The 52,866-nt window shown below is 41.6% G+C and overlaps 2 protein-coding genes across 4 annotated transcripts; one reads left to right on the top strand and one right to left on the bottom strand.

Moving 5' to 3' along the window:
• Window positions 1-13,133: 13,133 nt before the first annotated feature.
• Window positions 13,134-40,451, bottom strand: LOC142847289 (lysine-specific demethylase 4D-like). 3 transcript variants are annotated; one of them, XM_075968005.1, is made up of 3 exons: window positions 40,149-40,451; window positions 16,800-17,123; window positions 13,134-15,532 (listed from the first exon to the last, which is right to left on the bottom strand). In XM_075968005.1, exon 3 carries the CDS (start codon window positions 15,239-15,241, stop codon window positions 13,838-13,840), a length of 1,404 nt encoding a protein of 467 aa, XP_075824120.1. In that variant the 5' UTR covers window positions 15,242-15,532; window positions 16,800-17,123; window positions 40,149-40,451; the 3' UTR covers window positions 13,134-13,837. The 3 variants fall into 3 exon arrangements, 2 of the variants coding, with proteins under 2 accessions (XP_075824120.1, XP_075824121.1); XM_075968006.1 differs by lacking the exon at window positions 16,800-17,123 and having other exon boundaries at window positions 13,370-15,532; window positions 40,149-40,432; XR_012910137.1 differs by lacking the exons at window positions 13,134-15,532; window positions 16,800-17,123 and adding an exon at window positions 25,424-25,633 and having other exon boundaries at window positions 40,149-40,432.
• Window positions 40,452-40,689: 238 nt separating this feature from the next.
• Window positions 40,690-50,483, top strand: Cwc15 (CWC15 spliceosome associated protein). The gene is made up of 7 exons (XM_075966808.1): window positions 40,690-40,789; window positions 41,218-41,358; window positions 41,841-41,953; window positions 42,660-42,748; window positions 44,005-44,112; window positions 46,359-46,477; window positions 49,430-50,483. The coding sequence occupies exons 2-7, from the start codon at window positions 41,228-41,230 to the stop codon at window positions 49,557-49,559; spliced, it is 690 nt and encodes a 229-aa protein (XP_075822923.1). The 5' UTR covers window positions 40,690-40,789; window positions 41,218-41,227; the 3' UTR covers window positions 49,560-50,483.
• Window positions 50,484-52,866: the final 2,383 nt, after the last annotated feature.

Below are 52,866 nucleotides of genomic sequence, written 5' to 3'. Positions count from 1 at the left end.
TAGTACGTCCTCCATTTTGAAATTTTCCTGACTCAGCAGCAGGAACAAACCTGTGTTGTTTTAAAATGCTGGCTTTCTGGGCCATCCTGCCAGGGCAAACTCTGACTGTTGGAGGCAGGAGGGCCGGCAACAGAGAGAGGACTTGAGTGTTGTCTGTTGCAGCTTGTTTGATGGCAAGGACCTTGAAACACTGTAGACTTGTGGCACTGAACATGGCTACAGCCAGTACCTCAGCCATGAGGCTGGAAAGCTAAGGAATGGGCTGGATCCATCCGTCAAAGCCACGCCTTTAGTCCTACTGAGATTGCTTGGTAAATTAAAGACTCATGTGGTCAGAAAAAGAGAGATATACAGTAAAGAGAGATTCAAAGACAGAGAAAATTTCTAAATGGTTTAAAGTGTGTTAAAAATATATGCAGATTAAAAGTTGAAGTTCTTAAAGTAAAAAAAAAAAGGAAGAGTGTTGTTGTGTGTGGTATTACATACCTTTAATCCCAACACTTGGAAGGCAGAGGGAGATTGAACTCTGTGACTTCAAGGCGTGGTAGCACATGCCTTTAATCCCAGTGCCTAAAAGGCAGAGACAAACAGATCTCTGTGAGTTCAAGTTGTAGTAGCAAACACCTTTAATCCCAATGCCTGGGAGGCAGAGACAGGCGGATCTCTGAGAGTTCAAAGACAGCCTGGTCTACAGAGTTATTACAGGTCAAAGATATACACTCAAAATGGAAAAAGTTAACATAGAAATGTCACAGCTTAGATTCTTAAGCACCTAGTTATTTAAAGGGGCAAATCAAAAGTGCTCCTGGATAGTAAAAAATTGCAGATTCACAATAGGACAGATTCAGACCACTAAATGAGTCACACTGTTGGATGAATGTACGTAGGCTTGGGAGAGAGAAGAGAAACAATATAGAGAATAAAGTTAATGGTTTAAAAAAAAGGTAAAGTCTTTAAAGAGACAGAGTACAGATAGTTAAGAGATTAAAAGAAATAAAGAAAAATAAGCCACGTAAAAATGGAAAATTCACAGATTCTGGATTATGTACATTGTGTTTTCTTTAAAATTTTTGACTGTGAAGGAGCTAAGTACAGAGAGACATTTCATTATATGGGCTGCCAACGGATATCATGAGGGTATGATTTCAAAATTTGGGTCTAAGGATATGATGCTTTGGAGAGGGTCTTCTTTTGTTTTCACAGAGGACCAGACCCTGTGGATTGCATCTATCCCGATATGGTATGATAGACCACAACCTCCCGAAGGTTCCTGTGAACACCCTCAAAAAATTACTTCACTCAACTGCCAACTGAGATAAATCTGGCACATAGGTTACACCCTAAATGATCTGATTAACAGCGCCCCCATTCAACAGGAAGCAGTTTGGAGAGAAAAAACTGTGCCCATGTTCCCAAATATGGTTTATAAAACATTCTTTAACATTTAAAGGGGGATATGATATAGATATGAATAATTTGCATTAATATAGATTTTGCTTTATTGATAGAGATTTAAGGTCAATTTTGTTATATGTATAAGTGTTTCTGATTTTGATTAAGGTATTGTGATTGTGTAGTTCATTATTAAAATGTAATGTATAATTAGGAAATATAGGTTGTTGATGGATAATCATAAATAATAGTCAAGTTTGTAGTCATGTTAGTTAAGATTTTCTAGATGTGCGTAGATATATTTTAGATAGGCATTCTTCATATTTTTCAAAGATTATAGGATATGGCATTTTAAATGTTTTAATAACTTAGGACTTTTCATGACAATGAGACACGTCTGCTCCTGGCAGCACCAATCTACTTCAAGAGGAAGATGGGCATTGAAGAGGCTCCTTATGGAGTTTGATAGCCATTTGGGCAAGAAACTGTTCTTGCCTGGACTGTTGCATAAACTGGACAAAGAGAACCCGCAGAGAGAGGACTACTGAACTTGCCTAAGGTGAGATAATCTTTCGGGGTTCCTGATTCATAAAAGAGTCTGCGAGACATTCTGCAGGACACAACAAATAGTGACTGAACTTTGAATTTTCCTGCTTTATGGAAATGTCTGCTGGATACCATGGGCCTGAAGGCTGAAGATGGATGCCCCAATGGTACAGAGGAACTTTGGGTGACTGTCCAGGCAGTGAGATATCTCTGTCAATTCTAGAGTTTTAAAAGTTGCTTTTTTCTTGTTTGCTTATGTAGTATTGTATCTTTCTGGAGTCTTTGATGGAGTTAAGAATAGTTAGTTATAGTTATAGTTTTCCTTAGTTATGATAAAGATTATTGTAACTTTTACTTGATAACTGTTTTGTTATATATAATTTTGCTATGTTAAAGTTAAAGCCTTTTTTTTTTTTTGTTTAAACCGAAAAAGGGGAAATGATGGAGGAAGTTCATTGGTTAAATAAAAAGAAACTGCTTGGTCCTCATTGGTTAGAAGATAGGTGGGAGGAGTAAACAGAACAGAACGCTGGGAGGAAGAGGAAGTGAGGTCAGACTCCACATCTCTCCTCTCGGGAGCAGACGCCTCAGAGAGATGCCATGCCCCAGCTCCAACCCAGGATGGACTTAGGCTAGGTCTTCCCGGTAAGACCGGTGCTCACAGATTATTAGAGATGGGTTGATCGGGATATCAGAATTAGCCAGTAAGGGCTAGAGCTAAAGGGCCAAGCAGTGATTAAATGAATACAGTTTGTGTGTTGTTATTTCAGGCATAAGCTAGCCAGGCAGCCGGGGTGCTGGGGACGCAGCCCCGCCGCTCTAATTACTACAAATGCTATAGTGATTTGGACCACCGTTGGTTGATTTTGAGGTCTATGCTGGATTCATTTCCATTTTCCAGAGGGGCCTTGAGTCAGTCACCAAGACTTCCTTGAGACCTTGCCACATTCCCTGAGTCAGCCCAGGACTTACTCCCAGGGCTAGCCTCAATTCCAGCCTACCTCACAGACCCTGAACATCACTGACCATCTGAACTTTTGATTTGTTGAGCCAGTTGCAGATCAGGGATAATTTTTAATGACAGTTCTTTATTCAACTTTTACCTTAATACATGTATATAAAGCAATGAACTGAAATATTGGAGCATGTTTTGAAATTTGAAGTTTGGGGCTGGATATCTGCCCAATATTTAAGAACATTTACTGACTAAACCTTTTGTAGTGGTTGCTGACTCACTTTTTAAAGTAAGTTTTTAAATTTATTTTACCTACCAAGCACAGTTTCCCCTCTCTTCTTTCCTCCCCTCCCCCACAATCTCCTCTCTGTCTGACCCCCATCCACTCCTCTTCTATCTCCATTTAGAAAGAGTAAAGCCCCCTGTTGTATGACATATGAAGTTGAGGCAGGACCAAGGTCCTCTCCCCTGCATCAAGGCTGAGCATGGCATCCCATCATAGGGAATGGTTCCAAAAGCCAGCTCATGCACCAAGGACAAGTCCTGGCCCACCTCTTAGGGGCTGTACAAAGAAACCAAGCTACACAACTGTCACCCACATGCACAAAGTCTAGGTTGGTCCCATGCAGGCTTGCTAGCTCTTGGTCTAAAGTGTGTGAGCTCCCAGGAGCTTGGATCAGCAATGTCTGTGGGTTTCTCCATCATTATCTTGACCCTTCTTTTTCATATAATCCGGTCTCCCTCTCTTCAACTGGACTCCTAGAGCCCAACCCAGTGCTTAGCTGTGGATCTCTGCATCTGCTTTCGTCAGTTACTGGATGAAGGTTCTATGATGACAATTAGCGTAGTCACCAATCTGATTACAAGGGAAGGCCAGTTAAGGCACCCTCTCTACCATTACTAGGAGTCTTAACTGGAGTCACCTTTGTGGATTCCTAGAAGTTTCCCTGGTACCAGTTTTCTGCCTAACCCCATAATGGCCCCCTCTATCAATATATCTCTTTCATTGCTTTCCCTCTCTGTCCCTCCCCTAACTCAACCATCCTGATTCTTCAAATTCCTATCCCCAATCCCTTCTCTTCTACCCCCTGCATGCACCCCCAGTTTCCATTGATATCTCATCTATTTCCCCTTCCCAGAGTGACCAATGCATCCCTCTTAGGGTCCTCCTTCTTTCCTCACTACCCTGGGCCTGTGGATTGTTACCTGGTTATCATCTGCTTTATATCTCATATGCACTTGTGAGTACACACCATTTTGGTCTTTCTCAGTCTGAGTTACTGCACTCCGGACTCTTTTTTCCTAGTTCCATCCATTTCTCTGCAAATTTCATGATGTCATTTTTTTTTAACTGATAAGTAATTCTCCATTGTGTAAATGTTCCACATTTTCTTTATCCATTCTTCAGTTGAAGCACATCTAGGTTGTTTCCAGGTTCTGGATATTATAGATAATACTGTTATGAACATAGTTGAGCAAGTGACCTTGTGGTATGATTGAGCATCCTTTGGATATATACCCAAGAGCAGTATCACTGGGTCTTGAGGTAGATTGATTCCCCATTTTCTAAAAAATTGCCATACTGATTACCAACATGGCTGTACAAGTTTGCACTCCCACCAGCAGTGGAGTGTTCCCCTTACTCCACATCCTCTCCAATATAGACTGTCAATAACCTTTTTTCTTGGCCATCTGACAAGTGTAAGATGGTATCTCAGAGTCACTTTGATTTTCATGTCCTCAAGCTATGATCTTGAACAGTTCTTTAAGTGTATCTTGGTCATTCAAGATTCTTCTGTTGAGAATTCTCTGTTTAAATCTGTACCCCGTTTTTTAATTGGATTATTTGGTATTTTGATGTCTAACTTCTTGATTTCTTTATATACTTTAAAGATCAGTCCTCTGTCAGATGTGTGGTTGGTAAAGCACTTTTCCCACTCTATATGGTGCTGTTTTGTTTTATTGACAGTGTCCTTTGCCTTGCAGAAGTTTTTCAGTTTCAAGAGTTCCCATTGATTGTCATTATCAGTGTCTAGACTGCTGGTGTTATATTCAGGAAGTGCTCTCCTGCACCAATGTGTTAAAGCTATTTCCTACTTTCTCTTGTATCAGGTCTATGTAACCTGATTTATGTTGAGGTCTTTCTCTATTTGGACTTGAGTTTTGTTCAATGTGGTAGATATTTGATATATTTGCATTCTTCTACGTGTTGACATCAGAATGTCAGTACCATTTGTTGAAGATGCTTTCTTTTTTCCATTGTACATTTTTGGCTTCTTTATCAAAAATCAGGTGTTCATATATGTGTGGATATATGTCAGAGTCTTTGATAGGATTCCATTGATCACATGTCTATTTTTATGCCAATGCCAATTTTCTTTATTACTCAGTTATGTAGTAAAGCTTAAAGTAGAAATCGGGGATGGTGATGCCTCAGAAGTTCCTTTATTGCACACGATTGATTTAGCTATCATGGGTTTTTTGTTTTTTCATATTCAAGTTTAGTATTGTTCTTTTGAAGTCTGTGAGTAATTGTGTTGGTATTTCAATAGGGATTGCATGGAATCTGTAGATTGCTTTTGGTAAGACTGCCATTTTTACTATGCAAATCCTACCTATCCAAGAGCATGGGAGATCATTCCATTTTCTGATATTTTCTTCAACTCCTTTCTTCAAAGTCTTAAAGTTCTTATCATACAGGTCTTTCACTTGATTGAATAAAGTTACCCCAAGACATTTCATATTATTTATGGCTATTGTAAAGGATGTTGTTTCTCTTATTTCTTTCTCAGCCTGTTTATCATTTTTTATAGAAGGGTTACTGATTTTCTTTAGTTAATCTTGTATCCAACCACATTATTAAAGGATTTTATCAGCTGTGGGAGTTCCCTGATAGAATTTTTGTATACATAAGGTCGCTTAGAAATACTGTCATAACATCTGTCAATAAGGAAAGTTGACTTTTTCTTTCCAATCTGTATTGCTTTGTTCTCTTTTTCTTATTTTATTTCTCTAGCTGGAACTTCTAGTACTATATTGAATTGACATGATGAGAGTAGACACCCTTGCCTTGTTCCTGATTTTAGTGGAACCACTTTGAGTTTCTTTCCATTTAATTTGATGTTGGCTGGCACCTTGCTGTATACTGCTTTTATTATGCTTAAGTATATTTCTTATATCCCTGACCTCCCAAGACTTTTATTATGAATGGGCATTGGATTTTGTCAAAGGCTTTTCTAGCACCTAATGAGATGATTACATGATGTTTTTTCTTTCTGTTTTATTATATGGTGGATTAAATTAACAGAATTTCATGTGTTGAATCAATCCTGCATTTCTGGGATGAAGCATATCTGACCACAGCAGATTTTTTAGTGCTTTTGGAATCATTTTGACAGTATTTTATTGAGTATTATTGTATCAATGTCCATGAGGAAGATTGGTACATAATTCCCTTTGTTGTATCTTTGTGTGTTTTGGTATTAGGGTAACTGTAGCTTCATAAAATGAGTTTGGCACTGTTCCTTCTGTTTCTATCATGTGGAAAAATTTGAGGAGTATTGGTATTATCTGTTCTTTCAAATTCAAACCATCTTGTCCTGGACATTTTAGTTGGGAGACTTTTGATGACTTACTATATTTCATTAGTGGTTATAGGTTTATTTAAATTGTTTATCTGGTCTTGATTTTATTTTGGTATATGGTACCTATCCAGAAAATTGTCCATTTCTTTTAAATTTTCCAATTTTGTGGAGTACAGGTTTTTGTAGTATGACCTAATGATTCTCTGGTTTTCTCAGTGTCTGTTGTTATGGTCCCCTTTCCATTTCTGATTTTGTTAATTTGGATCTTCTCTCTCTAGCTTTTGGTTAGTTTGGATAAGGGTTTATCTATCTTGTTGATTTTCCCAAAGAACCAACTCTTTGTTTCTTTAGTTACTTGTTGTCTCTTTGTTTCTATGTTATTGATTTCAGCTGGGAGTTTGACTATTTCCTGCCACATCCTCCTCCTGGGTGAGCTTGATTGTTTTTGTTTTAGACATTTCAGGTATGTTGTTGAGGCCTTTTGTGAGATTTCTCCAAATTCTTTATGGAGGCACTTAGTGCTATGAACCTTCCTCTTAGCACTGCTTTTATAGTGTCTCATAAATTTGGGTATGAATTTCATTGAATTCTAGAAAGCATTTAATTTCTCTCTTTATTTCTTCCTTGACCCAGTTGTGATTCAGCTGAGTATTGTTTAGTTTCTATGAGTTTGTAGGCTTTCTGTCATTTGTGTTGGTTTTGTGCTCTAACTTTAAGCCAGAATGATCCAATAAGATACAGGAGGTTATTCTAAATTTCTTGTATATGTTGAGATTTGCTTTGTGAAAGATTATGTGGTCAATTTTAGAGAAGGTTCCATGTGGTACTGAGAATAAGGTATATTCTTTTATGTTTGGGTGGAATTTCTGTATATGTCTGTAACATGAGGGCCTGTTTTGTTGGGGTTTCTGTCCTGCCCAGTTCCCACTGCCAGCAAGTCCCGAAGAAAATCACACAGAGGTCTCCATAAGATTATAAACTGATTGACCCATTAAATTAGGCTATGTATTAGCTCTTATAACATATACCAGCCCATTATTCTAGTATATGTTAGCCACATGGCTCAGTACCTTTTTCAGCGGGGTAGGTCACATCTTGCTTCTACCATTGTCTGAGCAGGACTGTGAAAGAGCTTCCTTCTTCCCAGAATACTCCTGTTCTCATTGCCCCACCTCTAATTCCTGTCTGGCTACAGGCTAATCAGCATTTATGTAAAATATAATTGACAGAATATAGAACTGTCTCACACCAGATGTCTGTTAAGTCTATTTGAGTCATGACATCTGTTTGTTCCCTTATCTATTAATCTCTGTCTGGCAGACCTGTCCATTGGCATGAGTGGAGTAATGACGTCTCCTACTATTAGTGTGTGGGTTTTGATGTGTAATTTAAGCTTTAGTAATGTTTCTTTTACACATGTGGATGTCTTTATATTTGAGGTATAAACCTTTAGAATTCAGTCTTCATCTTGATGAAATTTTTTTGATAAATATAAAATGTCCTTCTCCATTTCTTTTGATTTATTTTAGTTTGAAGTCTATTTTGTTAGATATTAGGATAGCTACTTGAGCTTGCCTCTTAGATCCATTTGATTGGAAAATTTTTTCTCAATTCTTTACTCTGAGGTAATGTCTGATTTTGAAGTTGAGGTGTGTTTCTTGTATGCAGCAGAAGGATGTTTTTGTATCCATTCTGTTAGACTGTGTGTTTTTATATGCAACTTGAGTCCACTAATATTAAGAGATATTAATGACCAATGATTGTTAATTCCAGTAATTTTGGGGTGGGGGGGTTTAGTGGTGGTGGTAGTGTATGTTTCCCTTCTTTGGGATTTGTAGTTATGACAAGTATTGCCTGTATTTTTGTGGGTGCAACTCACTTCCTTGGGTTGGAGTTTTTCTTCTAGTACTTTCTGTAAGGTTGGATTTATGGAGAAGTATTGTTTAAATCTCGTTTTGTCATGGAATATCTTGTTTCGTCATCTATGGTGATTGTAAGTTTTTCTGGGTATAATCATCTGGGCTGGCATCTGTGGTCTCTTAGTGTCTGCAAATCATCTTTCCTGTATCTTCTGTCTTTCAGAGTCTTCATTGAAAAGTCAGGTATAATTCTAATAGGTCTACCTTTACATGTTACTTGGTCTTTTTCCTTTGCAGCTCTTAATATTGTTTATTCTGTATGTATAGTTTTTTTATTATGTGGCAGGGAGATTTTGGTTTTGGTCCAGTGTACTTGGTATTCTGTAAATTTCTTGTGCCTTCATAGGCATGCCCTACTTTAGGCTGGGAATATTTTCTTCTATGATTTTTTGAATAACTTTTCTGTGCTTTTGAGCTGAAATTCTTCTTTTCTATCCCTATTATTCTTATGTTTGGTCTTTTCATAGTGTCCCAGATTTCCTGATTGTTTTGTCTTAAATTTTGTAGAATTTAATGTTTTCCTCTATCGTATCTTCAACACCTGAGATTGTTAGTATTGCGACTCTGGAGGCTGCAAAGGTGTCCTGACTTCTCAGGAAGACAGGCTATACCTAGAGCCACACTAGGATAGCTCTGTAGGATAGAGCCACTGTAGGTCATCTCTGGAGAGTAGAGCCACTATAGGTCATCTCAGTAGGGTAGAGCCACTATGGGAAAGCTTGGAGTATAGAGCCACTGTAGGTCATCTCTGGAGGGTAGAGCCACTGTAGGTCATCTCTGGAGTATAGAGCCACTATAGGTCATCTCTGGAGGGTAGAGCTGCAACAGGACAGTTGTGGATGCTGTAGCCTCAATAGGACAGCTCAGTTCTGGACAGAAAGATATCCTGACTTTTGGGGAAGCCAGGCTACACCTAGAGTCACAATGGGGTAGAGCTGCAATCGGATAGCTCTGGAGGCTGGAGGAAAAGGTTTCCCGACTTGTCAGGAAGTCAGGTGATACCCGAAGCTGGGGTGCAGTGGGAGAAGTCTGAACACAGAATATAACAATCCTGCCCCTTTCCCAGAGAGAGCAGTTACAACTGAGCTCTGCTCTGTTCCCATAAGGGAACGGCCTATCAAGGTCCTTCTGTTCTGCTCTGGCAAACAAAGAGCTTCACCCAAGACTCTTTTGAGAAAGAGATTTATTTGGGAAGGAATGCAGGAGAATGGCTGCCTCTGCCAGGGTGGGAAAGGACTGTCCCAGACTGAACAGGCAGAGGGGATTCTATGGGGTTTCTTAGGGGCAGAGTTTCTCTAGGGAAAAAAAAAATTCTGCTCAGAGATTGGCTAGTTTTCCTGCTCAGGGACTGCTTAGTTTAGTTTGTCAGGAGTAGAGTGGGTTCTGGTTGTAGGGCTAAACTGTGTTTCTTTCACTTGTCCTTTTTAGTTTTGGGTTTTTTTTTGTTTTTTTGTTTGTTTTGTTTTTGATTTTTGTTTTTTGGTGTTTTTTTTTTTTTTTGCTTTATTTTTAGGGCTAAGATGTATTTCTTTCACTGGTTCTGGTTCTGGGGCCAAGGTGTGTTTCTTTGACTCTGGTTTCAGAGGCAGGGTGTTTCTCTTGGTTCTGTGTTCAGGGATTTCAGTTTTTTTCCCTGGCTCAGGTCTCAGATCCAGGGTTTCTTTTACTGGCTCTGGGTTCAGGGTCAGAGTGCTCAGAGACTGATTAGTTTCCTGCTCGGGGACTAATTGGATTGCCTGCTCAGGGATTGGTTGGTTTTCTGTCTCAGTTGGTCAGGAGCAGATTTGCCTCTGGTTTTCAGGGCCAAACTACGTTTCTTCCACTAGTCCCTTTTATTTAGTTTTTTTTTTTTTGCTCTATTTTTCAGGTCTGTGGCATATTTCTTCCACTGACTCTGGTTCTAGAGTAAAAGTGTGGATTTTGGCTCTGGTTTCAGAGTCAGTGTGTTTTTCTTTGGCTGACTCTTTTACCCTACAGAGGTTCTCTCATTTATCTCTTGTATGCTGTTGTTTATGCTTGCATCTGTAGTTCCTGTTCATTTACCCAGTGTCCATTTCCAGAATTCCCTCGTGTTTTTTTCATTGCCTCTATTTCAGTTTTCAAGTCTTGAACTGTTTCCTTCACTTGTTTGTCCTTGGATTTCTTTAAGGGATGTTTTGATTTCTTCCAAGTTTGATTTGTCTTTTTCTCAATTTCTTTAAGGGAACATTTCACTTCCTCTAACATCTTCATAAAGCTATTTTTAAGGTTTTTTTTTTCTGTGTCATCTGTGTTGAGCTGTCTGGTCTTGCTGCTGTAGAACCACTAGGTTCTGGTGGTGCCATATTGCTCTTTATGTTGTTGAATATATTCTTACACTGCCACTTACCCTTCTGAATTTGGGATAATTATAGGTACAAGTGTTGATTCTTCTGATGTCTTCACTGGGTCGGTCTTGGCTCCTTTATTGTTTCTTTTACTGTCTTTTGACCTGAGTGGTCAAGGGTTCTGGTGAATGGATGGTTCTTTGGTCAAGTGTGGTGATCCCACGTATCATCCAGTTCTTCTGGCTGGTATGGGCTTTACCTTTGTCTGTGGAGTCTGTTCTTCCGACTGGTATAGGTTTTGCCTGTTCCTGCTCATCTGACTGGTGTGGGTTGTGCTTATACTTATAGGGTCTTCGGATGCTGCTGGAGAGGGCTGCTCACAGGGAGGAGGATGGGGTGGGTGGGAGTAGGCAGCAGAGTGAAACTGTTCTTCCAACTGGCATAGGTGCTGTGCCTCTAGGGGCTGTTACGTTGCAGGGAAGGTTGGCCAAGAATGGGAGGATAATGGGTTTGGTGGATTTGGGTGGTCAAGTGGGTCTTGTCGGTTACAGAGTCCAGTGGGAGGCAATGGAGGTGGAGAGGCCTACCTGCAGGAGTCTTCCCTGTTGTCTGGCTGCTTATTAACTCATCCTTCAGAGAATACAACCTGGAATCCCGTGATCCCAGCACCCATGATAGAAGTTCCACAATGAACACACGCACATAAACCCCCCCACACACAGTTAGTTAGGTGTGGTGTTGCACAGGTCTCAGGTTTCAAGGCCAGCATGAAGCCTGGTCTACAGAGGGAGTTTTAGGACAGCCTAAGAACTTACACAGAGAAACCCTGTCTTTAGAAATAAGTGAACATATAAAATCACAAGAGACTGTAGCTCCATCTTCTGGGACATTACTCACAGGCATATACCCTCATCATATACACAGTTAAAAATAAATATATGATAATCATAAGGTATATTTATATGTTCTGAAATGTTTTCTTCTAGTATATGTAAATCTAAGCAAAATCACACCAAACAACACTCAAATAAGTAAACAAATAAACGAAATCTGGATCCAGTGATTTTTGTTACATTCGTATTGTGTGTGTGTGTCTGTCTGTCTGTCTGTGTGTAGGTATGTCTGTGTATGTATGTTGTGTGTATGTGTCTCTGTGTGTGTAGGTGTGTAGTTGTGTGTGTCTATGTGTGTAGGTATATCTGTGTGTAGGTGTGTCTGAGTACAGGTGCGTATGTATTGTCTGTGTAGGTGTGTGTATGTGTGTATGTGGGGGTATCCCTGTGTATGTGTCTCTGTGTGTGTGTCTGTATGTGTAGGTGTGTCTGTGTGTAGGTGTGTGCGTAGGTGTGTCTGTATGTGTAGGTGTGTCTGTGTGTGTAGGTGTGTCTCTGTGTGTGTGTCTGTGTGTGTAGGTGTGTCTATGTGTAGGTATTTGTGTCGGTGTGTCTGTGTATGTAGGTATGGGGGGCATGTGTAGTTGTGTGTTTTCCGTGGGTCCCAGTTTGGGAAGTCACTTCTCCCTCCACCAGTGTTTCTGAGGACTGATAGTTCTTCAGACTTGTGAGCAGCTGCTCTTACCTGCTGGTCTTGTTGACTTCCACAGATGTTCATATCAGACATGTGAATGAGGACAAACCTGGACCACATCACCCTGGAAGGCTGCACAGCACCAGGAGCCTTCTGAGGCCCAACTGTAGAGGACAGGGTGAGAGCACCTTTTTCTATCTGCAGAACCAGCGAGGGCTAGAGCCCGACATGGACCTTGGTTTCAACGTTCTTCATGCCATGACCCTTTAGTACACTTCCCCAGGTTGTGGGGACCCCAGCCATAAAACCATTTTCTTTGCTACTTCATAACTGTAATGAATGCTACTGTTATGATTGAGATTGTAAATATCTGATATGTGACCCCTCTGAAAAACACTGGCTTGGAGATTGTTCTTCTGGGAATAGAGCGAAGCTCATTTGTGCTCAGGCCTAGGAGAAAGAAGCAGAGCACATGGTGGTGTCTCATGACATCCACATGAATTTGCCTCACAATGAAATGAGATGGCACTGGACCAATGAGATGGTTAAGTGGGCAAGGATGCTTGCCACCAAGATTTTTTCAACTGAGTGGAATCCCTAAGACCCACATGGGACATGGGGAGAACCAACACCAACAACTATCTTCTGACATCCACACTTTCACCCTGGCTCACACACTCCCAAACATACAACACACACCGAACACACGAGCACATGAATATGTGGATAGGCTTGGGTGCAAATGGGAAGTGTGCTATGTGAGAAACACACAGAACATGTGAGCTGCAGAATGACTTATTCTTCCAGACTAGACATGATTATGGCTGTCTGGAAACAGAGAAAGTGTCCTCGTCCCAAAGATCCCACTGCCTGAAACTACAATGTTAAAAATCAAGTCTAATTTCAACAATTTGGCTGCTTTGCCTTTATTTGTGAATACTGGGTAAGATACATTCTTTATACACCAACTTTGAGACGTCATCTGTGACTCTCAAATGGCAGGTGTGTGTGCGCGCACACGTGTGTATGTATGTGTGTGTGTGTGTGTGTGTGTGAGAGAGAGAGAGAGAGAGAGGGAGGGAGAGAGAGAGAGAGAGAGAGAGAGAGAGAGGGAGGGAGGGAGAGAGAGAGAGAGAGAGAGAGAGAGAGAGAGAGAGAGAGAGACTACTAATGTAGTGGTAAAATGACATTTTCAAGAAATGGAAGAGAGGGAGAGAAACTTGAATTTTCAGCTTCCTCTACACTTGGCCCAGAGGACGGGAGGTCAGTGTTGAGCAGCCTGAGCTGCACTTAGCTCTCAGAAACAGGAAATGACTGGCCAATGAAACATCACTGGAAGCCAGGGAGTTACCAGTATCCAGAGGCTTGCCACGTTCTGGAAAGAGGAAGGTGCACAAGCAGCTCTTTCCAGTGTGGCCACTGTCCTACCAACTCTATCAGAACTCTGAGGCGTTGGTCTTAGACAGCTTCCTGAGAGCGGGGCAGTAAGCTGTAAGGCAGGACATCCGTTTAGGGGTCAGAGATCAATGCACCTTCAGAAGCTGTCACAGGATGCAGTGTGGCTGACCTCACAGGTACAGGTCAGGCTATCAAAACTCAGTTCTTAGACTATGTCAGAAGCTCTGTATCTGCTCTGCCTGCTGGCTGGCGCCTCTTGACTGGAGCCTCATTGGTGGACTCCTGCACTCCTAGTTCACAATGGCGTCGACCAAGACCACATCTTCCGGTTGACTTGTAGTGACGAGAAGAAGATGGACCCAGGGTAGGTGGTGGGACAGGGGCTCGATCAGGCTTCTGGACCTCACCAACTGCGGCATCTGACGGTTGCCTGTAGATGCAAGCAATCTTACTGCCAGTGGCTCTAGGCAGAAGAGAGTGTGAGACCTGGTGAAGCTGGAGGCACCTCTGTCCCTGAGGTTTTCTTGGTGCTTTGGTCACCCGCCTGGTGGTGAGCTCCTGACTGGCAGAACCAGTCTCTGTATGGTCCACAACTGCCTGATCTTGGCCACGTTTCCACAGCTCATATCGCTCAGGCTGCAGGATCCGCACAAAGACATCCATGGAGAAGCTCACCCTGGCCTCCCCACAGCTGCACTGAGTTGCCACCTTCCCATAGTCGATCCACCTCGGGGTGGCGAAATTGATGGCCTCTGCGCAGTTGAAGCCGTGATTGAAGCCAGCGTGATATCCATAGGGAAAGGTGACCATGAACTCCCCAGCCTCCTGCGTCATGCGTCCAAACGGGATGCCATTCTCCTTGAGCACAGTGGGGGAGATGAGTGCCACCTTGTGCCTCATGAAGGCCTGGCAGCCCTGGGAGCTGCCCGGGAACAGCTGTCTGGCCAGGTGCTCCAGGCGCCGGCCATGCTCGGGGGGCACCGCGTACCACGTCTTGGGCTGCCCAAAGTGCAGGTAGTTGATGCTGTACAGGTCCATGTCCTCCGTATGCCACGCGAAGGTGGTCTTCCACATGCCAAAGTACAGGTAGGGCGTGTTGACGCCCTCGATCACAATGCCGCATTCTTGTTCTAACAGGTCCTGAATTGTTCCCAGGTGTCCCACGTTCCAGTTTTGAGTTTTCCCATCAAACAGGGAGCCGCTGACATCTGCACCGTAAATTGGTGACTCATAGAGGCGATTCTTCCAGTATTTTCTCTCCAGATCTTCAAAATTCACATGTGGCGGGGTCCGGTATTTTTTGCTGTTGGCCAGGTCACGGTACTGCCCCACTGTCATGGCTTTCTTCTTCTTGTGATATTGAGTGAACACACCTGCGCGGCCAGACACCACTTGCTGCAGGGGAGTGCCTATTACCATGTCACTGATGTCCTCATAGGACTGCCGGGCTCTCCATTCTTTGGGTGGGATGACCTTGGCCAGTCCAGCTCGGTGTGCCCCCTGGGATTCCATGTAAGCGATGTATTTGTCAAAATCATTAAACTCTTCTTTGCTGGGACGAAATATCATTATGCTGCAGCTCGGATTCTGAGCACAACTGGACTTAGACTTCATAGCTTCAATTTGAACACCAAACTCTAATATACACACAGGATTGAGGGGGCAAGATTCTTTTAAACAATGAATTACTGTGGGTATGCTGCAGCAAAACTCCACTTGGCTTCTGAGAATGTGCCAGGAGCAGCCTGCCTTAGGCGTGCTGACACACTAAGAGCCAGCGCTCCAGGCAGGCGTCTGCTCACTCCAGCCTCTGAGGGGTCGCAACCTCTGCTGTGTTCCTCTTGTTGTCTACGGGATTGCTGGTGCAGCAGAATGTTGTCCTCGGGGAAGTGAGTAAAACAAACTCTGCAAGAATAAAGTTTGAGATGTTTAGTAAAGGCCCCGGGAAACTGAAAGGAAGCACTCAATTTCCCAGCCATTCAGAAGCTGGCCCTTTGCGCTCTGCCAGTACAGTGCTGATGAAGGTGTGGCTGGGAAGCAGATCGTGGGCGATTCTCGTCCTCACCCAGGGAAATGATGCAGTCAGTCTAGACATCTCTGTGACAGTGTTTCTAGAACTGAACATGGGTGTGTGCTATGTATGATCCAATCATACAGTTGCAGAAAATGCTCATGCCTAGACAGTGAGTGCTGGTAATACTGTTTCTGATGAGCACGCTCTGCAAACAGCAAACTCCCACTGACTTTGGAGAGGACCCTGTTAGAAGTCTGTACAACAGAAGTCACCAAGCGGGAAGATGAGTGCTTTATATGGAACCAATGTTCTAAAGCTGATTTCAGGATTTTCTAATCGAAAAGGATGCCTATTACATGATCCATCTATGTAAGATTGGGATGAAACAAAGAAATTTATGTTCAAAGTCAGTGTGCATAGTCCTCAGAGTGAGAAATCGAGATGGTTGCGGGTGAGAGCCTAAGGTGGGATCTGCAAATGCCAATCTGCTCTGACCCCACATGCTGCCTACCGCCTACCAGAATAGCTAGCTCATTGTGACCAGTTCTCCAGCTTGGAGATCTTTTTTTAAAAAAATATTTATTTATTTACTTATTATGTATACAATATTCTGTCTGCATGTATGCAGGCCAGAAGAGGCCACCAGATTTCATTACAGATGATTGTGAGCCACCATGTGGTTGCCGGGAATTGAACTCAGGACCTTTGGAAGAACAGGCAATGCTCTTAACTGCTGAGCCATCTTTCCAGGCCCTCAGCTTGGAGGTCTTACAAATGTCTCTCCACTCACTAAAATGGTTCAGGAAATAAACACTAAAGCGAAGGAAACGGGGATAATTGGATTAGAAGGAAAAGAGTGATTAAAATGAATCAAACAATTAAAATGAAAATCTAGGGAATTAGAATTTGAAGAGCTTGTTAAGAAAAAGGTAAGCTGGACAGTGGTGGTGCACGTCTTTCATCCCAGCACTCGGGAAGCAGAGGCAGGTGGAGCTCTGTGAGTTCAAAACCAGCTTGGTCTACAAGAACTAGTCCCAGGACAGGCTCCAAAGCTACAGAGAAACCCTGCCTTGAAAAAAAGAAAGAAAAAAAGAAAAGAAAAGAAAAAGGGAAAGAAAAGAAAAAAGTAAATACGGGTTATGAGTTTCCTTAACTAACATTGTTTGGTTTGATGGTCACGAAGATGTTTTGTACACCTGGTTTTCCACAGACCAATGCAGGATGCAGAGCTACGAGTAAGAGCTGTCCAAATGTCTGAGAAAAGCAAGTGGTGGAGCTCAGTCAGGCCAGAGTTTCTCCGTGGTTGTATAGCAGAGAGAGGGTCAGAGAGTGTTGGTGTCCAGATGGAAGTCGAAGCACATGATAGATCACTTCATCTCTTCTATATAAGAAGAAAGTGAAACACGGAGGCAGTCCAGGAGAAGGAGACGCTATCTCATTCTCGGGCTATTCCCCATCAGGTCAAGCATTTCTGCCACAGTCCTGGGAAAGGAGAGGTGCAGAGCATGAGATTCTGAAAATGGTTTCTAAACTAACCACATTGTTTTGTATCTGTCTTGAGGTCTCCCCTAGTTTTTACTTTGTGTTGTTACTGTTTCTTTCCTCTCCCACTCTCACCCCCCAAACGCTTCTTCACTCTTCTCTTCTACCCCTTCCTAACCCCATCTTCCTTCTTTCTCAACGGAATACTCTTCTCCTCTCCTGCAGCTCTCTTTAGGAATTATCACCTTGACCTAAATCGGCTGTGACGGCTGTTGTAAAAGTTTTATATCCTTCCAGCTCATAGCTGCTCCGTGGAGCTGGCCCTGCCAGCATTCCCGCTTTCTGAAGACTGTGATGTGGAGATGCTAAGAAACCCATTAGCTCGTATCCTCAGTTTCAAGTTCCTTCCCGTCCTGTTGTCTTCCACCCAGTATACTAGGAGCGTCACCGTGTGTCATATTTCCCGCGGATCTTAGGAATTTATTGTAGGCCCTTGGAACACTTTTATTAGAGATAGAATTAAACGAGGCCCCTTGGCCCACAGCATCCTGCTCCTTCCTCTTGGTTGCAGCCTGTCTCTCCTGCTATCCTCCCAGAAGCGGCTACTCCTTTCCTGAGCTGGTCTCTGCACCTCAACTCCTTACCTCACTAACTCCCGCTCATCTCAGGACTTCAATCAGTTAAGCAAACACTATCACCATCTTCTTTATTAAGGTACGAGTCATCAGCCTCTTTCATGGGTAATGTCATTTCCCTTTCACCTTTCTCCATATTACAATGTGTCAAAACTTCAAAGTTTGCATGCAAGAGTTTGGCCTCCCCCACCAGATGGCGCTCTAGGGGCTACACCTTATTCACGTGGGCGTTTTGTGGACTACCTCTCCTTTCTCCTAGTCCTTGACCTCCGGGCACTATCCCTCTTTTCTGGATTTCCTTTTGCTCCTCGGATTTTCTTTCTCTCCTCTGACCCCTCTCCACACACACACTCAACCACCACGCACCACAAAAGAGCAATCTTTTCTCAAAGCTCAACTCTCATTCTTCTCAACTTTCTTCCTGCTGTGCTGTTGGCATTGGTTGGCGCTGGTCTGTCTGTCCCTTCTGTGTAACTCATTGCCACAGGCCCCTTACTAGTCACACTCTCGCCTTGCTTCTCCTCCTTCCACTGAGGCCCTGAGAGTCAACTGCACAGGACAGGTGAGTCACTTCCCTGAGACTCATTCTGGCTGTCTTCATTTACACCAAAGGTAACACGGCTGTGCTGTCACCACTGACTATTTCACCTCATTTTCCAGATGTCAAAGGCATCAACAGAGTCTACTGTGAGACCGAGACCAGCTTCACCCTAAAGAAGATTTTTTTGTGCTCTTACCCTCCCCACAAGGAAGCTCGGGATGCCTCCTACTTTGCTCTCCTGCTGACAGCACTCCCCAAGTCAGTTCAACCAGCCTTGATGGTTAACTACTACCAACACTCCATGCAGACATCATGTGACAGTCTCCCACCTACTACCCATACTCCATGCAGACATCATGTGACAGTCTCCCATTTACTACCCACACTCCATGCAGACATCATGTGACAGTCTCCCACCTACTACCCATACTCCAGGCATCATGTGACAATCTCCCACCTACTACCCATCTCCATGCATGCATCATGTGACAATCTCCCATCTACTACCCATACTCCAGGCATCATGTGACAATCTCCCACCTACTACCCATACTCCAGGCATCATGTGACAATCTCCCACCTACTACCCATACTCCATACATCATGTGACAATCTCCCACCTACTACCCATACTCCAGGCATCATGTGACAATCTCCCACCTACTACCCATACTCCATACATCATGTGACAATCTCCCACCTACTACCCATACTCCAGGCATCATGTGACAATCTCCCACCTACTACCCATACTCCAGGCATGCATCATGTGACAATCTCCCACCTACTACCCATACTCCATGCATCATGTGACAATCTCCCATCTTACTCCAAAGTTTTCATCTTAAAAGTCATCTATGTGACTAGAGATTGTTCCATGGGTAAAGTCCTTGCTGTGCAAACAGAGTCTTGATCCTCTGTACCCATGCACAAGTCAGACATGGTGCTTTGTCTACAACCCTAGAGCTGAGGAGGGGCAGAGACACGCAGGTGGTGGGAGGGCTAGTCTAATCTAAACAACCAACTCTGGGTCAGTGAGAGACTCTCTCAAAAAACAAGATGGAGAGACAGCTGAGATGAACTTCTGACCTTCCACAGAGGCACCTAAGAACAAGTGCACACTCATATGTGTGCGCTCACATGTGCACACCCAGGCATTCAACAGACATACATGCACGCGCACACACACACACACACACACATAAACACACAAACACACACACACACAATTCAAAGATTTTATAAATTACTTTTATATATATGCATACATATACACACAATCAGTTTTAAATTTATAGGCAAATATTTCATTAGTCTGAAAACATGGTCTGAAAAGGTGAGGTAATTTGAAAGGAGACTTAAATACCACACTGAGGATCTTTTCTCTAAAATATAATTAAAATGCTTGGTAGTAACACGAGTACCAATATCTAACTGAATTTTGAATTGAATATGCTTTAAGCTAGGCTTGTAGAGTTTTCTAAACTACATTTATAAGGGTTCTAGAAAGAGTAAGGCAATGTGTCCCTGTATATAGTCTTAAAATTCTGTATATCCCAAGGCAATAATCTGCTTTTGCAAGTTTAGTCTATGCTCACGAAAGAATTGCCTAGAATCTGCCAACGATAGTTACAGCAATCCTTCAGTACCAAATCTAAAATGGTCCCCTTTACAGTGAACCTGGCCTCTGGCTTCTCTGAAGTAGAGCCCACAGGACCAGTAAAGAACACCTGTCACAGCAGACTATCTGGTCCATGCCGTCATGGTTACAGTCTTCCCCAAAGAGACTGGATGGTTCTGACACCTGAAGGAAAGTATTTGATCTCATCCGTCTTAAAAACATAATTGACATCTTAACTTTAGGATTTCTGGAAATTAAAAAGTCATTGCTCCACATTTTTTGAAACAATGCCTTCAGTCAGCCAGATTGCTCAGAGGGCAAGGCACCTGCTGCACAGACCTGTGCTCCATCTCCAGGACCCACCTGGTGAAGGGGAGAGCCCAAAGTTGTCCCCTAGTCACCACACGTGCACACTATGGCAATCTTCCCTGGAACCCTCCACACTGAATAAACTTAAGTAAAAAACAATGGTGCCTACATTGTGGTGGGGGTGGGTGGATGGGTGTTTTAAAGGAGAGAAGATAGTAAATGAAGTATTGATAACCTGTTCTGCTACAGTCATAGCACAGATTGTAGGAGGAAAACCTTTGTCTTTCATGTTCTTTACTTGTCCCACATCTATTGCTTTAACTGGATTGCTGGTACTATGCCTCAGATATTAGCCACCGTTTCTTTAGACAGCATCACCTTTCTTGACCGTTTACTTATTCCATAGCTGAAAACGTTATGTAGAAATGAATGACTCATCTCTTCTCTCACTGGACAGTTATTTATTCACAATCCACAATTATTACCAATCACATGCAAATATTAACCTCAGTTCCAAGTACCTGAAACAGCACATCCAGTAAAATATTGAAGCTCCCCAGAGCACATATTTGTCAATGAAATGACATCCTTGTAGCATTATTTTTAAGATTTTTAGCACATAGTGCCAAAGCTTTTCTGTAAGAAATGATTATTCCCCAATGTTGCAATTTTTTTGCAAATTTATTTTTTAAGTCTTTCACTACTTGGTGAAATGTAACAAGTTATAATTTATGTTTCTTGGATCACCCTGGAGATAAAAACTTTTCACTAATGTTGACCTTTGGATCTCATCTTATTACCTCATTCTTTTGTCCATTTTTTGCTAACAGTGGTGCTAGCAAACCTATTTATATGAACATTTTACATATAACTTAAACATGCTCACTTTACGGCCTTTGTTAGATGTATTAACAGTTCTGCCTATTTGGCATATTTCTTATATTTCTTTAATTCCAATGAAGTTAAAATAATGAGTGTATATTTAATATTTTATATTGTATATACTGCCCCATGTAAACACATGGAAGCATTGCCTTAATTTTTTTCTTTTAATGTGATACTAATTCTATCCTGGGGCTTAATCCTTAAGACTGTTTTGTGGGTCCTGGTATAGCTGACTCTGTGTTCTTTATGGAAGAGCTATCTGTGCTGCTGTAGTGGTTTCATTTAGTCTGGCTCTCCCCTTTGCTCCAGAGGAGATTCTCTCCCAATGTCCTTAAACTTGACTAGCCCGACAACACAGGTTATCTTAATGAAGTTTTCCAGTTTCTTCTCTGATGACTTGGCCTGCTTTCCTCCTCTGGGAGGAAAAGCTAACTGACGCAGAAATGCCTGTGGGCTGAGCCCTGGGATATCTGCTAACTGATGCAGGAGTGCCTGTGGGCTGAGCCCTGAGATGTCTTTTTATTTCTCCCAGTTCTCTAGTTTTCTTTAATTGGTATACTGCATCTTCTGAGATTTTTTTCTTATCTTCTTATAGTTTTCATTTGTTGAACTTTTGATTTGCAGTAGGTCATTCCTGTCGTTTTGGTTTTTATTGCTTCTGTGAATTCCATTTTCATATTGATCTTGCTTTGCAGACACGTTTATCTCTTAAAAAGGCTAAAATATCAATGGTTTTTAGAGTTTTGCTCCTTGATACAGTCTCTTTGAAGAGGGTGCTTGTATCTTGGTTTTGGTTTCTTACATGCATATTTAAATCGTTATCAAGGCTGATCTCCAAAATATACAAAGAACTCAAGAAACTAGATATCCAGATAGCAAATAATCCAATTTTTAAAATGGGGTACAGTTCTAAAAAGAGAATTCTCAACAGAGGAATCTCTAATGGCCGAAAGGCACTTAAGAAACTGCTCAACATCCTTAGCCATCAGGGAAATGCAAGTCAAAATGACTTTGAGATACCATCTTACACCAGTCAGAATGGCTAAGATCAAAAACACTAATGATAGCGTATGCTGGAGAGGATGCAGAGTAAGGGGAACACTCCTCCATTGCTGGTGGGAGTGCAAACTTTTACAGCCACTTAGGAAATCAGTATGGCAGTTTCTCAAAAAACTGGAGTTAATCTACCTCAAGACCCAGCAATACCACTCTTAAGCATTCACACAAAGGATACAGATCCATACCACAAAGACATTTGCTCAACTATGTTCATAGCAGCATTATTCATAATAGCTGGAACCTAGAAACAACCTAGATGCCCCTCAACCAAAGAATGGATAAAGAAAATGTGGTACGTTGGTACAATGGAGCAATAAAAAAAACTCAGCAATAAAAAAAAACAATGACATCTTGAAACTTGCAGGCAAATGGGTGGAACTAGAAAAAAAGCATCCTGAGTGAGGTAACCCAGACACAGAATGAAAAACATGGTATGTACTCACTCATAAGTGGATATTAGACATAAAACAAGTAATAACCAGCCTATAGTTCACAACCCCAGAGAAGTTAGGTAACAAAGAGAACCCTAAGGGAGACTACATGGCTTCCCCACTGCAAGGAAAAGTAAACAAGATCTCCTTAGTAAATTGACAGTATGGGGGAGAGAAAGGGGGTAGAAGGTGGGGAGAGGTGAAGGGCAGTGGGAGGAGAACATTTAGATTTTAGAAGATCAAGTTGGGAAAAGGACAGAGAGGGAGAGCAAAGGAAGCAATACCTTGAAAGAGAACCATGGTGGGGTTAGCGAGAAACCAGGCACTAGGAAAACTCCCAGGAAACCACAAGGATGACCCAGCTGAGAATCTAAGCAATAGTGGAGAAGGCACCTTAACTGCCCTTTCCCTGCAATCAGATTGATAACTACCTTATCATTATAGAACATTCAACAAGCAGATGCAGATGGAAGCAGACAGAGAGATTCATAGCTAAGCACTGGCCAAATTCCTGGAGTCCAGTTACAGAGGGAGGAGCGATAAGAGCAAAGGGGCCAAAACCATGATGGGGATACCCATAGAAACAGCTGACCCCTCTGAATGTGGGTGGCAGTTATGTGGCATGGGTAGTTTGTGGGGCCACTAGCAATGGAACCAATATTTATCCCTTGTGCATAATCTGGCTCTTTGGTGCCTATTTCCTATGGAAGGCTACCTTGCTCAGTCTAGATATAGGGAGGAGGGCCTTGGTCCTGCCTCAAGTGATGTGACAGACATTGTTGAGAATGTGGGAGGCCTCATTCTCTCTGAAGAGTGGATGGGGGTGGGGTGGGGGGAATGTGGGTGAAGCAGGAGGACTGGAGGGAGAGGGGACTGGGATTGGTACGTAAAATAAGATTTTTTTTAAAAAAAGTATTATGAAAAAAAAAAAGTCGTCCTCAAACACCTCGCAGTCCTTGGTTAGTTCCAGGGCAGGAAAGCTGCCTGCAAACTTGGGGGCACGTGGGCTCATTCCCAACAGTTCTTGCCTGCTTGTTTCCTCTAGGCTGGCCATATTCAGCAATGAAGGGTCTCCCAGCTTCTCTCCTGGAGGCAACAGGTCTAGCATCTTCCATTATCTGACTTGTAGAAATTCCCCTAACTTTGCATACTCCAGTTCAGAAACTAGCTTTTCGCCTGCGTAGAACATAAGCTGTAGCCTTCTGCTCTGACTGACAATGTCCTAGATCGCAGAGAAAAAGTCTCATTTCTAGAGGTGCCTTCTACAATGGCATAGTAATGCCCTCAGGTCCTGTAAAGAGGGCTGTGTTGCTTGACTCTCCTGATGATTGAGGTGAGGACTCTTCCGTAGGATTTTACAAATCAGCATGTATTTCTAAATGTCCACATGTTGTCACTATCGGCTATCTTATCTGTTTTATGTTTTAGTTCCTTTGTAAGTTTGTCAAAATACAAATCCTGTTATTGTCACTTCGAGGTGGTTTGGTATAATAAAAAAAAATGATGGCACTTAAATTCCTGTCTTCATGGCTCCCCAACCCAGATGCACTGATGTATGCGTCTCTGTCTGAGTCACTGGTTCATGTCAAATACTCCTGGCCATCATCCCTGACTCCATGGTCTCCTTCTCTCTCACTTCACTTCTTTCTCCCTTCCCCAAAGTCTCAAGTCCTGCATTCTAAGCCAAACTAAGACTTTGCTGCATGAAATATTTCTCTACTAGTCCAAGGTCTGAGTGAAGTTCTGTCCTCCATAACCCATGGTTACTATTTAGCAGGTGCCTACTAAGCACTGAAATGGGAGCTCCCAGAAGGCAGTCTGCTTGGCAGGCAGCATTCACCTCCAGTGGTCACAGAAGGCAAAAAATACATCAATTCTAGAGATGTGTTTGTTTGTTGAAGGCACAGGGGCTGTCTCTGTCCATAAACCTTGGTGATCCATCCCTCATAAGTTGCCAGGAAAAAGAAAGGGGAAAGGTGGCTGGCTCTTCCTGTATGCTTGTGCCCCTGAACGCCACTTTTCTCTGCTGCCATTCAAGTCAAGAATGTACAGGAAGTATGGGTAAAAAAGACATATACATAGCGGGAAGAATCAGTAGAGGTTATATCGTGACATAAATCCTGAAGACAAGGAACTGGCCTTTAAATTCAGGAGTGTAAGAGTCACATTATGACTTCAGTGTAACCTATGATAAGCTGGGCATGGTATTACTAACTTCATGTTAGTTACTTTCTGGGGCATGGGAACTGAGGTGCTAACAGTTGTACCAACCACAAAGATCCCTCCTTACAAAGATACACCACTCAATGAAGAAATTACTTTGAATTATAAATTTTAGATACACTCCCCAAATGAGTCTGCAAATCTTATACAACACAATCTCCCTTTACCTTAAACTACAGTGAATTTTACAGCCTCCAACTGAGATAACCCTCATCCATACCTATCCCTCTCCTTCATTCCTGTTCCCAGAAGCCAATTTCTTGTGTAGTTTAGCTATTTCTTCTGCTTTTCTTGTACTTTTCAACTTTTCGATTTTAGTTATCATGAACACATACAATAAAAGCTTTAAGATCTACTTTGTGATGTATCTTCCCAACTCACATAGATTATTCCTTCCCCCTCTTAGCTCTATCAAACTTTCGGGTTATAGTACTGAATCTTCAGCACATAAAATTAACCACAGCTGATTTGTGCATTGAACAATGACGTCACTACTGCTTTTTTATAAAAATTTAATATTTTCTCCTTTCTTTGTTTTATACACACTCATTCTGATTCATTTCTAGAAATTTAAATCAAAATGCACAAAGAAAACTGGTTACTGAAGCAAATTTCTCTCTTCCTGGAGGCCCACGTTTGCTTGAAGCTGACACTTCCATCCTCTGCATCCAGGGATTACCACTCCACTATGACAGATCCCTCAGGCTCCTTCCTTGTGTGCACACTTGCTTCAGCAGGGGTCATCCACGGAGTCACGTCCTGAGAGACTCATTAGAGATGAAGGATCTCCAGAAGGGGTTTGAAACCTGCATCCGGGAAGAATACCCAACAATCTGTACTGGGTATTCATAAATTCTTCTCTTACCAAAGGCACCAAAGATGCTGAGCAAAAGTCATTTTCCACTAGAATTCATGTCGTCATTGCCTCTGCAATCTTACCCCATCTATCACAAAGATATGTGGCAAAATGCATCTAGAAGGTCTTGCTAAGTCAATGTCTACCATCTTTGCGGCAATAGATGCTGTGAATGGAATTCCAGACTCAGCTCTAGTAAGGCAGGGATCATGTCAAAAGTTTCTTAACTATTAAACAAGAACTTTAAAGTTATTGGGTGGCTATAAATAACACTCCTGTTTGCTAGAGTTTGGATATGTAAAAATATCTTTGCTCTATGCTCTTGCTTTTCTTTCAGAATTCTGAAGGCATCTTATTGACTTCTCAAAATACAAAACCAACCGGTAATCCTTTTATAAATTCTGTTCCAATCCTGTGCTCACTTTTAGAATGTTCTGGTCATTTTCTGCAGTTTTGTTAAGATATGCATGATGAGTCTGAGCAGTCATTGCTCTAGGCATGCCTTACACAAATTATGTAATTATTATGTTCTGCTTTGCTGTGAAACAAAAGCCTTGTCATTTCTTTCATGTGCTCTCTCCCACTCCATTTCTCCTTTCCATCTTCGCCTAAGCCATCATTTGGACCCCACACCTCATGAGTGAGCCCCTAATTTTATTACCTGTCTCTTTTCAACATCTTGTTATTTTGTTATTAGCCAATCTCCTATCATTTTCCAGTTCGTGAATGCTCACTGTAGATAATTGCTGCAGGCTTTCTCTTCTCTTGGAGAGACTGGTTTGCTTTTGGGTTTCATTTGCTCTCTGCACTGCATTTTTTCTCTGGTTTCTCTGTATCAAGTTTAAGAAGCAGGCACCAACTAAGTAACTGCTGTGTTTGCTATGAGTGCTCTAGTAAAACCTAGTCATTTCCTTTAGAGACGGGGACACTGGAGATATCTAAAGGTGAGTCTAATGAAAAGACTTGAAATTTATACTTTTTTTGAGACAGGGCAGGGTCTGTTTACATAGCCCTGGCTGACCTAGAACTCAGAGATCCACACACCTCTGCCTCCCAAGTACTGGGGTTAAAGGTGTACCACCATGCCTAGCTAAACATTCTTAAATTAGTAACTGGGGCCAGGAATTTGTGCTATCCAAGAGTTTTTTGTTTGGAGTTTTTGTTTTGTTTTGTTTTCTTTCAAGACAGGGTTTCTCTGGATGTCCTGGAACTTGCTCTGTAGATGAGGTTGGTCTCAAACTCAAAAGATCCACCTGCTTCTGCCTCCCAAGTGTTGGGAATAAAAGCATGTGCCATCATGCCCAGCTACACATAACTGGAGCACAGGAGTTTGTGGTGTCTGAGGGGCTTTTTGTTTGTCTTGTTTTGTTTTGGAGACAGGATTTCTCTGTGTAGCCCTGGCTGTCCTGGAATTTTCTCTGTACACAAGGCTGGCTTCAAACCCAGAGATCCACCTGGCTCTGCCTCCTGAGTGCTGGGTTTAGAGGCGTGCACCATCATGTACAGATTTTTTTAATGGAGATACACACACGCGTGCGCGTAGTAGTTGAGGTTATAATCTCAACATTCCAAAAGAGGCAAGAGGACCATGATATTGAGGGTAACTCAGGCTAAGTGGTGAGTTCCAGGACAGGCAGGGCTACACTGTGGAGCCTTCTCTGAAACAAACAAATAGAAATCAGATAATCTATTACAAAATCCTACAATCCAGCTTGTAAGAATTGATAACTTCACCTTTCGCATTTGCTTCAGGCGTTTTTTTCTACTGAGACAGAATTTACACATTTAAACATACACTTCAATGCTGGGCAGCTGACGTGTTTTTACATGTAGTGCTGTACAATAACCCCTGTAAATTAATTGTAAGACATGTCTATCACCCAAAAAGTATGTGTTTCCATCTTCAGTCATTGCCCATTCCCACCCACAACAAAACAACTCTTCTCAATTTGCCTACTCCTGATACTTAATGTAAGCAAAATCTAGAATATGTGGTCTTTTGTGCCTGGCTTCTTCCACACAGCAAATTCTTGAATTTGTGTTACATTACATACCAATATTTTGCTTCTTTTTATGACCAAATAATATTTTGCAGTGCACAGATAGTTATCCATTCACGGTTGACATAAATCTGGGTTGTTCTCACTCTGAGGCTATTAACAATGCTGTTATGAACATTCTTAGACAGTTCTGTCTTGATACCTAAAATTGTTGGACCAATCAACAGCTCTATTTAACATTTTGAAAAGTTGTTACACTGTTTTCCAGAAACGGTATTTTTTCTTCCACCAATTATGAGGGTGTCAATTATGCAGACAGCTTCTCCAAGAGTTACTGTCTTCTCTTTCAGAGAAATTCCAGGAGTGATCATCCTGGTTTTAACATTCACTGTTAAAAACTGTTTTAACAGTCACTCAATAGTGCCTACTGAGGATCTTATCAAAAGCTTCCTGACCATTCTGCATGCTTTTGGAGAAATATCTGTTCAAACCTTTTGCTTTATTTTATTCCTGAATTGAAAGAGGTCTTATTTATTGTGAGATGTTTTTTGAAGTGCACACGTTTGGATATTTTCATTTGGGTTGGTGTTTTGAGACAGGGCCTGGCAATGTGGCTGTCTGCCAGCTGCTGGGAATACAGGAATGTGCTACAATGACCAGCACAATCTGACAATTTAATCAAGTCCAATCTACCAATGTTCTGTATTGTGGCCTGCCGTTGGTGCTGTGTCTGAGGCACTCATTACTGCCCAGTATGCGGTTATGAAGCATCTGCTGTACTGTCTACTAAGGTTTAGTTGTTTTGGTTGATCTTTTAAAGTCTATGGTCTCAATTGAAATTGATTTTTGTGTAGGAATCCAAATTCATTCTTTTGTACTTGGATATCCAGTTGTTCTGGCACCATTTTGTTTTTTTAAGATTATTGGTTTTTCTCCTTGAATTGTCCTGACAGTTTTGTTGGCAGTCTGATTGTAAGGGCGTTTTGGCACCTGTATCAGTGTCGTCTATTGGTGGCCATCCTAAAAACACACCAACAGAACAGGTCATTTTGCTTTCTCCTTTCCTCCAGATGCACTTGCTAGGCAGCTTCTTGGATTGTTGACAATTTGATTGATTCACCTTATTATTGTTGACTTACTAATATTTCCCAAGTTTCATTTCTGTGAATTATGACAGATTTTTTAATTCAGTTGTCCAGTAGCAAACACCTTACTTCTAAGCCACAAACTCCATTTAAATTATAAGCCACACATATTTTGAAAAAAAATAAATGCAATTAAATTTTTTTCCATTAATTACTCCCTTTTATGTCTTGTTTAAGAGGTCTGTCTTCTTGAGACCACAAATGTACCTTTTTATATATTTATTTTTACCAATGACAATCAGAAGAGAAAATACAGCTGGAAGTAAATTTGGACAGCAATAGCCAATAGAAGACAATCCAGAATCTGAAATTCTCTCTACATGGTCAGATGCTAATACAATTAATTGTAACTTTGAGGTTTAAAATATAGCATAAATGACTGAGATTTCATTAAAGAGCACTTTTCTGCTGTAAGAAATTGTTGCTTCTCTCATGGGCTTCTTTCTAGTTTTCTGATGTCTCTGTTCTTCGGCTCCTATGTAGATATACAGAAATCAAAAACCTGAAGCTAATATCCACTAATGAGGACATATAGTGTTTGCCTTTCTGAACCCGGGACACTTATTATTTTTCAGTTCTAACCATTTTCCTGCTGATTACTTAACTCCATTTTTCTTTATGGTTGAAATCCCATTGTGCATATGTCCTGCATTCTTATTCTTAATTCATCTATTGATGAACATGTAGACTGATTTGTTTTCCTAGCAATTCCTTTTTCTAGCAGCCATGAACAAGATGAACAATTATCTTTTTAGTAGGATATTCCGTCTTTTTGGTGTCTACAGATGGACTAGCTGTCATGTGGAAGCTCTATTTTTATGTTTCTGAGGGAAAATCATGCTGATTTCCAAAGTAACTGTATCAGTTTGTCCTCCCATCGACGGTGAATGAGGCCCCTCTTTCTCCAAATGCTCGCCAGTATCTGTCATTTTCTTGATAGCTAGCATGACAGGGGTAAGATGGAATCTGAGTGGCTTTAATTTGCATTTCCCAGACGACCAAGTACTTCTGTTGTGTGCTCTGGCAAAAATTTGCTCCCATTCTGTATGCTGTTCACTAATTTTGCTGTAGAGAACCCTTTCAGTTTCTCAAGTCCCATTTGCTGCTAATTGCCTCTATTTCCTGAGCTACTGTTTCCTATTCAGAAACTCATTACCTATTATTACTTATTTTTTTCTAGTTTTCTTAGAGTCCGGGGTCTTTGCATTGAAATCCTCTTACAGCTGATTTCTATGGATTATGCGAGAGAAGGGTTTATTTCACTCTTCTGCATGTGGAAACCAGTTTTCCCAACACTTTGCTGAAGATACTGTCTTTTCTCCAATGACTAGTTCAGCACTTTAGTCAAAAAATCAGGGGGCTTAGCAGTATGGATTTATGTCAAAGGTTTTTGTTGTTTCTTTCCTGGATCCACTGGTTTACATGTCCATTTTTGTGCTGGCACTTTCTTTTCCTTTCTCCTTCCCCCATCCACAGTAATACACTGTGTTTAGGGAGAACAAATCTGCATTTTTGGTTGTAATACTTTCTTTTGCTTTGTTTTTATAGGTACCATTTCTAAATTTTCCACCCACTCCTTTATTTGTACATACCTATGTGACTACCCTGTTTTAACTTCTATACCACTTGACACTGATAGTTGACCTGCAACTATCTCACCCTCCATACTCATCCCCTTTGTAGAATTTGACTCCATTCATAGTTACACTTGAGCATTCTTTCCAGAGTAAATTCCTATTCATGTGAACTAGCATTACACCAAAATAACCAAACAAACTGCAGCCAGACTTCATGTTCTTTAACTGAGCATTCTTGCCTATTACACAATCTTGACATAGAGCAATCATATTTTAAGCATGAAGATAATATATCTGTTTCCTTACATTCTATGATGCCTTAGGATTTGGTGTGTGTGTGTAATAGAAACTTTTCTCATTATTTCTTGATTTTACTTTCCTTCTTAAATATTTTTATTAGTTCTGTTTTGATTGTTCACTGAGTCTAGAATATTTCATATATATTACCGTATTTTAGCCGGGCGGTGGTGGCGCACGCCTTTAATCCCAGCACTTGGGAGGCAGAGGCAGGCGGATCTCTGTGAGTTCAAGACCAGCCTGGTCTACAAGAGCTAGTTCCAGGACAGGCTCCAAAACCACAGAGAAACCCTGTCTCGAAAAACACAAAAAAATAAAAATAAATAAATAAATAAATATATTACCGTATTTTTATTGCTCATAGTTATTATTCTCCTTTGCTTGGAACTTGACACAAACCAAATTCTTGACAACTAGACACATCCTTTAGTAAATGTTAAGTGTTGCCTGACTTATTAAAAATTCTATACTCATTGCAGATTGTAGTAAGAGTTGCTTTAGACTTTAATACTATTGTATCCCATAATTTATCGCCTAATCTAAGACCCTTTTAAATATAAAGGGACCCAGAAATGACAGTATAAGCCAAATCTTACTGATATATCAAGTTAAAAAGCAACAGAAACACAGAACTGTATTTTCCCAAACTGCAAAATACATTTTTCAAGTACTAAAAATACTTTTAAAAAATGACAATAGAGTATGGCTGCAAGTTTTTACAAGTGGCAAAAATTAAAAATATTCAGAATATGTTCTATAAGTACAAAATAATGAAGTGTCAGATGTTAATGACAAAAATACTAGAAATTCCCAAATTCATAAAATTGAAAATATTTTTAAATTAACCCTTAAAAAGAATGAACTAAAAAGTTAAACGAGGAAATCCATTTTACATAAATGAGAATAAAAATACCACCTTTCAAATCTGTGGTATGTTAACAAGTAATATTCAAGAACATTTGAAAATCTTAAATAGTTAAGGCAGGAGGCTAGAAAATTATATGAACTGCGTAGGCAACTATCTGGAAATAAATTTTCAAAAAAAAATTTAAAAGAACTAAAAATAATACCAGGAATTGATGAAATACAAAACCAATAAATTAACAGAGTACAGATAAACACAAGCTTTTGAGAATTTTAATATACTTAAAAAAAATCTCCAGTGAGAATGATGAAGAAGAAAAGTAAAAGAAACAGATCACTAAGATGGAGGTCAGCGCTGTAAGAGACGTGAAAGTAAAACAAAGAGGAAACAAAATAAAACAAGAGCATGGACAATTTTACACTAATACATTTTTCAAATTAAGGGGATAGATTGCTAGAAAAATATTAACAGACACAAGAAAAGAGAAAATTAACTATATTCATAACCATCAAAAAAATTGAAGTATCAGCCAAACTCTTAGAAAGAAACTTCCAAACTCAAGATAGCTCTACTGGGGAATTTTACCAACCATTTAAAAAACGCAATTCCAATCTTGGGCAAATTTTTCCAGAGAACAGAAAGTATGCTTCCTAATTTGTATTATGATACAAATCCTGATGACATTAGGAGAAAGGAAAACAGTTAATATTCCTTTTGAACACTGACACAAAAATCCTAAATAAAGTATGAACTCGCTGACCCTAAGACTATGTATGTGCACTGTGGTCCAGATGGCTTAGTCCATAAATAAATGATTAGGTAAAACCTAAAATAAATCTGTTGAACACATAGTAACATATTAAAAAGAAATCTCAAACGCAGAAGTATTTAGTAAAACTCACCATTCTAAACATGGTGTTTACATTTATAGTGTCGCCGTCAGGCTTTCAGCAGAGGAGCTTCTTTCTGAAGCATCCAGCGGTAACTGCAGAGACTCGTGACTAGTCAAAGTGCTGAAAATAAATGTCTGTTCAACACTCAGCCCTAAGTGGGACACCTCTATCACCCCCTTAAGGTTCAGAGAACACGGTGGAAGTGGCAGGGAGAACAGAAATGCCTAAGGAAGGGCAGTGTTGGAGAATAATCTTCAGGCAGAAACATGGCCTCTGCACTCTTGAACTCAAAAGCTCTGGTTGCCTGTGCTTGACCTACACAAGACTGGGTTTGTCAACATCCTGCCAGAGAAGAAGGAAGGACTAACAGGACCCCACCCTTTTCTGCAGATCTGTGGTAATTAATGACTTCCAGGGTGAGGAAGAACAGCCACCAGAAAGATGCCCGTGCTCCTGTAAGCAACCCTAAGGAAACTCACTGAATCACAAAAATAAGGAAATAAGTAGATGTAAAAGTAGAAAAGGGATTAGTTGGGAAGAGGAAGTGGGATCAGTAGGAGGAAAAGAGATACGAATATGATCAAAATACATTATATACAAATATGAAAATGTCATAATAAAATGTCATAATAAAAAATCAGGTGTAATATATAATTTTTAATGTATTATTTTTCAGCAATCTCAAATATTAAGAAAATCCCATAAAATATATCATTACAAACCTTCAGCAAAATTACACATAAAAGTAGTAAAAGTCTTATCTTGTAGATCAAGAAAAAAACAGGGACACCTGAGATCAGAATCTTTATTCAACATTGTCCTGGAAGTTCTAACCAATACAAGGCAAGGGAAAAGAGAAGGCAGAATGGAAAGAGACTGAAAAAGAAGAAACACATTATCATATTGACAGATGGTATGTGTGTAAAAATATTCAGAGTAAACCACTTGAATTAATAGAAGAATTTGGCAAGTTCTCTAAATTTCAAATAGATATATGCAAAAATCAACTATATTTACATATACTAGTTACAAATGATCCAAATTTAAGAATGATATCATTGACAATAACATTAGATATTAATGACACCTAAAGCCAGCAAGAGCTTGTGAGATTTCTGAAGCAGTAATATGAATATACACAGAAAAGCAGTATACTGACATGCTTTAGAAAACAAAGATGATCTAAAGAAATGAGAAGATATACTTCGTGCCTAAATCTAAAGACTGACTCATTATAAACACCACTTTTTAAATTTGCAAATGCAATGTTATTCCAGTTAAAACCTCAAGTGTATAGAACTTGACATTTGGCCCCTGAATATACAAAGGGCAAAGAGATCTTGGAAGAGAGGAAGAGGTAACAAGAATTGTTCAACTAGATGTCAAGATACCACTATTACATTACAGACAAAATGAATGCCTGGCTGTCTAAGAAAGATCTATGAAGCCTTTAGAAGATATCCACAAAGAGTATCAATATGATTTCAAAGAAAAATCATTCTCAACTAAAATATAGCATGCACTTACCAAAAAAAAAAAAGATTGATTGAACTCCTCCAAATGGAAGATTTCCATCTATAAAAGTCAGTATCAAATATTTCCAAATGAGATGTCTGAAGTTATATGTACAGTTTAAGAAGCAGCAGTTACTACCTCAAGTGTTAAGAACTCAGAAATCTGTAAGGAAAAGACAATTCAATAGAAGAATCCCTCACAAAGAAGTCAAAGTAGATAATAAACATGAATTAGACATCAAGGAAACACGGTCAAGATGTCAATGTCAGGTCGATGAAACTGAGATACTGTACAGTATCAGGCATGATGAGATTCCACAAGGAGAGCTCTCCCCCTGTGGATGTGGTTCATAGGAAATGCACTCTACTCCTCTGCACACTTGCAACAATAGCTGTAGTACTTTTATTTGTAAAGATCACTGTAACAGAAACATAACTGTTAGATTTATAGAGTACATTTTTACAGTCAAATTCCACACAGCTACACACCACATACATTAAGTGGAAGGGCAAAAGAAAAACAAAAAGATTTGTTTATATAAACATTTAAATCTACATAAGTTCAAAGCTGACAAGATTGACTTTCACTTAGAAATTCATTCATGGGCATTTAGTAAATATATTTGGAGGCTGGAGAGCTGATTCGGTAAGACTGTTTGCTGAACAAACATGGAGACCAAAACCCTAATCCTTGGCTTACACATAAGGAGGTGGTCATGTGCATGAATTTTCTTTCTTACAAAAAAATTTCACCTTTTTTGAGCTATCAGGTTCATAGATGATGGGTTTATTAGATGTAGGGGAATGATTCAACTAGTCGAAATGGAGAGGCATTTGATAACAATTATAACTGGATTGGGGGGACTAACTAGAATTTTGATGGTATATATAGAGGAGACTGACCATCACATGAGTTTACATTAAGAGACTATCTCCTGAAAGGAATTGTTTTCTCTGCGTCATGTAAGTCCTGAAATCAAGACTTGGGTAACAGACAAGAAGTGGCCTTTTTCTAGGGATTAGTGCACTAGTAGACTGTCCAATTGTTCATGTCACATATGCCACAAAAAGACAGACACATATGAAACAAACAACTTTTATACCAGACAGGATTTCTTTCTGGTAAGCTTTATTCATTCATCTGTTCACTCACTTCATTTGGAAAACTCTCACTGGGCAAACGATAGTGTTAGTCCTTGTTTTAAATGGCTGGTCTAGACCACTGAGCATAACCTTATGGAACTTACATTCTACATGTTCTGCATGGAGATGGAGCAGCAGTGATTTTAACAACACAAAACCACACACATGCTCTGTAAAAAGAAAAGAAGAGCAAACTATGGGAGACAAGAGTGGAGGACATTAGATGAAAAAAAGAACAGCTGACATCTTAACTGGGATGTCATAGCTGGCTGGTCTCACTTGAGTGAGAAAGACCCTTCATGGACACTAAGAAAAGGCTCTATAGCAGAAGTAACTGTGACTAAGCAAGAAGGTATGCATGCTGGAAAGGCATAAGCAAGGAACTTTGGAGCCCACTGTAGGAATATTTTGGCTTCTCCAGGGAGGGTATTGGGAAGCCAATGTCCCTCTACTGTCTGTGTGTCCTTTTTCTTCTCAATCTCATTCAAATATTTTTTTTAATAAATTGCTGAGAACACAATATTGTAATGTTATCATTGAAAAGTATTTTGTGTTTCTTTTAAAAAAGATCTTATTATGTTTTTAATTTTGTACATCTATGTGTGAGTATGCGCGTGTATGTGTGTGTGTATGCCTACTGAAGCCAGAAAAAGGTGATGAAAGCCCTGGAGCTGGAGTGCCCTGCCAGACACTGATGCTGAGAACTGGACTTGGGTACTCTACAAGAGCAGTAACTGCTCTTAACCCCAGAACCACCTCTCCAGCTTTACTTTCTATAGTGACTGAAATCTCTTCTGCAGTTTTTATTCAGTTGTTTGTATTTCTTTTTTACATTATGTGTATCAGTCATAGTGGAGCTAAGTATATGTTAAAGACTTTACAAAACTTACTTTCTAATCTGACATTCAGTTACTGACTTCATTCACATCTCCTAATAATTTATTTATGTAGTCCTGTCTCTCCTGCAACTAACTATGTAGACCAGACTGACCTCAAATTCCAAGATCCTTCAGCTTCTGCTTCCAAGGTGCTGAAATTAAAACACATGTGTTATCCAGACCTAGCTCATGACAAAAATATGTTTAGACAGGGTTCTTGACTCAGTCTCAGATCACTGGGATCACAGGTATGGGTCACCATATCCAGCTTAAATTTAAGATCAAAGTGATTTTTGAATTTATTCTAAAGCCATGTAATGTTCTGCCTTCATCAAACTGTGCTCCTAAACAGCAGGTACTATACACTCTGAAATGTCCTTCTGAGGTTTCTTTTATCCCTTTGGAGACCATTTTCTGTAACCTTTGAAGCTGGAATTCATATATTGTCTCCTCCATGAAAAGTTAATTTTGCAATCACAAGTATTGCATAGAACATATTAGCACACTAAAGCACTATCCTTGTTCTATTAAAAATGAAGGTGCATATAAACCTGGTGTGATCTATAAGACATGAGATGGGACATGTGTCTCTAAGGTTTGGGAACAGGACTGAGTTCCAGGAACTAGAGAGGATAACCTCATCTCTAGTGACACACGAGAAAGTAACCTGTTAGATAAGTCAAGCAAGTAATCTTTCTAGAGAGAATCCTATCTTTCCAAATTCAAAGATCTTCTGTTAGAGGACCTGGAAGATGGTTCTGTTGATAAAGTGCTTGTTGTACAAGTATGAGGACCTGAGTTTTGATTCCCAACAAAAGCTAGGTGTGGCAGAAAACACCTGTCAGCCCAGGGATGGAAAGGCAAAGACAGGAGGATCTCCAGGGCTTCTGGCTACTCAATCTAACCAATCCAACAGTGTGAGGTTAGTGAGAGGCTATTTCAAAAGCAAAGGTGAAGCGCAATAGAGGAAGACACCGACATGAACCTCCTACCTTCAGACACACACACATGAACTGCACACTCATGGGATCTTCTACTCTAAAGAAAGAGGATGTAGACAGAAAAGGGAATGTGAAAAATATTGCCAAGGAACAAAGTGAGCAAGCAGGAGATAAGATGATTGTAGGCAGAATGGGGGGGGGATTACTTTTCTGTGGTAATCAATTTGAAATAAAAGCACAGAGGAGGCTGAGGCAGAGAACTGCCGTGAGGTTACTAAGCTAATCTGGGCTACGCTATAAACTAGAAAAGACAGAAAGAGCTTAGTAAGTTATGATGTGAGATAAGCTGGCAGGGCCACCTCTAAGGGACTTTCTTGATCATATTATTTGAAGTAGGATGGAACCTTCTAGTGGTAGTCAGACAAAAGAAGGCCCAAAGGAAAAGTCTTAGGTTTTGCCTGCTTGTCTTCCATCATGGTATCCAGTTATCTCCCTGTTCTAGGCTGTTGTCCAGTTATCTCCCTGTTCTAGGCTGCTGTCCAGTTATCTCCCTGTTCTAGGCTGCTGTCCAGTTATCTCCCTGTTCTAGGCTGCTGTCCAGTTATCTCCCTGTTCTAGGCTGTTGTCCAGTTATCTCCCTGTTCTAGGCTGCTGTCCAGTTATCTCCCTGTTCTAGGCTGTTGTCCCGTTATCTCCCTGTTCTAGGCTGTTGTCCACGTAAGCTCCCCTGTTGCTACCATCGCTTGTGACATCAGAATTCAGCTTCTTCAGTCTTCCAATGTGGACTGAAGACCAGTGGCTCTCAAGGAATGCTTCAGGCATTCAGTACCAGAGTGGGACTGTTTGAGACTGCATGTAGCCTTGTGGACTGTACGGCTACACAGTGTGGATACCTATACTGCATCACTAAGTCAATCTAGCAAACTCCCTTTTCATCTATGTTCACTCTGTTAGCGCTGTTTCTCTGGAGAACCCTGGCTCATGCAGACATCTTTCCAACTTCATTTCTTTTTCCTAAGTGCTTTCACTCTTGAATTTAAAAGCTTTATGCTATCATTTTCATAGTATCAGGACTTATAAGTTAATATTTTTTGGTTTTACCTTTCTTACTAATACTTCCAGACTATTTAAATCAAATGCTTTTAATTTTGTGAACTAATTTTTCTTGTGCTAAACTATAATGGAATCATCAAATGCTTAATTAAAATATCAAAATTTAAATAGACTTGTTGAGAGGTTGATAAAGGCAGCTGGAATATAAAAACTGTCACCGTCTTGTCATTGAAATTTCATTCCTCTAGTTTATAACATGCATGCCATCTATTCATTCGGCCAGTACTCACTCAGCACCTATTATGTACCACGCATGTTCTATATGCTGAGGACACCAGTGAATAAGCAGGGTTCCTGCTTTTCTGAAATTTAGATTCTAATACTGTTAGACAATATTGGTAACAGACAATATTGATTTGGCCAGCCTGCTTGCTGAGATAGTTCTAAGCACTGTACAGTTATGTAATCACCATAGCAAGAGAAAGAATGACCCCTACTTTCGGACAAGGGATGAAGGGCATGAAAGGGAAAATAATTTGCCCAACTGTACACAGCTAGGGTGGGCAGAACTGGAGTTGAAGCCAGAAGAGTCGCATAGTTGGTCTCAATATTGTGGCTCAGACCAAAAAGATGAAGGTGTATAGGTAATGAAACAAACAGGAAACCTGCTGGTGTTCAGTATTGCGGAAGTACAGAACTGGGTGCTATAAATTTATGCATGGGAGGAGTGGGGGCACAGTATGCATGCCAAGGGAAACCCTGCTGAGAAAGCAGCGGTCAGCTAAGACCTGGAAAAATGGCATTACAGCTGTCATGGGGCAGAGGTGAAGAACACAGTGCAAGATTTTAACAAACACAAGGATGCAGACCTGAACTCAGGAGGCTGAGGCAGGACAGTCAGTGCAGGACACATAGAATTTAGGTTCAAAGTCAGCCTGGCCTACATAGCAAGACCTTACCTCAAAACTCAAAACACTGGGACCTTGCCTTGCTCTGAGAAACAGAAATGTCCAGTTGAGTGTATCTAGAACGTGGTATACCCATGACTGTCTGAAGCCAGGAAGGTAGGCAGGAGATAGACCTGCTCAAAGCAGCCTCAGCATCAAGTAAAGACAAGTGGCTGTTTTATCCTAAGTGCACAAAACACGATCGTTCTGTGCAAAACCACAGGAAAGTTCACTTGGAGGTAATTACAATCCAAGAGGAAAATGACAGTGGCCTGATTGAGTGTGGCTACAGGGAAATGAACGTCAGGATAATTTTCACACTACTGGATAAGAATGACAAGTGGGCAGGATGTAGAGTCAAGGAAGTGGATGTTGGACTTCGGGTTTGAGCCGCTAATATGATGCAGTGTCCTTAGGCTGTGTGAGGCTGAGGGAGGTATATGGCTTCTCTAAGAAAAAAGAAGCCTTTCACCGTCTGCTTCACAGGGGAGGGGGGAGGCTGTCTTGTCCAATTCTATTTCTTTATTTAAAAGTTCCAAAGGAAAGATTGGAGGGCACCGAAATGTCCAGTTTTGGGAGAGCCTTCCACTTGGGACAAACTGGAGAACTGAATCCGAATTTATTTATTGAGCATCTACCGTCTCCCAAGATCTCAATGATGGGACACCAAGACAACGCTGGGAAGCCATCTTAATTCCATCCCACGCTCCTCCTGGATGTTAGGCCCACTGTTCTCTAAATGCTCACTGTCATCAACGCTCATGGCATGTCCCGTTACAGAACACCAATTAATGCCTCTCTCTCTCTCTCTCTCTCTCTCTCTCTCTCTCTCTCTCTATATATATATATATATATATATATATATATATATATATATATATATATACTTGTTAAGTATATATATATATATATACTTAACAAGCAATGCGACTATAGCCCCTACCTATCTATCATCTATCTATCTATCTATACAAACAATGCGACTATAAGCCCTGCCTATTTATCTATCTACCTACCTACCTATCATCTTTATCTTAACAAGCAATGAGACTATAACCCCTACCTGCCTATCTATCTATCTATCTATCTATCTATCTATCTATCTATCTATCTATCTATCTATCTATCTATCTATCTATCTATCATCTTTATCTTAACAAGCAGTGCGACTGTAAGCCTGCCTCCAAGGCTAATGGTTTCGCAGGGAGGTACCTTTGGAAAGCTCGTGGCTGCCCCCGTACTTATTTGCGCGTTCTTCATGTCCACTTAAGTGACAACTCTAGTCCCTAGGCTGCGGGGTCTACTGAGGCAGGAGCCGTTGGGCCAGCTGGCGCGCTCTCCTCAGCTCTCACGCTTGCGAGACGCAGACCAATCCCCGGCGCCTTCCGTCCTCGCAGCACCGCGGCGAAGGAGTCTGGGAAGGGGTCGGGGAAGGAAAAGACGCGAGAGAGATTAAGTTATTGGCTCTCAAAGACACAACAGGACTTCTACGTTCGGCTCCGAAGCGCAGCTTTCAAACGCCCGCCCCCTGAGCCGCCTTGGCTCCGCCCCTCAACGACGTCACACGAACCTCCTCCAGGGTCTCCGCAGATTGGTCGGGGCCGCAGCCTTTGATAAACGGTTAAAAACACTCGACATTTGCTTCCGGGTGTGGAGTGCGAGCTTCCGACGCAGCCGTTGGAGGCGCGAAGATTTTGCTTCCGGGTCTTACTGCGCCCCAGGCGTAGAGCCGGAAGCCTCGCATTCTGCTTCCGGTCTTGGGTTGGCGTCTCCGGCGCGGAGGTTTCTGGGAGCCTGGAGTTGCAATGGTTCGTGGGTGAACATCGGAGGGTGCTGCGTCGGTCCCCGCCAAGGTAAGCCACTGGGGCAGGGAGGTCTGTGGTCCTTGTGCGGACGGCGCCGGCAAGCCGGGATCGCCGTGACGACGGCCGCGGTGCCGCCCGCGGTGCCTGGGTGGCGGGCGGGAGCTGCGGCCGAGCCCGGAGCGGTCACCGGCCGGAGGGCGGGACGGGGCTGTCTGAGCTTGCTGCCTTAGCTCACGGAGGCCCAGTAGCCCCGAGGTTAGGCTGGAATTCTTAGTTGACAGCTCAAAACTGAAAGTGCCACAGGATTCTCTTGCTGCTGCAGCGACGCAGTCTCATGTAGCCCAGACTAACTTGTGTTGAAGCAAACTGCTTAAGCAATTTGGGGGAGAGTTCTGAGATTTTTCTCAAGGATAGTAATTTATGAATGATCTCTAAAACGAGAGTTCTGCAGAATATAACATAAACTCTTTTGTCAGAGAATAAAAGATGACAACAGCAGCCAGACCCACTTTTGAACCGGCCAGAGGTGGAAGAGGAAAAGGAGAAGGGGATTTGAGCCAGCTCTCAAAGCAATATTCAAGCAGAGACCTTCCCTCCCATACAAAGATAAAATACAGGTAATAAGACTGCCGTTTGTCTTGTTCACGGAATGACTTATGATTACGTCTAGATTATTGTATTTAAATTACCTATTTTTAAAGAAATGGAATTCAAAGGAGTTTGCAATAAAATTATGCAGTGTAGTTTTCAAGTGTTAGCAGATGAAGCGATCATTCATGACGAGCCCCTCAGAAGACTGGGCTGTACTGAATATGGGCGTGTTCTGTGACAGCCCCTGAGCTGGTCAATGGTTTACATTTCAAGTAGTCTCCAGCCATATTGTCGGGAATTGTGTGCTTCAGTTTGTTCTTTTGTTGGTACCGACAACATCACAAGTGTCTCCAAGTAACCTTCAGATTAAAATATTATCTAGTCCTCTTCCATTTTGTGCTTGAGACACAGTTGCATTCTGAGTTGTCTTAAATTGCTGTGGCCATATAGGTTCTTTTCCTTGACAAGTGAGAATAACATTTTTAACCCAGTTCTCTTTCCACTTAAGACAAACTACACAAGATGCTCCTGAAGAGGTTCGCAACCGTGACTTTAGGAGAGAATTGGAGGAGAGAGAGAGAGCTGCTGCAAGGGAAAAAAATAGGGACCGTCCGACCCGAGGTACCTACCCTGTCACAAGTGTTGTTTTCAAAATTGTGTGGTGGAAATGGTTTGTTGTATCTTAGTAATTAGAAATAACAGTTTTGTGCACTGTACCTCTTTGATACATGATTAGAGATGAGAGCCAGGCAGTGGTGGCACACGCCTTTAATCCCAGCACTAGGGAGGCAGAGGCAGGCAAATCTCTGTGAGTTTGAGGCCAACCTGGTCTACAGAGCTAGTTCCAGGACAGGCTCCAAAGCTACAGAGAAACCCTGTCTCGAAAAACCAAAAAAAAAAAAATGATTAGCAATGATAATGAGGTTCATTCTAGTCGCATCTTCTCATTCTTGGTACTAGAAGAAATGGTGACCTGGAGGTGTTTAAAAGCTGTCGTCTCAGTTCCTGTCATTAGACTTTGGCTTGGACTTTCTAGCCTGCTGTTAGAGCTGTCCTGTTTTATTTGCTGCCTCTCGTAATCGGAGAGTAATGAGAGAAGCGTCAGTTACCCTTCTTGTGTTTTTGGTGTGTGTGAACATTGGCTAAATTTCCTGAGATGCCATGATCCTCATAACTCACTAATTCATTTAAGTTTACCAGCAAATATTTATCCAAGGCTTATTTGCCAGTCACTGGGCGATTCCCTGCTGTCACTGTGCTTTGTATGCATCCTTTTTGTTTTAAAATACAGTACTAGTTTCATTAACTAAATGTTTGTTTTCTTCAGAACATACAACTTCCTCTTCCGTGTCCAAGAAGCCCCGCTTAGACCAGATCCCCGCTGCCAACCTTGATGCCGATGACCCTCTCACGGATGTATGTGGTGGTGCTTTGGGGTTCTGTTTGGTTTGGTTTTTGTGTTTTTGTTTGTTTGTTTGTTTGATTTTGCCTCCTAAGTGCTGGAAATGGACCACTGCCACTGGTCCTAGTTCTTGAAAAATTTTTTAATATTTTGACATTGTGAAGTGATCTATGTTTGTTTTTACCTAATGTTACTGACATATATTGTTGACCTCGACTTTAAACTTAGTAATTGTCCAAAGTATTCTGTGTCAAAGACTTTTACTACAGGTCTAGTTTGGAGGGTTGCATGAAAGCAGTCTGTGAGAGAGGGTGTGCCCACCTGGGACTGAATTGAGTTGTGGCGAAGGTTAAACTGCCTTGCTGTAACGCACAGGACTCTCAGAGACTGAGTGCCCTAGGAGCAGCACCTTTGACCTTTCTACCCAGTCGATATGATGCCCTTTTCAGACACTAATGCCCGTGGCCTCTTAGTGAACAGGGAGCGTGAACATTCAGTGGGACCCTGCAGCCTTTTTATGTTAAATGTAGCTCAGGCTGGCCTGGTAATGACAACCTTCCAGTCTCATGCTTCAACCTCCTAAGTGCTGGGTTTACAAAGGTCGTCTACTACACCTAACTCCCCACTTCACTTGGCCATTTTCTATGTAACTGAACATAATGTGAGACCTTTCTTAAGTATCTAATTGCATACATATGTCAGTGATCATTATATTATTATAATTTATGAGTTATTCTGATAAATAAGAAGCCTTACATTAAGTGAAATTATGTTATTCATTCAAAATATTTTCTTTTGGAATTTGAGCACCCTTATGCTGGCTTAGTCATTTTGTGCTACGTGAACTCTTCTAAGGTGAGACACTGTACACTGTACTGTGTTTCATTCTGAAGCATTACTTCTTTCGGAATGTTTCCATATGAAAATCCTTTTTTGCCTGGTGGTGGTGGCACACACCTTTAATCCTAGCACTCACGAGGCAGAGGCATGCAGATCTCTATGAGTTTAAGGTCAGTCTGGTCTACAAAGCAAGTTCCAAGACAGCTGTCGCACAGAGAAACCCTGTCTTGACACCACCCCCAAAAAAATTCTTTTTGACCATCTAAATATGAAAGGTATTTTATCAAAGGTTGCCATTTTAGTTAGTATTTATAATTTTTTGTCAGGTTTTATTTCTGTTTTATTGGTTGTTGGTTTTACTATGATATTTTGGTGCGTCCACTTTCTGTGAGAAGGTGAATGATGTGTCCCGGGCCTTGCTTTGTCACAGGAGGACGATGAGGATTTTGAAGAGGAAAGCGACGACGATGACACTGCGGCTCTTCTGGCAGAGCTGGAGAAAATCAAGAAGGAAAGAGCTGAGGAGCAGGCCAGGAAGGTAGTGCTTGACACTCAGTTTCTCCGCCCACGTCCTAAACCAGAACCTTTAACTCTGCTGCTGTCGTTTATTAGAGAGCAGCGTGTCTAAATATCGTAACACCTATGGATCTGTCTTTTTAAAATGACATTCTACGTCCCCTAATTATGTTGACAGCTCCTTTCAGATAGTTTACAAATGAGTAATGTTCAACTTTTAACAAACAAGGGCGCTTTAGTCTTCTAATTAGATGTAAGATTGTCTGAAGCACTTGTTCCCCACCTTCCTAATGCTGCCACCCTTCACTACAGTTCCTCATGTTACAGTGACCCCAACCATTACATTATTTCATTGTTACTTCATAACTGTAATGTTGCTGCTGTTAGGAATCGAATGTAAGCAGCCTCGTGTGGCTGTGCCACAGCGGCTCTACTGTGATCACAATGCCTATAAATAAGGTTCCCGTGTTCCCAAAAATCGAACCTCAAGCCCAGGGGAGAGAGTGTGGATTTGATGCACAGGCTGTCTGACCATTAGGCCACAAAGTAGGGAAGGGGTTGCCCTTTGTTCCCAGTGCTCTGTGTTAACTGTAAGTTTGTGTATATTATATGCTTACTCCTGGTTTTGTGACATCTTTAGAAGACAACTGTTTTTATCTGTGATTTATTTTGCTAGATTTGAGGATAACTTTCAAGCGTCAGGTTTCTCCTTCCCTGATGGGGAACTGAGGGTTGAGCTTAGGTTGCCAGGCTTGTGACAAGCACCTTCACTGCTGAGTCATCTCAGTGGTTCCCTCCCCACCCCAATAAGCATGTGGTTTTTAGAAAGCTTTCTGGTCTTAATTGTAATAAATCTTGACTTTAAGGTTTCTGCAGTGACCTAAAAGATTTTCCCCACAAGTGACATTCTCTCACCTGCTGGTTACTTTCCTGGTACAAGTGAAACCTGTCGTTCACATTTGCATATTAAAGTGGAGTGCCAGTAAGCTGTGTGAAGCACTAGGTTCACTAGAGTGACTTGGAGAGAGTCTCCTTCTTACCTGTTAGGTCGTCTGTTTCTGTCCCCAAAGCACAGCAGAGTAGTTTAAGTTATCTTAACGGATAGCTACGAAAGTTACAGGTAAGAATTTTAGAAATTTTGCATTTCTGTTTCTTAAAATAGGGTGATCTGAATCTGAAGAAATTAATGCTAAAATAAAAGTGAGAAAAATAATCTAGATATGGTGGCTCATACCTGTAGTCCCAACACTTAAGTGGCTAAGGCAGGAAAATCACAAGTTGAAGACCAAACTCAGCAAGTAATGAAAGCTTGTGTCTTTAAAACAAAATGGAGCGTGGTGAGATGGCTCAGCAGGGACCCACGTGCTGAGAAAACAGATTCCTGCAAGTTTTCTCCTGACCGCCATTGCACTGTGGTGCCCATATACATGTATGCACGTTAAATAAATATGAAAATGCTTTCTAAAAAATAGTTGTAACAAGAAAATATATAAAGATATAATAGATCACTAACAGTAAAGCATAAGAACAAAAGGTGTTTTATGTAAACTAATAGATGTACATGTTATGTTTTGCATGATACTTTGTCTTGTCTTAGGAATTACTCCTCAATAATCAGTTCTAGAGATGAAAGCTTATACTGTTAGTAATGTAAAATTAAATTCAAACTTAAATTAACATTAAGTATATTGTCTGTAGCCCTTTAAAAAGGGAGGTGATAGCCTTGCTAAACTGTTCTTTGATAGTATGTTCTTAAATTATAAATATTTATTAATATTCTCTTAAACTTAATCTGAATGTAACTAAATAAAACATTTACATCTGCATCTCAGCTTCTCACAATTTAGAGAGACTAATGACTGTTGGCAAGACTGAGATATTTATAATAAAAATTTCATAGTATTTACATTTTATAAATAAGATTTTTCTGGTGTCTATCAAGAATCAAAGAGGAGTGAGTCAGTTGGTAAAGTACTTTCCTACCGTGTACCAAGCCCTGGGTCCCATCCCTAACACCAAGAAGCTGGGCATGGTGTGCACACCTGTCATGTGAGGTGGATCACAAAGTCAAGGTCGTCATCTGCTACCTAGCAAGTTCCATGCCAGCTTGGGCTACAGGATAGATAACCTGTCTCCAGAAAGAGACAGGAAGGAAGGAGAAAGAAAACTGTCTTCTCTCCCTGTACGGTCTGACAGATGTTCATCTGTGAACTAACCGAACACAGCTGACCTGGAGTTAGTAACTGTGTCTTCCTCCATCATTGGCAGGAACAAGAACAAAAAGCAGAAGAAGAGAGAATTCGCATGGAAAATATTCTGAGTGGAAACCCTCTCCTTAATCTCACTGGCCCGTCCCAGCCTCAGGCCAACTTCAAGGTTAAAAGAAGGTACTAAAAGTAGTGGGTTGGCCAGGTAGTTGGGGCGCATGCTTTTAATCCAAGCAGGAGGCAGGGGGAGGCGGATTTCTGTGAGTTTGAGGCTAGCTAGCTTGGTCTACAGAGTGAGTTCCGGAACATCCAGGGCTGCACAAACTCTGTCTTAAAAAAACCATGGGGGACGGGGGTGGGGGGAGGATAATGAGTTGACCTACATGTATGGTCCATGATTTGTGTTATATAAGGCTTCTAAGACCCCCACTTCCTATTTCTAACTTCAGTCAGATTTTAGAATAATGGAAGAAGGAAAGGGGACAGGGTGGCATCTTTTTAATGCATACATAATAAGTCTTTGCTTTGACCTTAGCTATAAAGCCTGTATGTGAGATGGAGTGGAAGGGTCCTCAAGACCACCCCTCCCAGTACAATTCTAAGATTCAGGGGGCTTGTCACGGCCATATTGTTGGTTGATATTGTAAGATATACCCAGATCATGCAATTGTGAATCTTCACAGGTGTACATCCGGGTCATAAGTGGAAAGACATAGGCTTTCTGAACTCCTATTCCCTGTAAGAGGTCACCAAACAGTGAAACTGAAAGTTTAGACTCGATGCTCCAGATTATTGGGACTTGTCCTGGGTGGAAGTCAAGTTAGTTGTGCACTGTAGGCACAGTGATGGTGAGAGTTGAGGTGGGTCCAGTGCTGTAGGCACAGTGATGGTGAGAGTTGAGGCGGGTCCAGTGCTGTAGGCACAGTGATGGTGAGAGATGAGGTGGGTCCAGTGCTGTAGGCACAGTGATGGTGAGAGATGAGGCAGGTCCAGTGCTGTAGTGATGGTGAGAGTTGAGGCGGGTCCAGTGCTGTAGGCACAGTGATGGTGAGAGATGAGGCAGGTCCAGTGCTGTAGGCACAGTGATGGTGAGAGTTGAGGCGGGTCCAGTGCTGTAGGCACAGTGATGGTGAGAGTTGAGCCAGGTCCAGTGCTGTAGTGATGGTGAGAGTTGAGGTGGGTCCAGTGCTGTAGGCACAGTGATGGTGAGAGTTGAGGCAGGTCCAGTGCTGTAGGCACAGTGATGGTGAGAGTTGAGGCGGGTCCAGTGCTGTAGGCACAGTGATGGTGAGAGTTGAGCCAGGTCCAGTGCTGTAGTGATGGTGAGAGTTGAGGTGGGTCCAGTGCTGTAGGCACAGTGATGGTGAGAGTTGAGGCAGGTCCAGTGCTGTAGGCACAGTGATGGTGAGAGATGAGGCAGGTCCAGTGCTGGCCAAGGCCAAGCTTAGAGGCAGGCTCGTGAATGCCCTCTGTACTGTGTGCAGGAGGGCACTAGAGAGCTGAAGGGTGTATGATGTGATACAGATGAGGATGCATAGGGAAGTAGAGTGAGCACTTGCAGGAGCTATGGTGTGGGGGGAGGATATGTTCTCTGTGTCAGGATGAGGAGTCCTGTTGCCTTTCCTTCCTTCTCCCTCCCCTGCCGCTGTCACAGTGTTCCTTCTGCTCATGCACAGAGCTCCAAGCTCACTTCTCATCCCAGCACCGTGGTTCTTTTAAAGTCATAGTGATAGCTGCCTTTTTCTAAACTTCTTTACTTGATCACAGTGAAAGTACGGTGACATAAAGCTAAAAATTTAACAGATTCTTGAAGACAACAGTAGAGTCAAGGGCAGGTTTGCTGGCAACTAGCTGTTTATCAGAGACCAGACTTCAAGCATTTGGCCTGCATTTGCAAGACAGGAATGAGGAGGAGTGTGGCTTATGCCAAGCATGAGAAAGGAAACTTGTTTCGGGCATCGTAGATCTGGAGTGGTCTGTTCTTCTCTAAATCCATCTATCCTGTGTGTTTCTACAGTTGGCTCAGGTTGGTAGTAATGCATCTGGGAGTTGTCAGCATGGGCAGAAGGAAGTGAGAATTGTTTTGGTACCTGGAGTGGTGCGCAGTAGAAGTTCATAGTAAATCCTTAATAATAGTATTTGAATTTAAATCCTAGGCTAAGCTTAGCCAGAGAGGAAGGAGTACAGCCAGGATACTGACATTAGTGCTGTGGGATCGATGAATGTTGGTCTAGGGATACTGAATACTGCTGTGAGTGCTAGCAACACGGGGGCCAAAACTCTTCGGGAATGAGTTAAGAGGAAAAACACTATCAGTTGTATATTGAATATGAAGCAATCTGGCTTACTCTTCCCTTTGTGGATACAGAAGCAAACATCCCAGTTACACTAAGCTGCTCAGCTTCTCATGTGCATTAGTGCAAATAGTCTGTGCGCGTTTTCCTTGTGCAGGTAGTTTCTCCTGGTGAACATGCAGCATTACACACAAGCACATTATGTAGGCTGAGTCTTCTGCGCATTTGTGCATGTCTTTGTCATGTGTAAGGGCTTAGGTTTTTTATGGGAAGTGCTGCTCTGTAGTTATGCCCTCTACTCCCATAGCACCAACCCATGGTTGGTGTGTTTACTGCTTTCTGAAATCCAACCACGTTCTACTCTGAGCATTTCAGCAGATATTTCTTCATTATTATTAGAGACTTAGGCCAGTCTGTGAATATTAATTGTTATATTCCTGTCGTTCCCACTTTTGATGCATTATGATGTATGATCAGCATGATGGATATAGTTGATTAAAAGTATATACAAAACCATACAAAGTACCAGTAAACAGATCACTTACTGTCTAGTGATGTCTGGGTCAGGACTGTGGTCCTGCCTCTTGCTTTTAGACCTGAAAAATATCACACCTTTCCCTGAGCACAGTATGTGTGTCTGCTTCCACCAGAGGAGTGGTGTGTGCTGTGAGTATGGGTGCCCTCCTACTGTGACGACCTCCCCCCACAGGCACGCTTGTTCGTTTGCTGTCGGTGGCAGCTTGTTAGAGTGTATGTGCTGATCCAGCTTTCCAGCCTCCGTGGTTTTCTTGTCTCCTTATGCAGTTGTAAGGGGTTTATTTTCTTTTCTCCCCTTTAGGTGGGACGATGACGTCGTTTTTAAGAACTGTGCAAAAGGAATAGATGATCAGAAGAAAGACAAAAGATTTGTAAACGACACACTGCGATCTGAGTTTCACAAGAAGTTCATGGAGAAATATATTAAGTAGTACAGTTTTATGTGCTTAATTAAAGTCTGAAATGTTAAGGATCAGTTTGACTTTGGGGGTTTTGTTCTTTCCAGTTTTAACTTTCTCAATTTCTTTCCCCTAGTGTTGTACTTTATCTGATAACGGATTTAGAAATGGCTCTAACCAGTGTCCAGTCTCTTAAATGTTTCCGGTATCATTTTCTTTCTGATATGGGGAGTAGGGAATCTGCTTGGAATAAATATTTTTAACCTGAGTAAACCATTGTCCCCAACTTTATGCTATAATTTGTGCAGCTTATAAAAAGTTGCATGATTTCTTTTCAAAATGAAAGGTACCTTTGTATGTTGTTTGTATTGCATTAAAATTTCCCTTTATCTCACATTGATTTGAGGTCTGTTGGTAGATGACAGCACTGTGGTTTGTAAATGTGGAGGGGAGTAAGGGGGGCTCCACTTCAGAGAACATGTCACCATTAGTCACCCTGTGTGGTCAGACACGCCTGCCATGTCAGTCCTGCAAACTGGTGTGCATTCCCAGGCAGTGCGTGTATTCATGTATGTCCTTTGGTGCTTGTCGCTGAGATGAACAGTTCCACATCAGTACAGAGCGACTCTTTGAATGGCTTATTACTATGGAACGTACTTCTGTGTGAAGCCAGAGGGAGAAATAACGGTGTAAAAAGTGTTATTTGAGATACAGCTTTAAATATGCCACTTTGATAGAAAATTGGGGACCACAAATTGAGTCTTTAACAATGGAAACTTTTTTCTTCTTAATGTTATTTTGCTGTGTAGGTTCACTTCAAAACTGCATTCCTGTTCTCAGCTCTCAAGTTTACAGTGTCAGCCCCCAGGCACAGCTCAGACTCTTCAGAGACAGTTGGCATGTCTCATTTCCTCTTGTCATTTAGTCATTTTCTTTAAAAAAAAAAAAAAACCAAAACATTTATTTGGGGGTTTGAGTTAATTTATTGATAATTTCACTCATTAGTTAATAGGGTTTGTTGCTCTTGCAGAGGGCATTCAATATTTGTAACAACAATCTTGGGATCTCATACCCTCTTCTGGCCTGCATACCCTACACACAGGAACATACAGAAAAAGATGCAAATTCATCCAGTGTAGAGTTGACACAGTTGTATGTTGCCTGAATTGAGAATAAAGCTGGGAATGGAACTAGGTCTTTATCTTGCAGCAGCATCCTTTGCCGTTTTTTGTAAAGTGTCCATCTCCTTTTTGCTATTGGTTGTAAGGCTGTGGTTGTCTTCCTAGCCCTGTTCTTAGCTCCGGAACTGTTTTCATGCAAGCTTTTTTAGGAATTTCTCATCTCATTTGGCCTGGGTCTCAGAGCACTGTAAGGGGGAAGAAGGGTATCTGCCAGGTTTCCTCTCCCTCATCCTATGATCAAATGCCTTCCCTTTTCACAAAGGAGGGAGGTGATAGAGGTGGTTAGCTAATCAGAAGCAGTGGCTCAGAGCACACTGGGTGTGTGAGTGTCATAGCCTGGGGCAGGGTGGAGGAAGGTTCTGTGTCAGCACTCACAGCTTGAAAGTCTCCCAGTCCTGTGCCTCTTCCCAAAGGCTGTTATATAAGCACTGGGGGCCGAGTCTCTCCTTGAATCATGACTTCTGAGAAGGAAACAGGAAAGATGCCAGTGACAGTGACTGCCTGCATTTCATGTCGCCTGGCTAAGCCCTCAGTGAATGACCACCAGTGGAAGATGGATGAAAATAATCCCACTCACTAGCTATAGAAAATGTAAGCCACATAGGCATAACTTTAACAAAAGCCATGGCGTACTAAAAAGACCTTCCTAAATTGGAGGACTCAATACTTTAAAGTTAGTTCCACAGCCAAGAGAAATCACAATTCCAGTACATTCACACCTTTAAAAAGCATTGAAGCTGGGGGCTGGAGAGATGGCTCAGAGGTTAAGAGCACTGGCTGCTTTCTTGAGTTCAATTCCCAGTAACCACATGGTGGCTCACAGCCATCTGTAATGAGATCTGGCGCCCTCTTCTGGCCTGCAGGCATATAGACAGAATATTGTATGCATAATAAATAACTTTGAAAAAAGTATTGAAGCCAGGCATGGTGGTGCACACCTTTTATCCCAGCAGTTGGGAGGCAAAGGCAGGTGGATCTTTGAGTTTGAGGACAGCCTGGTCTATAAAGCAAGTTCCAGGATAGCCAGGGGTATTACATAGATAAACCCTGTCTCAAAACATCCCCCTAAAAAATATCTGACCAAATTATTTTAAATGTCCCATTAGAACAAATTTGTGATAGTGCAGTATGTCCTTAATTCCGAAGGCAGGTGGGATCTCTGAGTTCTAGGCCAGTCTGGTCTGTATATTGAGTTCCAAGTCAGTTGGGGCTACATAGTGAGACCGTCTTTAAAAAAAAAAAAAGTTTATAAGGATGTGTCCAGAGAAATAACAGGAAGCAATAATAAGAATTTTACCTAAGTTTTTAAACCTGTGTGTGTGTGCACACACACACAGCTTTACTTTTGAGGGCATGAGCAGGCATTTGGGTGTTGGCCCTCACCTGCCTTGAGGTAGAGTCTTTCTTGCATATTCCAGGCTAGCTGTCTTCTAAGCTTCCAGGACCCCACTCCCCACCCGCCCCTGCCTCCCATCTGTGAAGGGATTATAGAGCATTACCACTGCGTTCAGCTTTTCATGGGACTCAGAGATTCAAGCTCAGACTGCTGGGCACACACAGCACTTTTAGCCCCTGAACCATTTCCCTGGCCCTTCCCTACCAATTTTCAAATGGACCATAAATATGCAAATACGAGTTTGTTTCTGCTGCAAACTGGAGAACTCAGACATAGACTGTCATTGGTTTCCACACAACATACACTGTAACAGTATATATGCGTCTTGTAAGATGGTGTGGGCATCTGTCCTGTTCCTCTAGTACGCTCTTCCAACCCTTCAAAAGAGAAAGAAACACCTGTTCGGCATTTCAGGTAAGTCAATATGGTAAATCCTGTGTGCTTGATCTCGATATCAAGGCAGATAGATGATCACAGACTAGTCTGAGTCAAAATAGACATCAAATGCTGATCCCTAAAACGCTTCCACAGGTCCCTCCCTGCAGAGGGTGTGAGGTCTTTGTGTCACATATAGGGAAACAGAATGTTAATCATTAGGCTTACCTATTAGACAGAAGGGATATGTATACCTATTGTCCATCAGAAGGTTGGGTGTGAATGTTGTTTTAGTCTGGTGACCACACTAGATCCTAGGCCCTTAAGCTACAGAACCCATCTCACAATAGAGGCCACATGTACTTGGCAAGACAGTTTCGATGTAGTG

The sequence above is a fragment of the Microtus pennsylvanicus genome, chromosome 3 (genome assembly GCF_037038515.1).
Source record: "Microtus pennsylvanicus isolate mMicPen1 chromosome 3, mMicPen1.hap1, whole genome shotgun sequence".
In the NCBI taxonomy this organism is placed as follows: Eukaryota; Metazoa; Chordata; class Mammalia; order Rodentia; family Cricetidae; genus Microtus; species Microtus pennsylvanicus.
Note: the sequence above shows the minus strand (reverse complement) of the source record. Positions and strands in the feature narration are given on the sequence as shown.

What these genes read in the sequence shown, in the direction of transcription:
- Cwc15 (XM_075966808.1), top strand. Translation starts at nt 41,228, where the DNA reads ATGACAACAGCAGCCAGACCCACTTTTGAACCGGCCAGAGGTGGAAGA. An exon ending in CATACAAAGATAAAATACAG is followed by an intron (nt 41,359 to 41,840) that starts GTAATAAGACTG and finishes TTTCCACTTAAG; the next exon opens with ACAAACTACACAAGATGCTC. An exon ending in AACTTCAAGGTTAAAAGAAG is followed by an intron (nt 46,478 to 49,429) that starts GTACTAAAAGTA and finishes TCTCCCCTTTAG; the next exon opens with GTGGGACGATGACGTCGTTT.
- LOC142847289 (XM_075968005.1), bottom strand. Translation starts at nt 15,241, where the DNA reads ATGAAGTCTAAGTCCAGTTGTGCTCAGAATCCGAGCTGCAGCATAATG.